The 72,089-nt window shown below is 34.9% G+C and overlaps 1 protein-coding gene across 2 annotated transcripts; it reads right to left on the bottom strand.

The window, feature by feature from the left end:
• Positions 1 to 21,104: 21,104 nt before the first annotated feature.
• SHOC2 (SHOC2 leucine rich repeat scaffold protein) lies at positions 21,105 to 65,765 on the bottom strand (the record flags this gene model as incomplete). 2 transcript variants are annotated; one of them, XM_079697201.1, is made up of 8 exons in its annotated part: positions 21,105 to 21,313; positions 23,076 to 23,193; positions 23,515 to 23,652; positions 25,954 to 26,076; positions 31,443 to 31,631; positions 36,116 to 36,246; positions 49,831 to 49,968; positions 65,063 to 65,765. In XM_079697201.1, the coding sequence occupies 8 exons, from the start codon at positions 65,763 to 65,765 to the stop codon at positions 21,105 to 21,107; spliced, it is 1,749 nt and encodes a 582-aa protein (XP_079553327.1). The 2 variants fall into 2 exon arrangements, with proteins under 2 accessions (XP_079553327.1, XP_079553328.1); XM_079697202.1 differs by lacking the exon at positions 49,831 to 49,968.
• Positions 65,766 to 72,089: the final 6,324 nt, after the last annotated feature.

The following is a 72,089-nucleotide window of genomic DNA, read 5'->3' as shown; positions in this document are numbered from 1 at the left end:
GGGGGGATAGAGGGAAGGGGAATTGGATGAAGGTGGTCAAAAGGTACAAACTTCCAGTTATAAGATAAATAAGTACTAGGGATGTAATGTGCAACATGATAAATATAATGAACACTGCTGTATGTTACATATGAAAAGTTGTTGAGAGTAAATCCTAAGAGTTCTCATCATAAGGAAAATCTTTTTTCTATTTCTTTAATTTTGTACCTGTATGAGGTGATGGATGTTCATCAAACTTATTGTGCTATTCTTTTCATGATATATGTAAGTCAAATTATTATGCTGTACATCTTAAACTTTTACAGTACTGTATGTCAATTATATCTCAATAAAACTGGATAAATAAGTAAATGCTATTCATTAGTACTGACCCCATATCAGGCACAATGCTGAGCAGTTTTTATACTCTATATTATTTTATATAATTCCCAAGACAACCCTCTACTGTAGATGTTATTATCTGCCTTTACAGATGGGGAAAACAAGGCTCGGAGAGGCTAAGAAGACAGCCTAGCTAATAAGGTGCATGGTCAGAGCTGGACCTTCTGTTTCCTGATTATAAACCTGACGAGCTTTCTACATCACTTTCTATGGACCTCACCCCCTACCACACTGACAAAGGAGAACCTGCAAGAGGTTCATCAGAAGTGAGAGTGCTGATGAGCTGACCCATCGTCCCTATTTCCCTGTCCTCCCGGTCCATCCATGGCTACTAGAGCAGGACAGAACAGGGCAAGACGTGTTCCTTTATCCCAACTCTGATGCCTGCTCTTTTGGAGGAAGTGTCAGGCACACTGCACAAAACTGAACATTTCCCAGTGACCCACCTGAGGGAGAGCCAGCCAGGAGAGCTACCTGGCTGTGCAGCCCTGGAATGACTAGCCTCCCCTTGGTAGAATCAACTACTCCTTCTCATGGGGCCATACATATTTCCTCCAGAGCTTGGGTGAGCCTTTATTGCCCTAACTTACCTGTTCATTTGTACAGTGGTCTAGTAAGGGGAAAGGACTGTCCTATACACCTTTGCATTCCCCCAGCATACCTAAAAGATGCTTTTTAATAATAAAATTTATGGAACCTACCCCTTGGAGATTCAACAGGACTTGGGAAGGACCTAGGCATTTACTTTTATTTTTAACAAATACCCGAGTAATCCAGTAAATACTAAATGTAAGACACATTGGCATAGATATTTGATAAGTGTTTGTGTGATGAATGAAGGAAAGAACTAGTGAATGAATGGATACCACTTACGATTGTTACCCAAAACGTAAGAGGCCGAGAAGAAGGTGGCTAAATTCCAAAATTAGGATTTAGTTAACTAGTTCTGGGATAGGTATAGATTCTCTCATTCTCTCTCTATCTCTAGTTCGACCTCTATCTATCTCTCTATTTCTCTATCTATCTATATTTTTTTCCTAAAAGGAGCACGTAAGTAGTGGGAGATGTTCTATTTCTAACTATCAGCCAGGCAATTTACCAATAAATTTAAGCTGCTTATGCTAAATTATGTTTGTCCTGGAATTACATCTGTAAGTAAAGTGTCAGGTAACACTAAAATGCTCCTTGACTTCATTTAAAAAGAGTCAAAGAACTGGATTGGAGGTGATATTAATAGCTTATTACTATTTTTTTGAAGACTTGACTGTCTAAGAAAAAACTACATGACCCATTAGCTTGGACTCCTGGTCTGTGATTTAACTCTCACAAATAGAAGTTCAGACACACACACACACACACACAAACACAGGCCACACACCCATGCATATGGACCATAGTTAAAAACACACGGTCATCTGTCTGAACGTGATGAGCAGGTGGGGAACACAATGTTCCCACTGCCGCCCATGCCCCACACACAGCTGGAACTAAATGCTGCAGCAAACTACAAACATCTGTCAAGTCACTGCATTGCTGACACAGGGGCAGGGGCAGGGAGGGGGTGGCAGTCACCAGAAAAATATCTATTGCTTCCTCTCAGCTATAATTTAATTCCTCCACTTTCTTGCTACCAGTGCTGGAGCTCTTTGCAAGCACATTGTTCCTGAACGTGAATGTAAGCCAAAAGAAAAGCATCACCTCCAAGAGTGTTGTTGGAAGGAGCTGCCTTACTTACCACCTTCCGTGATTCTCGGCACTGACTGGCAGATCCATCCTGCTTTTCCCATGAAAACAAGTGTGAAGTCCTACCGCCACCTTCATCTTTTTTCCAAGGTGCTAGCCCATCCTGCCCCCACCTGGAAGATGAAGCCAAGTGTTTTCTGGCCCTGCAAGGGCCTCCGGCCAAGACCCAAAAAACAGCAGTCTGTGCAGGATCAACTCTACCTTAAGGATGCCAAGAAAGGTTGGGCTCCCATCTGGCTCTTTGCTGCTGCCGACCTTGCAGGACATATGTGTGTTTCCCCTAAAATGTGACTGCTGAGAGCTGTCCGCACACATGAAACTTACCATTACCTCCTGAGTTTTCCAGGTCAGTTCTCACAAATAAGGGCCCTTTCCCACCACATCCAGGTGAATTGCCTTGCCTGCTTTGTCCAGAGCATAAGAAAAAGCACACCTTGAATCAGTTATGGCGAGTGATGGCTATTGTGGCACCCAGGTGAGCTAGAGCCACTGGCCCTTGGGTGTAAAGGAGATATCTGTCACCAACATTAATAACTTTTAAACTAACATTCATTAACCAAATTAGGTAAGGTGAATCACCCTTCACATTTACGTAAAGAAACCATGGAGACCCCATGCCTGAAAAACACACACACACACACACACACACACACACACAGTATAAAAGGTAATCTGGTCATTCTGCTCCCTGGAAATGATTTCTTTTTTCCATCCTCCCTAGTTAATGACACCAGCAAAGCACAAGATTCTCCCTTCTAAAGGGAGGGGTGCCTGCCAGCTCCTGGGAGGCATTAGAGTGGAGTCATTAGGAATTTGAGCTTTGGAATAAGATAAACCTGGGCTCTGGTCCTGCTTCTGTCACTTAGTAACAGTATTAACTTACTTAACCTTCTGGAACTTGGTTTTCTCATATGGAAATGGGGAAAATAGTAGTAAGCACCTCATGCAGGCTCTTAGGTGACTGTTAAATAAACAAATACATGGAAAGTACATAACACAGTGTTCAGTATTTAATAAATGCTTGACATGCATTAAGTACATTTGTTTATTTGGCAAAACTTTCTTCTTTATTAATCTGATTCTTCCTCAGACAGATGCAAAGAGATCCTAAGATCTGCCCACTTAAAGTTTGATAGTTAGTTAATAAATTGGCATGAGAGGGACTTCCCTGGTGGCGCAGTGGTTAAGAATCCACCTGCCAATTCAGGGGGACACGGGTTCACTCCCTGGTCCGGGAAGATTCCCACATGCCGCAGAGCAACTAAGCCCATGTGCCACAACTACTAAGCCCATGTGCCACAACTACTGAAGCCTGTGCACCTAGAGCCCGTGCTCCACAACAAAAGAAGCCACTGCAGTGAGAAGCCCGTGCACCACAATGAAGAGCAGCCCCCGCTCACCGCAACTAGAGAAAGCCTGCGTGCAGCAATGAGGACCCAATGCAGCCAAAACTAAATAAATAAATTTTTTAAAATTGGCATGAGAAATAAGAATTGAAAACAAAATAAAACTGGAGAAACATGACTTTAATGAGTTTTAACAAGTATTTATTCCTTTTTGTGTGTGCAAACGACAAGGCGGGGGTGGAAGTCCCTTGCCTCGATACTACATAAAACTAAAAAGCTTCTGCACAGCAAAGTAAAACCATCAACAAAATGAAAAGGCAACCTACAGAATGGGAGAATATATTTGCAAATCATGTATCTGATGAGGGGTTAATATCCAAAATATATAAAGAATCCACACAACTCAATCACAAAAATACAAATAAATAATCTAATTTTTTTAATGGGCAGAAGATATGAATAGACATTTTTTCCAAAGAAGACATACAGATGGCCAGCAGGTACAAGAAAAGGTGCTCAAAATCACTAATGATCAGGGAAATGCAAATCAAAACCACAATGAGACACCACCTCACACCTGTTAGAATGGCTATTATCAAAAAGACAAGAAAGGGAACACTTGTGCACTATTGATGGGAACATAAATTAGTGCAGCCACTATGGAAAACAGTATGGAGGTTCCTCAAAAAATGGAAAATAGAACTACCATATGATTCAGCAATGCCACCTCTGGGTAAAACACTAACTCAAAAAGATACATGCACCCTCACATTCATTACAGCTTTACTTACAATAGCCAAGATATGGAAGCATTATTTACAATAGCCAAGGTATGGAAACAACCTGTGTCCATTAGTAGATCAATGGATATTCCATCTATATATATATAGATGGAATACTACTCAGCCATAAAAAAGAAAGAAATCTTGCCATTTGTGACAGCATAGATGGACCCTTAGAGCATTATGCTAAGTGAAATATGTCAGACAGAGAAAGACAAATACCATATGATCTCACTTGTACATGTGGAATCTAAAGAAAATTCAACCAAACAAACAAAAAGAAAACCAAAAACCAAGTTCATAGATACAGAGAACAGATTAGTGGTTGCCACAGGTGGGGAATAAGGGGTGAGCAAAATGGGTGAAGGGCAAAGGGTACAAACTTCCAGTTATAAAATAAATAAGTCATGGGGATGTAGTGTACAGCATGATGACTATAGTTAATAATACCGTATTGCACATTTGAAAGTCACTAAGAGACTAAATCTTAAAAGTTCTCACAAGAAAAAATAATTTGTAACTATATATGGTGATGGATGTTAACTAGATGTATTGTAGTGATCATTTTGCAATATATACAAATATTGAATCATTATGTTGTATACCTGAGGCTAATAAAATGTTATATGTTAACTTATACCTCAATACTAAGTGAATGAATGAATGAAATAAATTAAACCCAAAACAAACAAGGAAGGAAAAATGAAGGGCAGAAATCAATTAAAAACAGGACAACTATGGAGAAAATATCTATAAAACGAAAAGCTGGTTATTTGAACAGATACATAAAATTATCAACCTCTAACCAAAATGACCAATGATATGACACAAGAGAATGATACCTGTTGGCTGCGAAGAGACAGGGCACGTTCATTTTCTCTTAACGGTCACTCTTCACTTCTTGGTCTATTGATGTTGAAAGCCAGATTTTGAACTGAGGGTGAATAAAGTGTGAAGACAGAGTAATTATAGCACAATATTTCTAAGCTAATGGACATTCTTAAAACTCTCTGGCAAAAGAAACATCACCCCAACGTGATATTAGGTTAAAGGAAGCAGAGGTAAGGATTTCCTGGCTGTGCCTTAAAGAGATGTTTGTCAAGTATTAAAAGGCTTTTATCTTCCCAGACTTTGAATATTTTGGTTTCTAATAAGAAATAAATGAAAATTATTTTTTGATCTAGCTAAACTAGTTTTTTATGTATATGTCAGGCAATCACCAAATATTTTTTTACAAAAACTGTTTAAAATAATTTCAAACTTACAAAAAATATTATAAGAATAGTATAAAGAAGATTCATATGCCCTTTACCCAGGTTCACCTATTTTATCCCAATTGCTTTATCAAATAGTTTCTATGTGTGTATGTATGTGTCTCAAACACACACACACACACAATTACACAATATTACTTTTCAGAACTACCTGAGGGTAAGTTGCAAATATCATGGAACTTCACCTCTAGATACTTCAGTGTTTATTTCCTAAGAATAGAAATGTTCTTTTACATAATCACAGGACAGCTATCAACTTCCATTGGTACATTATTTTATCAATCTCCCTTTGTATTTCGATTTTGTCAATTGACCCAACAGCATTTTTTCTCCAATACAGAAGTCAGTCTAGGATGCATTTATGGTAGGTCCCCTACATACGAACCTTCAAGTTGCGAATTTTTAAAGATGGGAACATGTGTTCCATCAACGTCAGGTGTGAGTGAAATTGCATCTTGCCCTCCATCTCCTGTTGCTGGTGATCCTTCAGCTCTACCATCTCCCACCTCTTCTCCTTCCTCCAGTCAGTAACTCTTCTTGCCTGTTCCCTTGATGGCAGCCCCTGTATGCCAGCCATTGTACTGTACTGTAAGATTAAAAATGTTTGTTTTTGTTATGTATTTGTGTGAAAAGTATTATAAACCTATTACAGTACAGTACTATATAGCCGATTGTGTTAATTGGGTGCCTAGGCTAACTTTGTTGGACTTACCAACAAATTGGACTTACGAACGGGCTCTCAGAATGGAACTCGTTAGTATGTAGGGGACTTATTGTACTTGTCATGTCTTTATAGTAGCCACCAACAGATTACTTCTACAGCCTTTGTCTCTTATAACATTGACATTTTTGAAGAACAGAGTTTTATTTTGTTTTTTAATAGAAGATTCCTCATTTTGGGTCTGTCTGATGTCCTCCTGATTAGGTTCCAGTTATACATTCCCAGCAGGAATACAAATATGTGTGACATTCTATCCTTCTTAGTGTATCACATCCAGAGTAACTTCATATCCATCTGCCCCTCATTGGTGATGTTAATTTTAATCACCTAGCTGTTTACTGGATTTAAAAAAAATAACTATGATTTTCCCCCTTGCAACTAATGAGCAATCTGTGGGGACCCACTTTTTGGTCATGCAAATGTCCTGCTCCTCATCAAAATTTCTCCCCTAGATTGAACATCCATTGATGGGACTTCCCTGGCGGTCCAGTGGTTAAGACTCCGTGCTTCCACTGCAGGGGGCGCAGGTTGATCCCTGGTCGGGGAACTAAGATCCCACATGCAGCGAGGCCAAAATATAAAATATAAAACAAAAAATTATCATCACTGATATTTGCTTGAATCATTTTTTACTGTGATGGTTGCAAAATTATTTTCTCAGCACTGCCTCTTCATTTACCACATTGCACAGAACCCTCACTTCTTCCCTGTTTATGTGTCTATCACTAATGTGGATTCATGGCTTCCTATTTGTTTCATGATTTATAATTAAATACTGCTCTTATTTTGGTGTCCAAATAATCCCAGATTTGGCCAGTCCTTCAAGCTGTCTTCTCTGTCATTGTGACATGCTCCCATAAATTTGGGGAGCACTTTCTTGCTCTTACTTAACAAGATGGTTCAAGGATTCTGCAGCCTTGGAATCAGCCATTTCTCTGAGGAGCCCTGGATTCTGTTAGTGGGGTAATAGAAAAAAAAGATCTGGATACGAGGAGTACTCTTTGCTCCTGGGGTGTCTGCTTCTAGGTCCTTCCAGTGAGCTAAGAAATATACAAATGTATATACACAAACACACACCTAGATACACACACACCACATACATGTGCACATGTACATATTTTGGAAATCATGAGCTTACATTGTTATTTCCAGTGTCAGTCCATCCCCACAGGGTTCTTTCTTGCTTTCCCCATTCCAAATGTGTATGACCCTTCTTTCATAGTGAGAATCCTGGCTCCCATGCATTTGCTCAATTTTATAATACATATAATTTCAGGATCACCTCACCTACACCACTACAAAAAAAAATCAAGTTCCTCAAAAGATTTCAGAGATAACAGTAGGCTAAATGAAAGAAGCCAGACACAAAATTCACATATTATATGATTCCATTTATATGCAATATCCAGAATTGGTAAATTCACTGTGGCAGATAGAAGATTTCTGGTCGCCAGAGTCTGGGAGAAGGGAGAAATAGGGAATGACTGCTTTGGGGTATAAGGTTTTCTTTGGGGGTGATAAAAATTGTTGGAACCAGATGGAGGTAGTGGTTACACATAATGAATGTACTAAAGACCACTTTGAAATATTCACTTTAAAATGGTTAATTTTATGTTATGTGAATTTCACCTAATTTTTTTTTAAAGAATTCAGAAATTATAAACAGTTCTCCCCTATCTGGCAACCCCAAAGACTGAGGGAATACAGTCAAATACAATTGAGTTTGTACGTTTGCTTACAGTTTTCAGGTTTTTCAATTTTCCATTCCAATCCTTGCATATTTTATATTGTGAATGTGTTGACTATGCTTCCAAAAGTCAAATCTATACCAAAAAGTTATACTCAGAGAAGTGTCACTCCCACCTTTATCCCTTCCGGTCTGTAATATACCACCACTTGAACAAACTTAATCGTCTTCCTTCTATAAAGATAAACATATATTTATTTTTCCTCTTTCCCCTTATTTCTAAACAAAAGGTAGTATATATGCAATATCCACTTCCATTTTTAAAAAATTTATTTTATTTATTTTTGCTGTGTTGGGTCTTCGTTTCTGTGCGAGGGCTTTCTCTAGTTGTGGCAAGTGGGGGCCACTCTTCATTGTGGTGCACAGGCCTCTCATTATTGCAGCCTCTCTTGGAGCACAGGCTCCAGACGTGAAGGCTCAGTAGTTGTGGCTCACAGGCCTAGTTGCTCCACGGCATGTGGGATCTTCCCAGACCAGGGCTCGAACCCGTGTCCCCTGCATTAGCAGGCAGATTCTCAACCACTGCACCACCAGGGAAGCCCTCCACTTCCATTTTTTAACTGAACAAGCTACCTCCTGCAAGTGACTCCATATCAGTGCATAAAGCCTTCTCTTCATATAGTGTTGCGTAAAATAGTCTATAGATTTCAATTAGATCAGTTGATTGGTGGTGCTATTGAGTTTAACTATGTCCTTATTGATTTTCTAACTGCTGGATCTATCCCTCAGAGACAGAAGGGTATTGAGGTTTCCAACAGTAACAGTGGATTGATCTATTTCTCCTTACAGTCAGTTCTATCAGTGTTTGTCTCACATATTTTGATGCTCTGTTGTTAGGCATCCACACATTAAGAATTATGTCTTCTTAGAGAATTGATCTTTTAATCATTTTTTAATGCCTCTTCACCTCTGATAATTTTCTTTGCTCTTAAGTTTGTTTTGTCTGAAATTAATATAGCTACTCCAACTTTGATTAGTGTTAGCATGGTATAACTTTCTCCATTCTTTTGCTTTTAATATATATGTATCTTTATATTTAAAGTGTGTTTCTTGGAGGCAACATACATTTGGTCTTGTTTTTTTATCTACTGTGTCAGTCTCTTTTCATTGGTGCTTGACGTGATCATTGATATAGCTGAATTAATATCTAACTTCATTACCCTTGTTCTTTTTCTGTCTTCCATAATTTTTCTGCCTTCTGTGCTTTGAATGGAGCATTTTATGATTCCATTTTCTCTCCTCTTAACATATTAAGTATATTTTAACTTTTTTTAGTGGTTGACCTAGAGTTTGCAATATACATTTATGACTAATCCAAGTTCACTTTCAAATAATACTTACATCACTTAATGGGCAGGGCAAGCACTTTATAGTAGAGTGTTTCCAATTCCTCTCTCTCATCCCTTATATATAACATTGCTGCCATTTCACTTATCCATCATCTATAGTCACCAAATATATTATTATTATTTTGAACAGTTATGTTAAATCAGTTAAGAAAAATGGAAGATTTTGTTTTACCTTCATTTATTCCTTAATGCTCTTCCTTTATGTAGATTAAGTTTCTCACCTATATCACTTTCCTTCTTTCTTAAGAATTTCTTTTAGCAATTCTTGCAAGCCAAGTCCATTGGTGATGAAATCCCTAAATTTTAGCTGTGTAAGGAAGTATTTCTGAAGGATAATTTCACAGGGTACAGAACTCTAGGTTGGTTTTATTTTCTTCCTCTCAACATGCAAAATATTTTACTCCACCCTCTTCTTGCATGGTTTTGAAAACAAGTCTGATGAAATTCTTCTCCTTGCTCCTCCATGCGTAAGGTGTTTTTTCCCTCTGGCTTCTTTCAAATTTCTTTTCTTTACTTTTGATTTTTCTGTCATTTGAATGTGCTATGCCTAGGTATAGATTTGAGGGTATTTATCCTGTTTGGTATTCTCTCAGCTCCCTGGATCTGTACTTTGGCATCTGACATTAAATTTGGGAAATTCTCAGTCATTATTGCTCAAACATTGTTCCTCTCTTTCTTCTCCTTCTGGTATTCCCATTACATGTACATCAAACTTTTTGTAGACGTCCCATAGTTCTTTTTTAAAAGATTTATTTATTATTTATTTGATTTATTTTTGGCTGCGTCGGGCCTTAGTTATGGCATGGGATCTTCATTGAGGCATGTGGGATCTTTCATTGCGGTGCATGGGCTCTTCATTGTGGCACGAGGGCTTCTCTCTAGTTGTGGCTTGCAGGTTTTCTCTCTCTAGCTGTGGTGCGCAGGCTCCAGGGCACATGGGCTCTGTAGTTGTGGCACATGGTTTCCAGAGTGTGGGCTCTGTAGTTTGGCACACAAGTGCTAGTTGAGGTGCATAAGCTCAGTAGTTGTGGCATGAGGGCCTAGTTGCCCCACGGCATGTGGGATCCTAGTTCCCCAACCAGGGATCGAACCTGCATCCCCTGCATTGTAAGGTGGATTCTTCACCACTGGACCACCAGGGATGTCCCTGTCCCATAGTTCTTGGTTTTTTTTTTTTTTTTTTTTTTTTGGTCTGATCTTATTTCTCTTTGCTTTTCATTTGAAATATTTCTACTGACGTATCTTCAAGCTGATTGTTTCCTCAGCAGTGTCATCTACTGAACCCATCAAAGGCAGTCTTCATTTCTGTTATGGTTTTCCATTTCTAGCATTTTAAAATTCTTAAAATTTCCATCTATGCTTATATTACCCCTTCTTTCTGGCACATTGTGTACTTTTCCCATTAGAGTCTTTAGCATATTAGTCATTATTTTAAATTCCTGGTCTGATGATTCCAGCATCCCTGTGATATCTGAATCTGGTTCTGATGATTACTCTGTCTCTTCAAGTATCTCTTTTAGTATGCCTTATAACATTTTGTTGAAAGCTAGACATGACATATTGGTTAAAAGGAACTGATGTAGATACAGCTTCAGTGATGTGGTACTAAGAGGTTGGGGGGAAGGGAAGTGCTCCATAGCCTTATGCATAGGCACATCTTTGTGCTTCTGCTCCTAGGCTGTGACCAAGAAATAAATACTTAGTTCTACTCCCCCCTGCCCCACCACCTTCAGTGGGACAGGAAGGCTAGAGTTAGGTATTTCCATTCCCACACGTGGAGAGCTGTAGGGACCTATAGTTGGATATTTCTCTTCCCCAAGAACAGTCAGGCCCTGATAATACCCCAGAGGTTAGGCTCTGGTAAAATAGTTTCTCTTGAGGGCAGGGCTTTTTAAGAACAGAAATGCTGTCCGTATATTTCAAAATGGCTACTTTTTACCTCCCCACGCTAGAAGTATGAAGAGATTCTTCTCCAATCTTCACTGTGAGAACCTGTTAGAGCTTCTGGAGGTAGAAACTCAAAATAAGTGTGGGAACTCCTTTAGGCTGGGCCACAGCAAGTTTTTAATTCTCAAGACTTGTCCATGCTGAACCATCAGCAATTATTAATTACAGTTTAGGTTTCCTACCCCAGCACTGGTTTCCATGGAAACTTATGCTCATCGGTTTCTGTTCTGGTAATTGTGATTATCTGTATCCACTCACCTCTCCAATCTGGGGGGCAGCAATTTTCCCTGTGACCTCAATTCTCTGACAAATCTAATAAGAGTTGTTTTCAGTTTGTTTAGCTTTCCATTTGTTGTTAGGACATAGTGACAACTCCCAAGCTCCTTACATGCAGGACTAGAAACTAGAATTTTGTTCTTGTTGTTGTTTTTTATAGCATTTATCAGCCTCTAATAGACTGGAAGTTTTATTATGTTCATCACTTGCCTTACTCCACTAGAATGTAAGTTTCATTTACTGTGGTGTTTTTGTTCACTAATATATCCTGCACCTAGCTCAGTGCCTGGTGTGTCAGAGAGTGCTCAAATATTTGCTGAATGAATGCCCACCATTTCTTCATATCCAAGTCTAGGGTATATAAAAACAAATGAACTTCAATGCAGAATCCTCTATCAGCCATACCACAAAAGATAACTGTGATAACTTTAATTTGGATTTATACCTTGCAGGCCACCTGGATTCAATGGTCTTGGAAGCAAATGAAATCTAGTTGCAACACCTGTCACTCCATTGTTCCCTTGGGTTCATTTAAACTGATCAGGATGGCTAGCCAGGAAGCCACCTTTCTTAATTACTACTCACACAGCTCCAAACATCTCTCTTCCAAAGCTGAATCTTTAGTAAGGAGAATGTGTTCAAAGCTAAGCATACAACATCACAAAGTCAACATGATAGTCAAAAGAACAATGCACTAGTAGAGGTAGTCCCCAGGTCCACTGCACTACTTATTAGTTGACTTAACAACCTCTTTGGTTTGGTTTATCTTTAAAATAGGTAATGTCTTATCTACCTGAAAGGGAATGGTCCACGTGATGTCTTTGAATCTCCAATTCTAAAATCATTGATCTTTTGTCCAAAACAAATATTTCATTAGTAATATTTCACCTATAATCAAGATGAAAGATTACCCACACAAAAACAGTAGCAGTTAAGTATATAAATTACACATTATAGACTTAAGTCAGACACTCTGTATCTTGCATTTGGTTTAAAAGGATGAGAAGGAAAGAAGTGGGAAACTCAATCTAAATTGTTCAAAATTATGGCTGTTACACTGTATGATTTTTCAAATTGGCAGATTCTTAACGGAGGAAAATTTGATTTGGCTTTCACCTGGTTAACCTGTTTAAATCAGGCCTCACTTTATCAGCTTTCACTTGAGTAACCTATTTCAAATGGGGCCGTGCAGATGACGTGGTTTATTGGGAGTGGAGCAGGAAGAATACCGACTAGGGAGTCAGAAAACGCAGGCTCTAATTTCAATGTTGACATGATACTCACCAATGTGTAGCTCATTTAATTACCCTGGATATTCTCTCATCTTGAAAATAAAGATAATGGAGTCATTTACATAAAGACCAAAAGAACAGCAAGGGAATAATGAAACTAGCTTAGTTACTTAGAGTAATACATAGTTGATCCTTAAAGCTAAACATAACCAAAACCAAGAAAGTAGGAAAAATGATTATCAATGTTGTTTTTTAAGATATAGAAACCGAATCCTTAATAAAATTGAATCCTCAATAAAATTCATAGCCCATGGAATTGTAGTAATTCAAATTATTTTAAAATTCACTGTTGGAGAAATAATAGTATAGAGTGGAAAAAAGTTATAAAATAACTGCCAAGGCAATTTGGTATAAGCAAACCCTTTTTGACCTTAGAACTTGTTTTAAAGACTTCCCTTGAAAGAATTATTTGTATATTTTAGATTTTTTTTTTTTGCGGTACGCGGGCCTCTCACTGTTGTGGCCTCTCCCGTTGCGGAGCACAGGCTCCGAACGCACAGGCCCAGCGGCCATGGCTCACGGGCCCAGCCGCTCCACGGCATGTGGGATCCTCCCGGACCGGGGCATGAACCCGTGTCCCCTGCACTGGCAGGCGGGCTCCCAACCACTGCGCCACCAGGGAAGCCCTAGAATATTTTTAAAAGCTGGTATTTACTACATGGTATTCAAGCTGGAGAAGTGTAATCTCGACAAAGAGTGAGTGGTGTGTGTGTGTGTATGCATATAAAATGAAAAAAGTAAATCCTAATACTCAGATATGTCATCTGTGATAGCATCTAATGAATGTGGTAAGACTAATTGTCTTGGGAAAAGTAACAGAATGTTATTACTGTACAAAAGCATAAAACTAGAAAAATTTTGCTTCTGCAATCTGAATTAGGAGTTACTTAGAAGAATTCTTGACTGTACAGGGTTCTTTTGAAGGTGACATCAAAGGTCAAAATGTGTAGATCACTTGCATCTATGCTGATGTTCAAGGAAGGAAAAAGAAATCACCAAACATTTGGGGGGAAAATGGTTATCACTCCAAACCCAGGTTCCTTCATAACTCGTTATGTTAATATTTTATTCTCTCTAAACCAGTCTATCAGTACTTTTAATAACACAATTAGTGTTCTCAATTGCCTTGGGATGGCTTTTATTAAACAGTAACAGGAGTTGCTCTGGAGGTTAGAAAAATTGAACTCTCAATGAAATCAGCTATTCTTAATTTTTTTTAAAGCAGATTACTCAAATAGGTGTGAAATTCATTAGACTGTAATCTCCTCAAAGGCAAAATTTTGTGTCTGTAGTGTGTTTGGCAAGATATATGATAAACATTGCTTTGCACCAATAGTGCTAGTTAAAAGGCATGGAACCTATAATAAAACTGAGCAACACATAACAACCCTCCAAATCAAGAAAACCCAGAGAACTTCTTTACAAATCAGTCACCTGCCTGAGTTAAAACACATAAAGTTCACTTCATTTATGTCTTCACCATTGTGCTCTTTTTCATATTCATATATATGTACCCACATACACGTGACTAATGTGACTGAGAAATTAAAATTTTAATTTTAATTAATCTAACTAGCCACAGGTGGCTAGTCAGTGGCAACTATTTCAGGCAGTGCAGAGTCCTTGAAAAATGGGCATAAAAAGTAAAATGATATTGAAGCAGAATACGTTGAGAGATTAGAAAAACCAAACTCTGAATGAAATTGACTGTTCTATTTCCAAAATACCATATTCCTTGTTTCCTTCAGTTTTACTACAGCTACTTCTCAATTTCTGAGATTCTTCCTTTTCTCTGCAAAAGCTAAATGTTGGATTTCATCGGTATTCCGCCCTCTTCCCATTCTACATATTCTCCCTAGGAAATTCTTGCTTCAATTACCATCTATTTGCTGGATCATCAGTTTCCAGGCCTAACTTCTAAGCACCAGATTTAAGTATCTAATTGCTTACTTGACATCTCCACTTAATGTCTCACAGGTACTAGAACACATCTTCCCCTCACACCCAAACAACTAAAAGAACCTGGTCCTCCTGCAAAGTACCACAGTTTAGCAAATACATGCAGATGCTTAAGCCATAATCCTGGAAGTAACCTTTGATTCTCTAACTCACTTTTTCCAACCAGTCATCAAGTCTTACTAAACTTTCTTCCTAAGACTCCCTTAAATGTTTATAGCTTTCCATCCCCAGTGCTACGATCCCAATCAAAGCCACTGTCATTTCTCACCTGGATCACACCAACAGCCTCCCATGTGGCCACTTGGCTCCTAGTTTTGATTCCCTCCAATCCATTCTTCTCAAGATTGCCAGAGTGAAGTTTTAAAAATATTCAACACATATCATAGAATGTTAAGAGGAAAGATGACAGTTAATCACATTGTGAACAGGACTAATATTTGTTACTGCACTGCTAAGTTTTCTTCAGCCAATTAAATAGTTCCCACTGGCTAAGGTCTCTTTTACCCTTATAGTTTTTGTTCTCATTAATATTTGAAAACACAACTTAATGGTCTTTATTAGCCAATATTAAAACTTTCTTTTTCTAGGAATCCTGCATTCAATTTCCACCTTCAGTTGCCAAGACATCTTAAACAGCAGACTTTCTTGTGAAAGGTTACAAACAAAACAAAAAGCATTTTCTTCAATGAAGGCTCAGAGAATGGGGAATTACCTCTAATAATTCAATGTCTCCATTATAGGACTGTCTTCATTACAGGATATATTCATTATATACTCTAATTGCTTTTTAAAAATCCCCCCAAATCCTATAAGTTTGGAATTTTATAAACAGTAAATATGAACAATACAATAATTATGCTGAAGGTCACTATTCACCACACAAAATACTTTGTTGCATTTTTTTGTGCATGTTTTTGTATACATTATGCATGACATTTGCTTTTTTAAAGTTTTCCAGAAGATTAAATGGTAGTGAAGAGTCATTTCTCTTAGTTCCACATTCTTGTGGTTCAATGACATTGCAAAGACTGATTTCATGTCCAACTTCAGTTACACATAGGATTGGAGCTTTCTTAAAAGACTCAATGGCAAAACATTAAAAAATACATTATTTATACTGAATACCTTACTACTAATGACTGACTAAAAAAGGTAATTTTTATGTAGTCAAAATAATCAACAGTATAAATCAGGTTAAAAGTACATTTTCTGAAGGCTGTTTATACCTTTTAGCCTTGAATCATAACTCAGAATAGCACAAACCATGTTAAACATCAGTGGAAGGCTGATTTTTACTAGGAGAAAAGTCAAAACTGTTAAATATTGTTCTCAGGTATCCTTTTTGTAGTGTTCTGTCTATTCCTTGTAAACTGTGTACTATGCAAATTATCATGTATCTAATTAAAAACAAGTTCTGGTGTGCAGATTAAAATATAATCAAAAGACACCATCATCATATAAAATACTTTGTTTCATTGTTAATTACAAGATAACTTTCTTAATTACAAGATAATTAACAATGAGTTTTGAGGTGAGAAATGAGGAAAAAATATACATCAGTATAATTTTCTATTAAAGACTAATATTAAAATAAATGTTTTGAGCCATATATGAAACATTCTCTTTGGTAGTGGAACGAGGTTTTATGTGCTAGCTAGCTAGCTAGACTTATTGGAAAATAATTTCTACAAAATCATGAAACAAGTGGAATAGATGACTAATGCAAATGTTATTTGTATATTAAGCCTCATCAGACCAGTGGAAGGTTAAATTCACCATATAAATAATACCAGTAATGATAAAAGGTAAATTAGATAACATGAAATCTAAATAATAATGGTCACTGATAAAGCACCTATAGGCTCTAATCAGACTTTTAGAGTAAGATCCTTTTTAGTAGTCAAATAAACTGATTTTAATGTCATTTAAATATTATTTGTTATTAGGATTGTTAGGATGGAGCTCTAATAATTTGCATGAAGATCAAATTCTCTCCACTATCCCACCTAGTGCCATTTGTGCAAATGAGGAGGGAAAATGCTCCTTCCTCAACTCTTTACTTCCATGTATCAGAAATTTGACATAATATCATGATTTTGTTAGAACAAGGTACTTTACTGCCATCTGCTGAAAAACTGTCATAATAAATATGCAAATCTATGATGTGACTAAATCTCCCCAACATGTAGTGTTGTTGTATGCTGCACAACCTGCAAAACCCGTATGTGATAGCCCTGCCCATACTACTTTCAATAGTGGACACTATTCCTCCTACCAACTTTAAAAAGTCCCCAGTCTGAAACACTATAAAACTGCTATCCAGCTGAAGTCTTAATCACTAACAGGTATTTACATTCAAAACAGTTTACATTTAGAATGTATGCTATCAACAGGATAATAAGTGTGTAAAGAGAAAGTTTTTCAAAAGGTACTGAGGACCAACTTCAGTTTTAAAAGTTAAAAAAAAAATTCAAACCTTATTTATATTTTAACTTAAATTTCAAAGTTAAAAATTAAACCCACAAATGTTTCCTTAGAATTAGTGTTGTCAGGTTTAAGAAGGCATTCTATTCCATAATAAAGTACTGATATGTTTTATAAAACATTCTCATAATATTTTTGTAATATAACAGCATTCAAGATACTCCCTTAGATACCAAATCAGTATTACAACTCTTGCATATTTAAATTCTGAGATATGATAATTAACCAAAGATTGTCATGTGTATTCCAGTTCCCCAAATTGGCTCTTAAAGGCTAAACCAACCAAAAGAATAAGGCAAGAGAAAAGTTCTAGCTAAAGATATGTGGTATACCATCTTCTTCTGGTATAGGCAGAAGGAAATCTTTCTTCACAAGTTATTTATTTTAGTTAAATTTGAAAATTTCAGGAATGTATTCTTTTGCTTATTTTGGGTTGTGTCATTTGCTTTCATCTAATTTTTAATCATGCAAGAATAACCATATATCCTGGTTTTCCAGACAGTTCTGATGTATGGCTACTGGCCCAACACAACAATTTATAGCCCCCTTTCCATTTCAAAGTGTACCACTTTATACACTTTAACCATGACCCTTTCTTACTGATGAACAATTACAAATTCTGCAAGCTGAAATTTGGACTATTTATACATGGCTTAGCAATAACTGAGATGAAAAGCAAAAGTTATAACAAAAGTTATCAGAGAAAGACTAGATAAATTGTGATGTATAACAGTTTATCTATTTTAAATGATTCAGGCTTTACAGTGAGATAAATTAGAAATACGCAATTACATTTATAGAGCTCATTTCAATTGCATTATCCACCTTTTACTAAAAGTACAAATAAATATTTTATGTGTATTTTCTCCTGCAAGAGTTTCTATCTTCTATTGTTTTCATTTGTATCCATCAAATCCATAAATTACTTAGCATCTCCCGATTCTTTCTGTATGAAATAATCATTTGGGATTTTAAAAGTATTAAACTACCACAAAAGGATTGTTTGACATTGTCAGTTTGCTACTATATATATTAACAAAAAGCAAAGTTTAGAGCAATGTTTTTACAGTGTAACATTCTATGACATTTTCTATTTACTGAGCCTCACAGAGAAACCAAACCTAGTTTCTTAAAAAAAAAAAGGACAATTGATGGACATGGCAATTAGTCCCACTGCAGTTTTAGGAAAATATTAGTTCATATGTAGTCATTCAACAATATCCCTTACTGTATTCAAACGACTTAAATATTAAATATCATGATCACACAGGATAATTGGGAAATTAAGAGTCCATTTTAGTTTTGTGTTAGAAGTAATGAAATTCATGAGTTCCTGCAAGGCGGCAGCCATACATGTGACACGTTTTATGCATCTTAAAAATATATATATAGGGCTTCCCTGGTGGTGCAGTGGTTGAGAGTCCGCCTGCCGATGCAGGGGACACGGGTTCGTGCCCCAGTCCGGGAAGATCCCACATGCCGCGGAGCGGCTAGGCCCGTGAGCCATGGCCGCTGAGCCTGCGCGTCCGGAGCCTGTGCTCTGCAACGGGAGAGGCCACAACAGTGAGAGGCCCGCGTACCCAAAAAAAAAAAAAAAAAAAAAAATATATATATATATATATATATATATATATAATTCCTCAGATATAGATGGTTTGCCTGTTATATCACTTCTACATGTAGGACTGTGATCACTTTGCATTTCTGCTGCAAACTAACATAAATGAAGGTAGGGGGACCCAAATGTTTTAAAAACCATTATCTATTTTCATTTTTAAGAAACAATACCCATATTTTTTTCAAAAAAAAAAGACATTAGGTTACTGCCTTTAAAGTTCAAGTTCCATTACCTTAAGATATAAACACACCTGGATATGAGATTTTTAAAAACCACACATACACACAAGCTCTAGGTAGAGCTGTAATAAACAAATTCCTTTTATAAACACAACTTTAACTGAAAAGCCACAGTAGATGGAAAAAAAGAAGAAAGGATATTACTTGGTAAAATCCAGTGACATCTACAATAGTTTTACAGCACATTTAAGCATTCTACGGTTTTATATCTTTACCTGCCTTCCATTTCTTAGTTGCTCCTTAAAAAATTGCCAATTACAACTACAGGTTGAACCTCAAACTTAGTCCTGATTTTGAGTGCCAGGAAAAGCAAAACAACACTCCAAATTTCTATCTTAATGTTATAACCTTACTTCAAAAATGGTTTTATTTAAAATACAATGCCCATCTAAATGGAAGAAAAAAAAGAAAAGAAAACCAAGCAGCAATATGTAATTATACATAATAGTTATTCATTATATGGGAAGTGTTTTTTAGGATGATATCTAGAATGCACTTGCTCTGTGAGTCTCTTCAATAATTAAATCAACTAGACTGACACTAACAAAAGTAAGCATACTGTAATAAGGGGCACACACTTACAATACTGCTAGCCTTAAAAGCAGTAAAGCAAAAGAAAATATACCAAATAGCACATGCAAATCTTACAGAACTTCCACTGAACTATCAATGGCTTCTATGCAATGTGCTCTTTTCCATAACTGTATTAACTACCAACAAAGGAAAGATGAGATTGAAATCAATGGTACTGAACTGAATTGTCTGAAGCCAGTACTCCACATGTGGGGAAAAGTGCATTTAGTTCAGCAGCAATATAGCACAGTGTGAAGATATTGTGCTTAGACGCAGATATTCCAGAACTGAAAGATGTACAAGGCAAGTCAAGATATAAAACCATAGTACACTGTTAAATAACCTTGAAACATACATATATTGCAGTGTTCAAAGAAAAACATTCATTTCATTGTACAAGGCTAGGGAGAAATCCTTAAAGTTACCTATCGTAGTTTATGATATAATAAATACATATCTATATAGCATTGTATATACATATATAGAATGTGTGTTTATGTGTATCTTTGTCTTTTTTTTGCCAAATTATTCTGTTAGTTTTTGTGGATCTGCAACTTTCAGGAATGAAAACTCCTTTACACTACAAGTTTCTGTTCCCCCAAACTTAAGAAAAGATATTTATACTAGAAAAGGTCTCAATAACCTCCCCCCCAACCCAAAGACTCACTTCAGATATTTTGCTTCACAATTGATCAGAGAAACATAATTAAAGGAATTCTAGAATTTCTGACTGTATCTTTTCACTTTGCCAGTTGTTTCAACAAGCAAATATCTTTTAATATTTAAATCAGCTGATGCAAATTCTTTAGCAGAGGATATAACCTCTAGATTTCACTGATCAAAACAGAGCAAATCAAAACCAAAAAAAAAAAATCCAGTGATTTACTCTGACTGTAAACAATATATAAAATTCAAATCTCAAATTTCAAAATAAGTTAAAGAAAAATTATACCTTCAGGGCCTATAATACTATAAAGATCTGACAATTGGTAAGGGGAAAATATATATGAAAAGTTGCAACAAAATTGTTTGCCCAGTATTTTTGCTAAGAGAAAGTATATCTAACTATACTACCTCTGGCCCTTAAATTTAATAACTTCATAATTTGTTGGCAAATGTTTTACGCAAACTGGCATATCATGTTACACAACAGAAAACATCCATCAAGTTCAGCAAAGAAAACTTATATAAGCCTTTTGTACAGAATTTAAAAAAATCTAAATGGCTATGATTCCTCTATTAGCAGAAACACATAACGCAGTCTTTATAAATCTGCCAAATATATCAATATCTACATAAATAGATACAGATATAGATATGAAACATTAATGGCAGTCTATTTTCGAACAGTGTGTGGGACCAGCAGATTTGTATCAGACCATGGCACGATATGGACCCTGCATCTTTAGGAACTGAATGATGAAAGAAGGACCCCCAGCAACAATCTGAGGTGGAAGATGGCTGAGTGGACAGTTCTCAATACTCATGATTGAAAGCTTGCTGCAAAGAGCCAGCTCAAAGGGAAGGCTATGCAGGTTGGGGTTGTCATTCAAATACAGCTCTTCTAGATTCTCCAGTGTACCTGTTTTAAAAAACAAAATTATTTTTTAAGAAAATTAATTACTATTTAAAAAGTTCAACTGGGCATGATCCTTATCCTAGGTATTATGCATACTGAACACACATTTCCTTTTACTCTCTTCTCTTAGTTTTAAAACTCTCCACAACTGTGGATCTCAAACGTTCCCACATATTCACATAAACTGGGAAGATTAAAAAAAACATGAGATCCAGGTCACGCTCTATACCAATTAAATCACAATCTCTTCCTTTATGGTTGGTTTTCAAGCTTGGAGTTTTTTTTGAAAAAACATATACTACAACTCCAGAGACTCTGTTTGGGATAGCCTGGCATTCACGTGTATTATTTCAAAATTCCAGAGGTAAGTTTATTATACAGTCAGTGCCTATAATCACTTTCCTCTTGGAGAAAATGTGATAATCTCTCTTAGTAATAAATTTCTCATGTGAAAGGTTTTTGTTACTTTGTATAAATCTCTCACTAAGAGAGTTATTACATATTTGACAGTAAGCCAAAAATCAATTTATGTAATCTTTTAAAATTTTTTCTTAGACTGTCTTAGGATACTCATACTTTCTAGGCAAATGTTTCTAGCAATTGCATGAGGCCAGATGGATAAACATACTAGAAATAAAAGTGTATAGTTGCCTTATTGTTTCCAATTTTTAAACTTCAAAATTTATAATTATTTGGGGGCTTCCCTGGTGGCGCAGTGGTTGAGGGTCTGCCTGCCGATGCAGGGGACACGGACTTGTGCCCTGGTCCGGGAGGGCCCCATGTGCCGCGGAGTGGCTGGGCCCATGAGCCATGGATGCTGAGCCTGTGCGTCTGGAGCCTGTGCTCCGCAACGGGAGAGGCCACGGCAGTGAGAGGCCCACATACCGCAAAAAAAAAAAAAAAAAAAAAAAAAAATTATAATTATTTGATGGTGTGTGGTATGTAGAAAACTAATAAAAAACAACAGTTACTAGGTAATGGATTTGTTCACACTTAAGATTTTATTTATTATTCAGAGCAACTCTATGAGAAGTTACTACTATCCTTATTTTACAGGTAGGAAACTTGAAGCTTAGGGAGCTTCTGTACCTTATCCAAGCCACAAAACCAATAAGCAGCAGGGTCAGATTTTGAATTGTCTATTTTACTCCAAAATCATTCTTAACCACTAATCTATAGTGCCTCTGAAACAGCATGGTATAGATGGGAGAATATAATACATGGGATTACTAATTTTAGAATTACTATGTGACCTTAATCAATTAACTCTCTTTGTAAAATGAGGCAATTTACACTGCCTAAAATTTAAGGTGTTTACATTGATAGTATGAAATAATGGATATGAAAACACTTAGAAAATTCTAAAGTACTCTCAAATATTAATATTAATCAAATATTAATATCAATCCTAAAACCTCACAAGGGAAGGTTCTTTTGGCATAGACACTACTAATTTAATTCAAGCTTGTGTAATTTTTAAATTTGGAAGAAAAGTAACTCTTCTAAATTGAGGTTAAATCTACTGAAATATAAGTATGCTAAAACATTGTCAAATATAATATTAACCCTAAAGCCCCATGAGGAAACCTAATCAAAACCAACCAACCAACCAACCACTACTGGTGCTCTATAAAAAAAATCTAGAGCCTGATGTAACCTGATTAAGATGAAAAAAATAGTAGATTTGTTATATTTATCTGAAATACTGCTTGAACACACAAAAGCAAATTATTACTACAAAGTCAAGTATCCAAAGGGTTCATACCAATTTCCTCAGGAAGATGAGTAAGTAGGTTCTCTCCAAGGCCTAGATGTGTAAGATTGGTAAGGTGACCAATGCCTCTTGGAAGAGTGGTTAATTGGTTGTTTGTCAAGACTAATTTCTAAAAGAATAACAAAATAAAAGACGGTTACATATATATTTCCTATAACTGATGTAAAATTTTAAAAACTACATCTAAACTACTAAACCAATAAAATAAACACGGAAATTAGATTGGCTAATATAAGAATCACTAAATAAGCTTTTCTTTCAAAAAATATCATTTGTTAGGAAGACAAAAGCAGATAGGTTACATGAACATAAAATTCAGCCCTAATGCTATAACAGGAAAATCTATCTGGTCCAAGAATAACATGCAATTTGGAATGCATTCCAAAAACTTTAATTATATACCTATAAAATCATCAGGATAATGTTTTACCTGTAAATCCTTAAGATAAGCAATTTCATTTGGCAAGGATTCTAATTTGTTCTCCTCTAAATCCAACTCTCTTAACTTCCTAAGGTTTCCAAGACCATGGGGAAGCTTCTTTAGAAGATTGTTTGATAATATCAGAACCTAAAGAGAAATTTTTGATAATGTTTGACAGCTCACAAAACAGAATTATATATTATTGCGTGGCTTAAAATTTATTAAGCAATACTAATTTTCTAAACAGTGAACATTAAGGGTAATGTTTAATTATATAACAAGACATTAAACTTACTATTCTAAAAAAAACCCACCATAGTTATTGGAAACAAAATAGTTTGATTAAGACAAAACTAATAAAAGCAAAAGGAAAGAATTTAATTTTAACTAAATTACAAACAATATAAAATTATTAACTACTTGCACTAAGATTCATACAGTTAATGGTATTTTGATACTGAATAGTTACAAATATGTATCTAATAGGAAACCAATTATTTATTCAAAACTCCTTACAAACCATCATTTAAGGGAGACAATTGACTTCTAAACTGCCCACATCAATCCACTACAGTTATCATTTGTAGGAAATTTATTACATTGCAAGGCATCCTGCAATATCCTGAAGAAGGAAAAAAAAAAAGTTTGAAGAAGATAATAGTCCCTACTCTCAGAGAAGTTACAATGGGGGAGGGTTAGGTGGGCAAACAATACTGGGTACAGGGATAGTGAAAAGAGCACTAAATGGAAGATCTATATAAAGTTCTAGCTAATTTTTTTTTTTTTATAATAGTGTTTATTTTTACTTGTTGACAGTTTGCTTTATTTATTTATTTTTGGCTGTGTTGGGTCTTCGTTTCTGTGCGAGGGCTTTCTCTGGTTGTGGAGAGCTGGGGCCACTCTTCATCGCAGTGCACGGGCCTCTCACTATCGCGGCCTCTCTTGTTGCGGAGCACAGGCTCCAGACGCGCAAGCTCAGTAATTTTGGCTCACGGGCCCAGTTGCTCCGCAGCATGTGGGATCTTCCCAGACCGGGGCACGAACCCGTGTCCCGTGCATCGGCAGGCAGACTCTCAACCACTGCGCCACCAGGGAAGCCCCTCTAGCTAATTTTTTATGCCCACTTATTTCTCCCAAAGTTATACTACAAATAATGAAGTAAACATATTCACTAAGACGAAGAAATGATATCATTTATTGAGCTATCAGTTATTGAGTTTACTACTATTTGCATTGCACTATACTAAGTGAGAAATGTGCATTATTGCATTTAATCCTAACTAAAACTTTATGAGGAGAATACTATCATCCCCATTTCACAGCTGAGGAAAGGAGCTTGGGCATGTTAAATCCATAAATAGAGAGAGTTAAAGTGGAACTGTACCCAGATCTGTTCGGCTTCAAAGCTCCTGCTGTTAACCACTACACCATACTATTTCACCTTACTAAAATAGAATAATAAAAGAATAGAGAAATTAGATTTTTTAAAAACATGAATACAGAGGACATTTTTAGAAATACTTATTTACTATTAGTAAACTTTTTCATCAAAGGGTGAAAATGTTAGTAACTCAGAGGCAGGAGAAATCATCCTTGACTGAGGAGGTAACAGGAAGATGGATCTTTAATTATGAGAAATAATTTTAGAAGAAAAATTTAAGGGGATGAGAAGAGAGCATACTAGATACTGGGAACAATAAGACTAAAGGTACAGAGCTAGAAATATGCACACACTGCCAACCAAGAAAATAATCAATTTAGTTAGTAAATAAAAGAGGAGGTGGGTATTCAGGATGGAAAAGTAGGTCAGAATTACATGAAGGTTCTGAATTCCCATCTGAGGAACCCATAATTATTTTAGAGGACAATGGTGCAACATTCTTAAACAGAGCTAAGAAAAAAATATGTCCTAAAAGATGCTAAGTTTTAGAGACCCTTTCTTTCAAAGATACTTTTTACAGCATTCAAACCTACCAACTTTTAGTGGGCAAGAGTAATTCAAAAGCATTGAGCCCAGATTAAGTCAACACTTCATCATCCTAGTAGGGCTGCATGTTTAAGAGAGCACTAACATTTCTTTTTTTTTTTCTTTTCTTTTTCTTAACTGATTAAATCTGGACTTTATCTATTTATTTATGGCCATGCTGCATGGCATGTGGGATCTTAGTTCCCAGACCAGGGATGGAACCCATGCCCCCTGCATTGGAAGCATAAGGTTTTAACCACTGGACTGCCAGGGAAGTCCCGAGGGCACTACATTTCTATTGGGTTGGCCAAAAGGTTCGTTTGGGTTTTTCCGTACCATCTTACAGAAAAACCCGAACGAACTTTTTGGCCAAACCCAGTAATTATGATCTTCACCCACTTAGAAATTGTTTAATTGGAAACTTCACGAGTGAGAAAACTGTGGAAGAGTCTAAGGAGTTCTAGATGCTCTTTTATACTCACCTCAAGAGAAACAAGACCAGACACATCCTCAGGGATCTTTGTGAGCTGATTTGTAGCTAAATTCAATTCTACCATACTGGTCCAAGTTCCAAAATCCAAGGGAAGTGATGTCAACTGATTGTCCTGACAAAGACAAAAAGAAGCATTCAAGGTAAAACCACAAAAACAAAGCTCCATATGTACCTCCCTATAGAAAGAGAATTCTTAAACAGAAAAAGTCATTCCCTTTTTTGATGTCGAAATATACTGGATGGGCCAAAAAGCGTCTTTGGTTTTCTAAGTAAAAATAAAAGACACATTTTTTCATTTTCACCAAGAACTTTATTGAACAACGTATTCACCCTTTTGTTCCACTACGTTCTGCCATTTTTCAGGCAACTTCAAAATTCCATCTTCCCAAAACTTCTTATGTTTTTGAGCAAAGAACTGGTCCAGGTGCCTTTTACAGTCTTCCAGGGAATTGAAATTTTTCCCATTAAGAGAATTCTGTAAAGACCGAAATAAATGGAAACCCAAAGGTGCAATGTCTGGTGAATACAGGAGATTAATCAGAACTTCCCAGCCAAGCTGTAACAGCTTTTGCCTGGTCATCAAAGAAACACGCAGTCCTGCGTTATCCTGATGGAAGATGATGCATTTTCTGTTGACTAATTCTAGAGGCTTTTCGTCAAGTGCCACTTTCAGTGGGTCTGACTGGGAGCAGTACTTGTTGGTATTTATCATTTGGTTTTCCAGAAGGAGCTCATAATAGAGGACTCCCTTCCAATCCCACATATGCACAACATCATCTTCTTTGGATGAAGACCAGCCTTTGGTGTGGTTGGTGGTGGTCCACATTTGTCCCATGTCTCTTCCATTCCACATTACTGTACACTATCCACTTTTCATCGCCCATCACAATTTGTTTTAAAAAGGGAACATTTTCATTACGTTTCAGTAGAGAATCGCATGTGGAAATATGGTCAAGAAGGTTTTATCGCCTAACTTATGTGGAACCCAAACATCAAAGCGATTAACATAACCAAGCTGGTGCAAATTATTTTCAATGCTTGATTTGGATATTCTGAGTATGTCGGCTATCTCCCGCATAATATAACGTTCACTGTTCTCAATTATTGTTTCGATTTGATCGTTATCACTTCAACTGGTCTACCTGACCGTGGAGCATCGTCCACCGAGAAATTTCCAGCAAACCACTTTTGACACGTTCGATCAGTCACAGCACCTTCTCCATACACTGAACAAATCTTCTTTTTGTATTTCAGTTGCATTTTTAACTTTCTTGAAATAATAAGGCATAATATGCCAAAAATGTTGCTTTTTTCTTCCATCTTCAATATTAAAATGGCTACACAAAAATTCACCAATTTTTGGTAAGTATTTTTTTAAATGCACACTGATATGACAGCTGTCACATATAATCTAACAAAATTGTTTTGAATTAAGTTAAAGACAACTAAGTGCTACTAGAGCCATCTTATGGAAAAAACTGAACGAACCTTTTGGCCCACCCAATAGAAAGAAAAGAAAAGGAACAAAAACTCTAAGCCTCCAAAGTTTTTCAAACAGTAATTAAGCTTTTATTTTTAAGTCTAAACTAGAAGTTTGTTCCCTATGCGATTATCTGTGTTGGATATGGAAAAATACATTATACAGATGAACACTTGAGATTTCAAAGGTCCCAGTGATAAATATAATGTTTTCCTCACTTCACAGTAATGTACAGAAATCACTGAATAAAATCTGAATGTTCATGAGCACAATGGAAGAAGAAATATCTAACTATAGCCCACAAGGAATCCAGATAAGCTCAGCAATTCTAGAGATGCTGAACAATAAAGTAGGAGAGGAAAAAAGTTGTAATAAGGCAGCAAATTAAATCATTAAAATACTAAGTATCCATGATTTTACTTTAAAAATCCATAAGAAAAGATGGTAAAAACATACTTACCATTAAATAATAAAAACAAATGATGAAACACTGTGATTCTAATTTTATTTAAAAATTAGATATAGCTATACACAGCAAAAATAGTGAAATACATGCCAGTGATTCACTAGTTTTTTTTCCCCGCTTCCTCATATTCACTTATAAAACAACTCTTACCACACTGTGTGTGCTCAGGGTATTTTGGTACTGAGATGGGACCATCAGTATTCCCTGTCCCAGTTGGGTATCAACGATATATGCCAATCTATTAACAGCAGTGGAATTTTTTTTTTTTTTTTTTTTTTTTTTGCAGTATGCGGACCTCTCACTGTTGTGGCCTCTCCCGTTGCGGAGCACAGGCTCCGGACACGCAGGCTCAGCGGCCATGGCTCACGGGCCCAGCCGCTCCGTGGCATGTGGGATCTTCCCAGACCGGGGCACGAACCCGCATCCCCTGCATTGGCAGGCGGACTCTCAACCACTGCGCCACCAGGGAAGCCCAAGAGCAAAGGAATTTTTAAATTTTATGTCCTTTTTTGTTCATCTGTATTTAAAATTTTTTCTGCAATGTACATTAATTACTGATCTCATTTTACACAAAATCATCCGTAAGAGAAATCCCAAGTAGCAAACATCTATTTGAAAGCCAAGTTTTTCTTTTATTATAATATTTAAACTTATTACCTATTTAAACTTATCTACCTATGCCCAAACTACTGATACTTATTAGCACGATAAAGCATTTTCATTAAAAAAATTTACTACTGATGCTTATGTGAGGAGGAGAATGTCAGGCATCATTTTGACTTCTTTCAAGAAAAAGTTTTGTTAACCATTTGTCTCGATTTTGAAGAAAAATTAATTTCAAAGCTCTATGCGAAGTTTTTATCATTTCACTGAAAACAGCAAGTTTTTCCAAGCTAACATATTACAATAACATAATATCCATAAAAATGTTTAACCAAATGGGACTTCCCTGGTGGCACAGTGGTTAAGAATCCGCCTGCCAATGCAGTGGACAAGGGTTCGAGCCCTGGTCCGGGAAGATCCCACATGCCGCGGAGCAACTAAGCCCATGTGCCACAACTACTAAGCCTGTGCTCTAGAGTCTGTGAACCACAACTACTGAGCTCACGTGCTGCAAATACTGAAGCCTGTGCGCCTAGAGCCCGTGCTCCGCAATAAGAGAAGCCACTGCAATGAGAAGCCCGTGCACCACATCGAAGAGTAGCCCCCGCTCGCCACAACTAGAGAAAGCCCATGTGCAGCAACGAAGACCCAATGCAGCCAAAAATAAAAATGAGTAAATTTATTTTAAAGAAAATGTTTAACCAAATGAATACCTGGACTGCTGTCTAAGCCTCGTATTACAAATTGAACATTCAGAACTAATGCCATTACCACTGGTAAACCTCATATAACCAGACTAGTTAACAGTACATTTTACTTGTTTAAGATTATAAGACTATTTTGAACTTCCACTGGTTCACTTATTATATACTTCCAAACAATTATAAAAGATACATATACTTATGAAGATGTATACATAGAATTAAAAATTATACAATTAGACTGTAGTTTAAAGAACCACAATTATTTTGAAATGGTTCACCAAAGACAAAAGGATGTAGTATGATACAATATAAAGAACACTATACCTGAAAGCAGGAAATCTATGCTTCCTGGATTCCTACCTCAGCCATGAATTAGTTATGTAGCCAATTATTATTACCTGTGGGCCTAAAGTTTGTTCATTACAAATTAAATCACTGGACAAATCATTTTTCATTTCTTTCCTCCTTTTGCAATAAAATTCCTTTTTCTTATTACAAATGTGAAACTCATTCACTATAGAGAATACAGACAAGTAAAAAGAAACTAAAAATTACCCGTTAGGAAAAAATATTTGCAAATCATCTATCTGACAAGGGATTAACATCCAAAATATATAAAAAACTCATACAACTCAACAGCAAAAAAACCCCCCCCAAACAATCCAATTAAAAAATGAGCACAGGATCTGAATAGATATTTTTCCAAAGAAGACATACAGATGGCCAACAGGTACATGAAAATGTACTCAATATCACTAATTATCAGGGAAATGCAAATCAAAACCATAATGAGATATCACTTCACTGCTGTCAGAATGGCTATTATCAAAAAGACAAGAAATAACAAGTGTTGGTGAGAATGTGGAGAAAAAGGAATCCTTCTGCACTGTTGGTGGGAATGTAAATTGGTGCAGTCCCTATGGAAAACAGTATGGAGGTTCCTCAAAAAATTAAAAAGAGAATTACCATATGATCCGGCATTTCTACTCCAATGTATTTACCCAAAGAAAACAAAAACGCTAACTCAAAAAGAAATATGCACCTTTATGTTCATTGTAACATTATTTACAACCGCCAAGATATGGAAACAACCTAAGTGTCCACCAATGAATCAATGGGTAAAGAAGATGTGGTATATATATTCAATGGAATATTATCCAGTCATAAAAAAGTATAAAAATCTTGCCATTTGTGAGGACATGGATGGACTTTGAAGGCATTATGCTAAATGAAATAAGTCGGACAAAGAAAGAAAAATACCATATGATCTCACTTATATGTGGAATCCAAAAAAACAAACAAACAACAGCAGTAACAAAAACCAAGCTCAGAGAGAAAAAGAACATATTGGTGGTTGCCAGAGGCAGGGGATAGAGGGTAGATGAAATGGATGAAGAGAGTCAAAAGTACAGCATGGTGATTACAGTTAATAATATTGTATTGCATATTTGAAAGTTGATGAGAGAGCAAATCTTAAAAGTTCTCATCACAAGAAAAAAAAATTCTGTAACTATGTATGGTGATGGATTTTAACTAGACCTACTGGGGTGATCATTTAACAATATATACAAATACTGAATCATTATGTTGTATATCTGAAACTAATATAATGTTGGAGGTCAATTATACCTCAATAAAAAGAAAAAGATAAAAAAAAGAGATCACCCATAAATAATTCTGATATTCAAAGATAAACATTATATTTTAGTAAACACTGGCTATATGTATGCATATAAATCTATAGATATTTAATATATAATTGAACACATTAAAAACAGCTTTTAAAAACAATGTGTGCAAAGAGAATCTTTACACGCTTAACTTTTTCCTACTTAATAAATTGAGAATATTTCAACTGGTATTTAATATTCTTCTAAACTAGAGTATTATTTGTAATTGCTTCATATTATTTTACTGAAGATATAGTACTTTTAAGAAATGAAATCCCTATTAATTTCAATAAGTTGGTACAGGTTAAATGGAAAGCTCTGCAATAAATATCCCTACAACTATGCTTTTATGGATATTCATGATTATTCAAATTGCTAAGGATATTGCATGGTTCTAAGCTATTTGTTGTCTAACACAAATTGTCCTGAAGTATCCTTATTATCAGTTTAGATTCCCATCATCAAGAAACAAGTACCCATTCTGATAGATAAACCATAAATATTAGAAGTACTAGTCATAGTAGTTATTTTCCCCTAATACAAATAGAGGCTTACCTTCATATTCAGCTTACTTAATACTTTTGCTCTGGAGAAAATTCCGAATGGGATTTTGTTGATTCGATTGTGTTCCATGTTCAGGGAATAGATGGTGGAAAACTGAGATGGACCACCTACTGGATATAATTGGAAGCAGTTTCTAGCTAAGGTCAAACTATTCAGTTTCACAAGACTTGATAAAAGACTCTGTAAAAAAAAATGAAATAAACATAAGAATTAGAACTGTAACAAGACTTATTCTGTAGAGTACAGAGCAGCAGTCCCAAACAAATGCCTCAAAGGGCCTTGCAGGTAACAAATGACAGAGACCGGTTGGACCGGTTCTGTGATGCCTCATCTAGAGGAAAGTCACTCACTACTCAGCTCTAGCTAACTGTTGCCTTGCAGGAATGTGGAGCCAATGTAGTCAGATTTCCAGACTTTACAAAGAAACAGGAAATTCATTTACTTATATTAAATCTCCTGATTTTTATTCTTTGGCTTTAATTTATTTAAAACACTCTACAGGGTAAAGAAAAATGTCTGTGGGTAAGAGGTGTTTCATGAGTGGCTAGTTTTAGACCTCTATAAAAGCAGAAACGTTGGTATCAGACGGTCCTAGGTCTGAGTCCTGACTCTGCCACCTGCTATGTAATCAGTCCTATCCAGGTCTTAGTTAAGTACCTATCTCTAAATTATTAAGGTTAATATAATGCTTGGCACAGAGTAAGGTGTCATTCAGTAATTTAAATGTTCCTTTTAGGAATATTAAATTCAGAAGATAATATACTTCCTCATATTATATAATATATTGCTTTTCCATACAGTAAATTTCTGAGGGAATATACATCTACCAAACAAGTATTTACTTAGCATATAACCCCATATTCCCTCTTACTTCAGTCTCCCACCATGTAACCACAGTGCTAGGCGTTATAAAAGAATCTCTGCCATTAAGAAGACTAAATCCCACTTAGAGAAATAAAGCACACAGATAGGAAAAAGAAAAAAATACATAACTGTATATAATCAGTAATAAAGTATACAGAATAGGCTCTTGCTATTCAAAGTCTGGCTCAAGGAAGAGCAGCATCAGAATCCCCTGAGAGCATGCTAGAAATGAGGACTCTTAGGCCCCACTTTTACAGAATCATAATATGAGTCTTAAGATTCCCAGGTGATCTGTATGCTCATTAATGTTTGAGAAACACTGGTAAAGGCTATAAAGTAGTTTTATATCCTGGCCCTATCTTTTAGTAGCTTGTGACTTTGGGCAAGTTATTTCTCTGAACACTAGTTTTATTCATTTGTAAAATGATGATGCCTTATTTTATAGGCTATAATAGAGTTTTTTTAAAGAAATAAAAATATATAAATAGCTTTACAATACCTCGCATTATAATAAGTGCTCAAATTTTAAGTCACTTCTTTATTTAAATTCAAAGAAAAGAAGAAATACTGGAATAACTAGAAAAGCAGGAAGAAGGCTGAGAGTGTACCATAACTTAAAGGATGAAAAAAATTTTTAAATACTCAGAGAAGCAGAAGAAAATATTCTGGATTGATGTAAAGGCCCAAGCAAGGAGAAAACAAACATTGTGAGGTGTGTGTTTTAAATAATGTTCTAATTTTGGCTATCCACCATGAGGAAACTGAAGACTTAGTACCTGAAGTGTCAGCTGTGATTTTCAAGGCCCACTGAAGGAAAAAAATAACTATATAATTGAAGTTATAATTAGTGAAGTGAACTGAAACTTGTCCTTTATGATGAACATGAATAAGCTACTCAACATCTGTCAATTGCTATACACAGAAAAAAGAAAGAATATAGAAAGAGAAAACTTTCATGGCAGTCAATTCGGGGAAAATGTCTACATCCTACTTCACTGTAAATAAAGGAGTTCTATTGAGTCTCATGGCAAAAATGTTATTTTTATTATTCTTAGAGCTGACTTACATTATTGAATTGATATTCTTTTATGAAAAAATGGTAACACCTGAGGATATTTGAAAAGGGGCAACAAGAATGCAGCTCTCCAACCTTTCAATTCTTAGGTCATACTATGAAGCTTTGGGGTTGCTTATCATTGCTTTAGAGTCAGACACATCTGGGTTCCCATCTCACATCTTCTACTTACCAGCCTTGTCATCTTTGGTGAATTAATTAGATAATATATCTCTCACCATATTTCCAGAAAAAATATTTAAGTGTGACAAATTTGGCCAAAAACATGACTTCTCTTAAATCTTATTTCCCTATTTGATGAGACTACCCCAGTAACTAGTAGGATTATAGTGAAGATTTAAATGGAATAATACATGTAGAGCTCCTAGCCTTATGCCTTGAGTATATGTGCTTAAATTCATTAAGTTCTTTCTCCTTTTGTGTTTATGTCTACATTAAAACTAGTCCATTTTCAGACAGTCTTCAAATGGAAAAGTATATAGTCATTTTGCCAGCTCTGATTTCAGCAATATAATGTGCCCCCAGTGAAAACCACTTTCCTGATTTTTCTTGCCAGCTTGAACACCTAAGTGCTGTTTAATGGATTTTATTATTTTTCTTTTGTGATTATAAATGCAGATAATTACACATTTGCATTAAGAATACACTACTTCCAAAGCACATAGACTACTTTTAAATAAAACTTAATGTTTTCCAATATTTGAACAAGGCCAATCAAGGATTTCCCCCATAGCTTCTCTATCTGAAAATGGGCCTGTTTAAACACACATACACCCTTTCTTCCACAGCCAGACTGAAGAGAGCTGTCTTCTTTATAATTCTCTTATCAAAAATAAATCCTTGGGTTTCCCTGGTGGCGCAGTGGTTGAGAGTCCGCCTGCCGATGCAGGGGACACAGGTTTGTGCCCCAGTCCGGGAGGATCCCACATGCCGCGGAGCGGCTGGGCCAGTGAGCCATGGCCGCTGAGCCTGCACGTCCGGAGCCTGTGCTCCGCGGCAGAAGAGGCTGCAGCAGTGAGAGGCCCGCGTAACGCAAATAAATAAATAAATAAAATAAAAAAAATAAATCCTGACTTATTTCAGTAACAAAATATTATATACTTAGCAGGTCTTTATCCTAAGAGGTTTCCAATAATTATGTTTCCCTTCAGTGACAATAAGACTGGATATATAAATAAATATTAAAATTTCTCACTTGGTGAAACTTGATATACAGCCAGTCTTTATATTTAGGCATATTGACATTGTAAAAGCAGTCAGTCTTACTTAAGCTCACAAATCACATCCTAAAAAAATCCCAACAAGGTCTAATTAATATGCTAGTTATTTCCCTTATTATGGATATGAATCACTGTTAGAAAGAGGATGACATTAAACAGTAGAACCTCACCCATTCTGATCACTGTAAATTACCACCATCACAGAAATTAAAAAATCCAAACAGTCTAGCTGTCAGGGCGATATCTACAATCTGTGGATTCTAATCCTTATCCCACTTAAACTACTACTAACAATAGTACTCTTTTGCCACAGGTGATATACTGTCATAGTAAAAACTACTATGTGAACTGGTCCAGACTAGAAACTACAATCCTGGGAAACTCATTTTTGTACTCTGACCAAGTTTTTTCTGAAAACGCAAGCATCTAGATTAATAGGAACCAAATTAATAGGTGCTACTTTATTTTTGTATGCCTAAGAAACAAATCAATTACATAAATTTATTTGATAAACTAATTACTACAAACCTAGAGCCTCACCTACTCAAATTGTTCATTATAAATCAAAGCATATATCTGAAAAACATTCATCTAAAGCACCTTTATTCTTAATTAAAATACACATACACACACATACACACACACACAGTTGGGAAAATTAGTAATAATCTAAACATAATAGGGCTACTTATATAGTTTTAATTATTAGAAAAAAATACTTTGCAAAGTTCAATCAATCCATAACTCCACAATTCCATTCTTTTGCTTGTTAGAATACTACAGTAAGATATTATGCTTGAGTAACTACAAGCAAACTTACTAGTTGTTGGGTATACTAAAACAGCAGGTAGCAAAAGAAGAAATGGCAAGAGTAAAAAATAATAAAGTTGAGAAAGACAATTTAAAAAATATTGCATCTTGCCCAATTAATCTCTATGCAAAAGTGAAAATATTTTTCTAACAGAACCAACAAAACCCAAATTAAAAATAATGTGTTAAAAAAATAGCAGATTCTGGTGACTGGTATATGCTAAACAGGCTTTCATGTTATTGTATAAGCAGGGTAATAATTTGGGTCACAGGCATGTTGCAGCTCATATTAATCTGGATAATAAGTAGTGTATTCTATATAGTCATTCTTTTATCATCTTTCTACAATATCTTTTTTATTTTATAACTGAACTGGGTGGGGTAGCTGAGTTTTAAAACCAGCCATACAACCTCTCCTTAATGGCTTTTATTGTCAAGTCCCAAATGACATGAGAAAGATTTACATGGTGCTAAAGCGGAAAGTAGCACACTGATTTTCCACCTTCTTTCTGTTCCTATAATCATATCTACTCTTTCTTTTTTGGAATTTTTATCTTAGTGGTGGGCTATATGTCCATAGCATAGCCATTATTTAAGCAATCATCATATTATTTACCCAGCTGTAAAGATTGACTAGTTTTCCCTTCATTATCTTGCAGGCTTGTTTCAAGAGTTTACTGTAATGCACTTCTTACCTCTGGTAAAGTAGAAATGTTATTGTTCTCTAAATTCAATTCTTCAAGTGCACTGCATTTTGCCAATGATCTGGGTATTGCTGACAGTCTGTTATATCTCAGACCAAGACGACTTAAACTGGACAGGTTTCCTGTGAACACATAAAAAAAGGGAATTTTTTTTAATCCAATCAGCCTGTCACTGTCCCAGGCTATCAACCAGTATTTATGAATTACTTTGAAGCACTATTTCAGCAAGATCCTTAACTTTTTGTACCAAGAAACTGCACACTACACTCTATCAATTAGGATGAAACTGAAACCACTTTTGTGCCCTCTTAGAGAAATAATGAAATACACAGCTATAAGTCAATTTTAAAAATCAATTATTGGAAAGTACTGTCACACTTTAATAAAAAATTAACCTTTAGATAAGGCCTAACTGAATAACATCAAAGTAGTAAATATTTTAAATTTATAATAGTTAATCCCATTTGTATCTGTGTGATGGTGATCCAATATAGAACAAGTGGCTATATATAAAAATGTACATGTAATTTTGAAGAAAAAAATTTCAAATTTCTAAAATGGTATTATTTAAAATATAAGATGCACAATTATTTTGTGAGATCAGAAAGGTTCAATAATTTCCATGAATTTAAATATAAACATTCCAAAATTTCTCTAAGAAGTTGACCTGATGGTAAAAAAAATTTCTCAAAATAATTTTTTACAAACAAAAGTGAAAGTTATAGTCTCTCTTATTATCTAAACATATCCAGCTTGAGCATATTAGCCACTATTGAATACCTAAAATAAGCAAAGCAGAAAAATAGACATTTTCTACTTTTATTGCCAAGACACATGGCAAGAGCTACATGTAAGCTACATGGATGAATATGATGATATCTGCTATCATAGAAGGTTTAAATCAGATTTAATTTCCCAAACAATATACATCATAAAATAAGTTCATTTTGATAGCAAAAAAGATAAGAGTAATGAGAATTTAGTTCAATGTATTTCTTTGCCATGACTGGTTAATTTCTTTTCTGATTCCACATTGCAATTGTTGCTATAACATTTTTAGTTGGGCTAAGTTAAAATGTTAAATGTAGCCTCTAGTTTTAAATTAAACAGTATTACCAGTATTAGAAATTACAGGCATACTTCATTTTACTGTACTTTGCTTTACTGTGCCTCACAGATACTGCAACTTTACGTATTGAAGGTTTATGGCAACCATGCATTCAACAAGTCTATTGGTGCCATTTTCCAACATCATTTGCTCACTTAATGTCTCTGTGCCACATTTTAGTAATTCTTGCTATATTTCAAACTTTTCCATTATTATTATACTTGTTATGGTGATCTATGATCAGTGATCTTTGATGTCACTAGTATAATTGTTTTGGGGTGCCACGAACTGAACCCATTTAAGACGGTGAACTTAAATTGATAAATGCTGTGTGTATTCTGTCTGCTCCACTGACCAGCTGCTTCCCTGTCTCTCTCCCTCTCCCCTGAGATACAACAATATTGAAATTAGGCCAATAATAACCCTACAGTGACCTCTAACCAAGTGAAAGTTAGAGTCGCATGTCTTTCACTTTAAATAAAAAGCTAGAAATGATTAAGCTTAGTGAGAAAGGCATGTGGACAGCTAGGTTGAAAGCTAGGCCTCTTGCGCCCGTCAGCCGAGTTGTGAATGCAAAGGAAAATTTCTTGAAGGAAATTAAAAGAGCTACTGTAGTGAACACATGAATGATAGAAAAGGAAAACAGCCTTATTGCTGAAGTAAAGAATGTTTTAGTGGTCCAGATAGAAGATTAAACCAGCCACTACATTCCCTTAAGCCAAAGCCTAATTCAGAGCAAGGCCCTAACTATGTTCAATTCTATGAAGGCTGAGAAAGGTGAGAAAGCTGCAGAAGAAAAGTTAGAAGCTAACTGAGGTTGGTTCATGGGGTTTAAGAAAAGAGATGGCTCTCCATACATAAAAGTACAAGGTGAAGCAGCAAGTGCTAATGTAGAAGCTGTAGCAAGTCATCCAGAAGATGCAGCTAAGATAATTAATGAAGGCGGCTACACTAAACAAGGTTTTCAGTGTAGACAAAACAGCCTTATACTGAAGATGCCATTTAGAACTTTCACAGCTATAGAGGAGAAGTCAGTGCTTGGCTTCAAAGCTTCAGACAGGCTGACTCTCTAGACTTCTAGAATTAGAAGTGGAGCCTGAAGATGTGACTGAATTGCTGCAATCTTATGATAAAACTTTTAACAGATGAGGCACTGCTTCTTACAGATGAACAAAGAAAGTGGTTTCTGGAGGTGGAACCTACTCTTGGTAAAGATGCTGTGAAGACTGTTGAAATGACAACAAAGGATTTAGAATATTACATAAGCTTTCATTGATAAAGCAGCAGCAGGGGTTTGAGAGAACTGACTCCAATTTTGAAAGAAGCTCTATTGTGGGTAAAATGGTATTACATACCATTACATGCTGCATGAAAGGAAAAGTCAGTCAATGCAGCAAACTTTATGTGGTTTGATTTAAGAAACTGCCACATCCACCCAACTTTCAGCAGCCACCACCCTGATCAGTCAGCAGCCATGAGGACCAAGGCAAGACCCTTAAGGCTCAGATGATGGTTAGTACTTTTTATCAATAAACTATTTTTAATTAAGGTTTGTACATTTTTTAGACAATGCTATTGCACACTTTAGACTACAGTACTGTATGAACATAACTTTTATATGCACTGGGAAACAAAATATTTGTGTGATGCTTTATTGTGATATTCGCTTTGTTGTGCTGGTCTGGGATGAAATCTGTAATGTCTCCAAGGTATGCCTGTATAGAAGTGGATGCCTGTGTCACACTTAACTTTTTGGAGATAAATATTTTGATGCCTTTCAACTTCCAGCAACTTTCTGATGTTTGTCCATTTCTTTCTTTTTGCTTTGATGACCGTTTTTCAAAAAGTTGTACGAATAATTTTCTTTCTTAGATATGTCTAACATTACTCCAATATTTACAGAAAATATATATTAGCCTATAGAATAACTTAAGCCTTAAAACCTAGGAGGGCAGTCACCATGCCTCATATTCCTTATCCTGTTATACTCATTTGCATCCTTCCCTTTTGCTGAAGAAAACAGTGATCAAGGTTCTAAGAAATGACTAAATGGAGCTCATTTTTACACTTTACATTTTCAAGAATTAGTATTGCTATCAAAAATACTCTGGGGGGCTTCCCTGGTGGCGCAGTAGTTGAGAGTACGCCTGCCGATGCAGGGGACACGGGTTCGTGACCCGGTCTGGGAAGATCCCACGTGCCGCAGAGCGGCTGGACCCATGAGCCATGGCCGCTGAGCCTGCGCGTCCGGAGCCTGTGCTCCGCAACGGGAGAGGCCACAACAGTGAGAGGCCCGCGTACCGCAAAAAAAAAAAAAAAAAAAAAAATACTCTGGGGACTTCCCTGGTGGTCCAGTGGTTAAGACTCTGTGCTCCCAGTGCAGGGGGTCCATGTTCAATCCCTGGTCAGGGAACTAGATCCTGCATGCCACAACTGAAGATCCCACATGCCGCAACGAAGACCGAGTGCAGCCAAATAAATAAATATTTTTTTAAAATACTATGATAATTCTATACCATAAGTCTAACCAACTATAATGTGAAAAAAACCTTAGCAACCATTTCAATTCCTGCAATTAGAACTATTACAGAGGTATGCTATGCTCATTTATATTACTTTCTTATAACAGTGCTTGGAAACTGGGCCGAGAGTTGGCTAGTTATGATTAATTAAGATTCCAACAGGCAGAAAACTGAATTAAAAAGCAACAATAAAAACTACCACTTAGCAAAGACAAGTTAATTTTGCCTTTAAATTGTTTCCTAAATTAACTAAGGATGCTTCACTAGTATCTTTCTGATGACACTCCAGTGAGATGTGTCAATTTTGGAAGGGGAGAAAAAACAAACAAGCAGAGGGCTGGGTCACTTTCCAAAGCTCCAGAGAATTTAGAGATCAGAAATAAGGGCAAGAATAATATTTACTATTGTTGTCACTGCACTGTGACATTGAATATGATACAAATGTTACTTAGAAGTTGGGATGGCAAAAAATAATCTGCTTTATGATGAAGTATGTTAATTATAGTCATATTTCTAATAGCAAAAAATGGGGACAACCTATATGTTCAAGAATAGATGAATAATTATTTAAATTGAAGGAACCACAGTGTAATAGAAAAAACAAAGGATATTATATTATCTATGTGACCCTGGGCAAGTTATATAACATAGTCTATCTCCTCACTCATAAAGTGGGGATAATGCCACCTATCTGACAGGGTCACTCTAAGGATTAAATACAATGTGTGTAAGATACTTGGCACAATGACTGGTACCTAACAGATCTTCAAAACATGATTTTATTCTATGGTATTTCTATATTCTGTTACATTCTGTACCTATGAAAATTATGTTACACAAATCTTTAAGATGTGAAAGACTAAGTTATGATATTAAATGAAAAAAGCCAGATAACAAAATCATGTGTTTTGTATTACCTCAACATTGTAAAAAACACATGCATGCAAAAAGAGTGGGGAAAAACACATCAAAACTAACAGTTAGGGTTTCCCTGGTGGCGCAGTGGTTGAGAGTCCGCCTGCCGATGCAGGGGACACGGGTTCGCGCCCCGGTCCGGGAAGATCCCACATGCCACGGAGCGGCTGGGCCCGTGAGCCATGGCCGCTGAGCCAGCACATCCGGAGCCTGTGCTCCGCAACAGGAGAGGCCACAGCAGTGAGAGGCCCACGTACCGGGAAAAAAAAAAAAAAAACCCACTAACAGTTATCTCTGTATGATAGAATTATGGAAGATTAAAATTTTTTCTGTCAACTTGTCTATAATTTCCCTAATTTTCTATAATTTTGTAATTTTAAAACATCCTTTTGATAAAGAAAAAGTCTAATTCTAAAGTCATTTTACTTTTGAAAATTGTGGTATCTTTATACCAGCCTTTTATTGAATGAATATTTTACATTTTGGAGAAGTTTTATACTAACGTAGACCAAGATGTCTGGACACTTTACATTGTGAGGCTCGTTTTCTCCATACAGTGAGGATATGAGCTAAGTTGTGGAAAAACAGAGCACGGTAGTTTGAAGTTTTAGATAGCCATTCTGATAAAAAAGATGACAGATAAGAAAGATATCCAAGAAGCAGCAATAAGAGCCATCTGAGAGTACTCAGCACGGACTTTAGCATAAGATATGCAAAGTGAATTAACGGCAGAGCTAGAATCAAACTCAGTTGGCTCCTTATCAAGGAATCATTTTTTGTGAATTTCATCGACTCTGCTCCAGTGAGCTTGTTTCCTCCTGACACAGAAGCATGATATGTTCATTCTTGCCTCCACGCTGTTTGACTGTCCTTGTTGTGCTCATGGAATGCATTTTTATTCCATACTGAGTCCAGCATATTTGTTCATGAAGCTTTCTCTGGCCATTCTATGAAGACCTTATTGATCTCCCTATAACTGGACTCTTGGCCACACATTGTTTTCATCATATGTTGGTATTTACTTATATTTGGTCTTATGTTGTTAGTTGTTTCATGGATTAGTTACCTCCCCCAAAAGACTGAAAATCCTTTAAGTAAAGGAGGTTGCTATGTACTTCTATCTCCACACAGAATTTGTTTCAGTGCTAAGCACACAGCAGGCATTCATTCATACTTTCTTAACAATTATAGAAGCTAAAATATTTCACTATTTGTCCTCCTTTCCATTAGGAACAAGATGCAAAAACTTAAAATTACATGAAAGGTTCATAAAAAGATTTTTTCTTTGACCCATTCTCATCTTATAAAATAGCCTGTCTATGAAACACAGATGTTAACTGGACATGGTTTTAAAATACATATCAGATTTGTCTGGTCTGAGTACAAATTAGTTCTTCAAATATTTGCAATAATTTTTTCTGAGACACCCAATGTCTACGCAGCCCATTTTTAGATATCAGAGAACGAACTAATCATTTCCAACTCTTTGCACTCCTCCCATCCTACCAAATAATTTTTAAATTACAAAATATATAAATGCAACTTACTCTCTTTCCCAGAGAACCATGGTTTGTAGTCTAATATGTACCTATTGAGATCTTTCTGTAGGCATTTACTTACACATATACAAATACAGGACTTTTTTTAATGTTTCCGTGTTTATTTTTACATAAATCGGATAAGTTTACGTACTTTTCCCCCTATATAACAGGTCACAGAAATATTTTCTGGTGAGTAAATTCAGATATACTTCATTTTATTTAACCATTGTATTCTACGATGCGCACCATTATCTAAACATTCCCCAACTGACAGCATTTGTTTCTAATTTTTAAAAAATAATTCTATAATGAACATTCTAATACATATCTGTGCATACATATGAAAATATTTCTGATGTATCAAAAGATATAGATATTTTAAGTCTTGATAGACAGTGCCACTAGGCTATACCGATTTCATTCCCACCAAAATTGAAGGACAGCGGCCATTTACTCATATCCTTTCAAAATGGGGAGGGAGGGAAGGTATCAATATTTTATCCCTGTCTATCCCGTGCCCACGGCCACTATAGCTACAAGGCTGGTAAAGGTGGAAATTTTCCTGCAAGCAGTGATAATGTCTGACTACAAAGAATGTCAAAATCTTCTGATAAAATTTTAATTTGCTATACAAAGTTGAAGATAAAAGAGGCTCAATCTTAAAAAAAGAACTGGAAGTAAAGAAGCTCATCCCTTTCTCTCCTTCATACCACTGCTTTCCCTATGAAAGAAAGTTGTTCCATTGTAATAAAACGGCAGAAGCATTTACCAAAGGGTCTATGAAACCTGCCAGAAAAGGAAAGGGCTTATTAATAGCGGAAAGTCCCCATAATTTTGCTCCACCAACTGACATGCCTCAATAATTGTTTACAGTAGAAAAGTAGGTGAATACAATATTTTAACCAATTTTTATTCTCAATGAAACCCAAAAACTTTCTCTGGTAACAAAGATTAGTATGGTAACCAAATTCTAAATGCTTATCAACTCACAAACCCAGTAAACAGAACCATTTCTGAAATTTCTCTTCCAAAAGCAAAATAAGCTTCTCAGTTTTAAAGTCAGAATAGGTTTCTAGAAGTTAAAAATTACAAAATGGGGAATTCCCTGGTGGTCCAGTGGTTAGGACTCGGTGCTTCCACTGCAGGGGGCACAGGTTTGATCCCTGGTCAGGGAACTAAGATCCCTCATGCCGTGCGGCACAGCCAAAAAAACTAAAAAATAAAAAAAAAATTTAATTTAAAAATAAAAATTACAAAATGAAAACAAAGTAGTGAAAATGCCACATGAAATTACCTAGTACCAAAACTAGTGGTTATTTAAACAAAAATGATACCTCCAACTTTCCTAAACATTTTTTTTTCTTTTCTCCTTTTTTTGGGGGGGTGGGGTGGGGTAGAAGAGGATGAACTTTAAAAATTGTAACCTATGAGAATGTGCTATTCTGATGAAGAAACTAACATTTGCAAAGCACTTGTCACTTTTTTGAGAGCATGGCATGTTCAAAGAGTCATCCACATTTTGTCAAAGTCCATTACTCTCAGCAAAACAAAAGAGGTGAAAAAAAGTAAGGATAAAATATCAATGCTTTCTTATGCCAGAAGAAAACTTGACATCAGAAGTCTGGCATTTACTGTGATTCACCCCCTGCAGTGGTTTCAACTCTAACCTCTTTCAATAAGTGGTTTTAACCACAAACTAAACTGCAACCTAGAAATCAAGCCATAACTTGCTTTAATATTGAGCCATTGTGACTAAGAAATAAAATCAACGTTGCCGAGCTTCTGTGTATAAATGTAGGCTGATCACTGCCAATCACTGGCATTCAGTTTTCTAAGTGCTTAACTTTGACTGTAAGTTGCTCTGTGTTCTGCTCTGACAGCTTGCTTTCTTATGCTGTCAGGTTTTTAAAATATGGAAACATCAAATGGCTGTGAGTTAAAATTAGATGCTTTCAATTTCAGCAAATATAATCAGCATTTTTAGGTTAATTTAGTCTAACTTTTGAGTAAGACTCTACCTCAAATAGTCTTTATCTTATTTTAACAAAGTAGCAAAAAATCAGTAGAAAAGGCACACAGTTCTAACGATGAAATAATGTCAAAGGTACAGTTTTTTCCAGAAACATTAAACTGAGAAACTGAAAATAAACTGAAAAGTTATACAAAAATTCTTAAAAGTCAAAAACTCAAAAGAATGCCACCATTAAAAAAAAAAACTAGTAAAGTTGTTATATGTAAGCAGCACTGTAATTACCTAAAATTGAATCACTAAAACTCTGCTTGTTGATACAACTGTAATTACTGTAACATTTCTTCAGAGACCACTGCAACAAAAAGACCTCTGTGAATTGTTCTGTGCTCCAGCCTTGAAGGCAAGGACTTGTTGCTTATTTCTCTCATTCTGAAAAGAAATAGAAAATAAAATATTTTTTCCTACTTCAGACCCTCCTCTCCCTGATTTCATAAAACCACCTGAGACCTCAGAAGGCTTCAAGATATCAGGTTCATAACTTGAAACAAAACGACTTCTATAATGAATCTTAACATTGTCTTTAGTTTATAGCTGATTCTTGAATTGGAAAATATTTACATGAAGAGAACATACTTTATACTCTTCAACAGGGCAGATTAATGGTGAAATCAGAGAAACTCTAAGTATGTTTTCAAGCGCTCTTTCACTTAACGGCAACCAGCTGCCCCTCTCCCCATTTCCTTCTGCCTCTTCTTCACATCCTGAGTTGTCAGTGATCCTGGCACTGCTCAGCCTGGAAGTAAATGGCGGTGCGTGCTGCCAAAGAGTGATAACTACTCTAGGAGTATTCGTGTTAAATAAAGAGAGGGTTTTAAATATCTGGGTCTACTTACAAGAAAAAGAAAAGGCAAAGAATTAAAGTGATTTTTGGAAAAGTGATTGTCAGGCGATAGAAGATTTGATTTTTCAATTGTGAGTTTAGGGCTAGTTTCTTTAGACCAGGGAAAAGAGCAGGGCAACTTCTGTGGGACTAGCATCAACTCTCCAGGATAGGTGTTATTTTTTTGTTGTTGTTTTTCATTTTAAGTTATACTTTTCAAGAAGTAGACCAGAAAAGAGAAGAAAAGTATCAGGTGAACTATATTCTAAAAGTTTGCCACTGACAGTTTGGGGTGAATTGCTCTTCTCCAATAGATGAGAGGGAGAATCTCAAAGGTCAATTATGACTGCTGAGATTTGTAACAGACCAAGACCCAAATGTTCTGATTTCTCACCAAATCTCAACCTTCTGCTATACAATCAAAATATGGGGGATGAGAGGGATGGAGAAAGGCAAAAGAATTATTTTAATAAACATGGTATATGATAAATGACTGCAATATTATAAAAACTTTCAATAAACAATACTTATCCACTTTGCTATTACTTGGAATAACAACTGTATTAGTTTGCTGACAACTATCAAAGCATATAAAAATAAATGAGATATTTAAATTTTTATTACTGTTAATGTTTCAGTTCTCATTGATTTCCAACACATATTTGTAACCTAACCACGTAGAATGTGCTAGAAGTGAGGCACCTGTGTTATTCTGAGATAACATGTCAACTAGTAGAGATTAATAATGAAGTCAAATGTTTTCATATTAATAAACACACTTGAAATACAGAAGAATTACTTCTGATAGAAGAGAGAAAAGACATGTAAAATTAAGAAAGCCAGGAGAAAGAAGGATACATGGAGAAGTTACCCTTTGTCAGAGGAAGTGAATCCATAGGACCCTAGTCTTACTAACTGGATGATTTTACCATCCTCCACTACCTATGCTATCTCTGTTTGCCAAGACTATTCATTTTAGTACTTTAATTGCATCCCTCTTTGATTGTTATTTAACAAGACAGGGAAACAGACACATGCATAAAATATTAAATAACAAAATATTGTTAGATTATTTGAGAGTAAGAACAGGGCTGATTGATGACCATGCCCTTTATAGAACTCTATATATCCATATGATCAGTTGAAAGAGTAGAGGAAATTATGTGTATATTTAGGAGAAAAGAGTTCTAAGCAGAGAAACTGAAAAGTACAAAGACCCTGAGGCTAGAACTTGGCTGATATGCTCAAGGAACAATAAAGTATATGCATCTATAATATCCTAAGAAATATACAATAATTATCCCTCAATGAGAGTGATAAGGACGTAACTTTATACCATTTCAAGCATCTTTAATTTCAGTTCCCCTGTCTGATTTGCTAGAGTAAACAACCTTTACTTTTCTAAGACTGAGCAAGCCTTTAATTTTATAAAAGAAGTTTCTTTTCTAAAGTGCTTTCATGTTTCATTCCACCAAAAAGTGATCATGTTAAAATGCATTATTCTTTCTTTCCTCCTTTACTATTAAAATTAGTTGGTTGTTCAAAATAAGCAAATTTAGACATATTTCAATGTAAGAACATACAACACAAAGTAAATATGTCAATATGTAATTTAAGAAAACTATACTGAAATAAAGATTAAACCTATATGTTGAACTGGCTCAGAGTATCCCAGGGAAATGGGCCCTGGGATATAATACAGTTCTTAAACTTTAGAAATAAAGAACACTTTGGGTGGCCAGGCACAAAGATTAAGTCACTTATAATGGAAAAAAAATTAGACTGGCCTCATACTTTATATTCAATTCCAGAAGACAACAGAGCTACCTCCTAGTTCTCCTAAAATGCTCAAGGAAAAGTAGTTGAACCCAGTGATTTTTATATCCATCAAACTGTTCTTTAAGTATAAAGGTTACAAACATACAAGAACTAGGGAACTACTGTTCATGAACCATTTCTGAGAAAACTACTACAAGACTGACTTCAGCCAACCAAGAAATGATTTGGGCAATTATGGCAACAGCACTGTTGATGAACATTATGACTAAAATAAAAATACAGACTGGCATAACAAGACATAACATAAATGTTGCATGTCCTAACAATAAAGCTAATAAAAATTGGGAGGAAAAGAGACCAAAAAGGGCAAGTAGTAGAATAAATTCACTGATTGCCTCATCTACATTACTCAACAAAAATAGAATACACATTCAATTGCACATGGAATACTTATCAAGATAGACCATACACTGAGCCATAAAATAAGTCTCAATACATTTAAGTGATTCAAGTCACACAAAGTATGTTCTTGACCACAATGGAATTAAACTAGAAATCAGTAACAGAAAAACCCTTGGAAAACTGTCAGATGTTGGGAACTAAATAACATACTTTTAAGTAACACACAGATCACAGAAAACAAAAGGGTAAATTAGAAAGTATTTTGAACAAAACAAAAAAGAAAACACAAGATGTCAGAATTTGTGGGATGTTGTTAAAGCAGTATGTAAGGCAAAATTTATAGCACTAAATGCCTGTATGAGAAGAAAGGTCTCAAATCAATAATCTCAATCTTCTGCCATAGAAACTAGAAAAAGAACAAATAAAACTCAAAGTAAGCAGATGAAAGGGAAGAAGAAAGGTCAAAGTGGAAATCAATGAAACAAAAACCAAGGAAAGAATAGAGAAAAATCAATATTTTGAGACAATCAATAAAACTGATAAAATTGATAAACCTCTAACCAGACTGACTAGGGAAAAAAAAAAGAGAGAAGATATAAATTACCAATATCAGGAATGAGAGAAATGGCATTACCACAGATTCTATAGATATTGAAATAATAAGGGAATATTATGAACAATTTTATGCCCATTAAATGCGACAACTTAAACAAAATGGACACATTCTTTGAAAGACACAAATGTCCAAGTTTTCTCAAGAAGAAGAAAGTGATAACCTAAATAGCCCTATGTCTATCAAAGAAATTGTAATTGTTTTCAAAAACATTCCAACAAAGAAAAATACTGACCCAGGTGGCTCTACCAATTAATTTTATCAAATATTAAAGGAAGAAATATGTCAATTTTATACAAACTGTTGCAAAAATTGAAGAGAAGGGTGTACTTCCCAACTTATTATATATGGCCAGGATTACTCTGAAACTGAAACTTGACAAAGACAGGTTTTATAACATTATGTATGAATATACTGTTTGTTAAAAATAATTAAGTAAATCTAATTTTTAAAACTTCTACCAGAATGTATGTTTTTTCATTATTTCTTCTTGGTAAGCAATTTCAATCTTATTATCTGGGTTTTTGTCAAGTTCAGGGAAATATTATTAAATTATATTTTATAGCTTCTTCACTGTCTTACTCTATTCTCTTTCTAGAACTTCTAGTCCTGACTCCCATGACTTTTTTTTTTCATTTATTTTGTATTTATTTGGTATTTTTCTGTCTGTTCTAGACTCTAGGGGACAAGAATCAGAAAGATATAGGTTCTAATGGCTAGCTATTATATCCTGAAGAAGTCTCAGATTACTCTTCTGTGAACAGGTGTCATCTAACCAAAGACAGTCTATTGTAACTTATTAAAAAATTCCACAACAATTGCTTCTGTTTCAAGTAGTGGTAGACTAGATAATTCAAGCAACCCTCCCATTGAAGAAAACTAAAAACACTTCTAAAACAAAAATCAGAAAGCTAACAAGATAATGACTAGTAACCAGGCTGGAAAACAGCTGGGAACTCAGAAACAAGCAAAACACTGGAGAAGATTTTGTCCTGAGAGCGCTTTCCTAACTAGAAGATGCAGCTGAAAGGCTAAGGCATGTTTCCACCAAGAGTCAAAATCTAGAGCCTGCCAAGGGTGGGGAGTCTAGTAATAAATATCAACTGGGACCCTACAGGGCTGCACCCTAGTACAAGGGGTAAACCGGAATTAAAACAACCCTCCAATTAGTCTGCAGCTTGCCTCTGAATCACTTGGGGGGACCAGAAAAATCACAAACCTTAGAACACAGATGGAATAAAGTGGTCACCCTAGGTACCTGAGAGGAGCAAACAAAAATCCTTCTGGAGAAAGATAACATTATCATAGGCCTCAAATGATTTAGTAAGAGAACCTTGTAAATATTCATTACCAAAATTATATAAACTTAGTACAGAGTAATTTTTTTAATGTAAAAATCCCCTCTACTGTTTGTATAAATTTGGGGTCATTTAGAAAAAGAAACAAGAATATATAAATATGGAACACATCAGAGTAAGTGCAATCCAACTTTCTGTTCTTTGGCTATGCACTTTCAAAACACATTTTGCACTCTGAGACATCTTTTAGTCCCTCAATATTAAGATGAACAAACTTTAAAATATATTGGCCATGTTTTAAAAACTAAACAGCAATGATTTTATTTTTCAGTGTGGTCTATTTTAGCAAAGAAGGGACTGCACCCTATACAAGAGCATGCAACATTCTGAAATAAGCAAAAACAGAAAATGCACCCATTCTGCAATTTAAGCAGAGTTATAGAACATATACATATTACTCAATATTCTATCTTCTTTACAATTTAATTGAGATCATTTCCTAAAATTTAGTTATTTTCTTTGCCTGAAAATGGAAATAAAAAATGATTTTAAAATGCTGTCTTTTAGAAGTTTTACCACTTTGACAATGTTGAATTTTAATTTTTTATTATCAAAATGGATTTTAATGTCCAAGTAGCTATAAATGATGAACAGTATCTTCTTTCTCCTCTCATACCTATAGTATCTGGGAGGTCTAGCAATTCATTGTGCTGCAAGTCAAGGTTGGTTATCTGTGTGCAGTTTCCAATCTCCTTTGGAAGGTGTTCAAGTTGATTGTGAGCTACATCCAGCGTAATGAGGTTACATAATTCACCTGTAAATTGACCAACATAAAAATTTAATAAGAATTTTTAAAGAATATATTAAATAATGAAAGAAAAACATTTTCTATATCATAACTATACCTTTTCTGAAAAAGTAAAAGTCAAACACAAAATCTGAAGCTGTTATTTGAAAATGACATTTTACAAATATTGAATTATGAAGCTAATAGAAGGTTATATGTCAATTATACCTAAAGAAAAAAGGAAAATGACACCTGATAATGTTAAAATGTTGGTTGTAAATCATTACCAACCAATATTATATATTTTTTTAACTTAAGTAACCAATTTAACCACATTTACATTTGTATATTCCATACTTCAAAAAGAGCTTACTAATTTTTTAAACCAAATTCAACACAATAATATCAGATACATCTTGAGTTTAATGTGAGGGTCACCTTTACCTCAAAATATGTATGCTTTCAAATAAGCATATGTTCTGATGTTATATAAATATGTAAATTGAGATTTATAAATCAAAACTGCTTCTCAATTTAACAGTACTCCAAAAGGATAGAAAATAAGGTATTTTTCTCCTCATTCTGGTTGAAAGGACTGTATTTGGCAATTCAGATTATTCTTAGTGTTTTTCTGTCTTCAAAAACTTATTTATCCAAGTTATATTGGCTCTCTCATGATTTTCCTTTTTTTTTTTTTTTTTGGCAGAGGTTGGAAATACTGAAAAAGTAAGATAAGCAAATGAAGTGCATAAAACTGAAAAATGGGTGTAGGGCATATTATTAAGCCACATATTACAAACATAAGCAACAAAAGAGAAAGTAAATTGGATTTCATCAAAATTTAAAACTTATGTGTATCAAAGGACACTATCAAGAGAATGAAAAGACAACCCACAGAATAGGAGGAAATATTTACAAATCACATATCTGCTAAGGGATTAATATCCAGAATGTATAAAGAACTCCCATAATTCAACAACAAAAAAACAAACCACCGAATTTAAAAGTGGACAAAGAACTGGAACAGACATTTCTCCAAAGATATGCAAATGGCCAATAAACACATGAAAAGATGCTCAACATCACTAATCATTAAAAAATGCAAATCAATATGAGGAGATACCACTTCATACCCATGAAGATGGCTATAATCAAAACAAACAAAAAAAAACCAAACAAAACAAACAAAACAAATGTTGGCAAGGATGTGGAGAAATTGGAATCCTTGTGCTTTACCTCCAGGAGGCCCACCCCAGGTTCTCAGGGTGAAGATAAAAGTCCCCTCCTATTTTCACTTAGGCATATCATATTCAAAATCATACACAGATAATCAAAGACAAAGAGAAATTTCTGAAAGAAGATAGAGGGGGGAAAAAACCACCTTACCTATATAGGAATAAGGATAAGAACACATTGGACTTCTCTTCAGTAACCATGCAAGCAAGAAGAAAACGGAATGAAATATTTAAAGTGTTAAGAGAAAAAAAAAAATCACCAACTTAAAAGTCTATATCCAATGAAATTATCCTTCAAAGTAAAGGAGAAATAAAGACTTTCTCAGACAAACAGATATTGAGGGAATTTGTTGCCAGCAGACCTGTCTTGCAAGAAATAGTAAAATAAGTTCTTCAGAAAGAAGGAAAATGATATGGGTCAGAAACTTAGATCTACATAAAGAAAGGAAGAACTTTAGAGAAGTAATAAATAAAGACAAAATAATATCTTTTATTTTCTTATTCTTAATTGATCTAACAGATAACAGTTTGTTCAAAGTATTAACAGCAACAATATAGCAGGTGATTATAGATTAAGGATAAATGAAATGAATGACAGCAGTGTTACACGGGACAGGAGGGAGGAATTGGGAATATTCTGTTATAAGGTACCCACACTACCCCTGAACGGTACAGTGTTATTTGAAGGTGGACTTATGTTAGCTGTAAATCCATACTGCAAACTCCAGGGCAATCACACACATACATACATACATACATACAAACAAAAAAAAAATTAAACAAGTATAAATGATACATTAAGGAGAGAGAAAATGAAATAATACAAAATGCTCAATTAAACCCAGATAATGCAGAAAAATGGTGAAAGACAAAAAAAAAAGAACAAGTTCAACTAACAGAAAACAGTTCCAAAGACAGTTATTATAAAGCAACTATACTCCAATAAAAATTAATTTTAAAAAATCCAACTAAATCAATAAACACTTTAAATGTGAATGCACCAAATAAAAGACAGAGACTATCAGAGTGGATTAAAAAACGAGACCGAACTAAATAGTACTGTCTTCTAAAAACCTACTTTACAGACACAGGTGGATTAAAAATAAAGGGATGGAGAAAGAAATACAATGCTAATGTTAATCAATAGAAAGCTGAAGTAGCTACACAGATTTCAGACAAAGTCAACTTCAAAGCAAGGAAAGTTATCAGAGATATAGAAAGCATTACATAATGATAAACAGAACATATCTCCAAGACATAATAATCCTTAAAGTGTAAGCAGCTGCTCATCTCCTCCATATCTAGTATAGTGCTTAGTGGTTCTGAACACAGAACCATGTTCAACTGAAAGAATAAATGATGATAACTGGGGAAAATAAAACTTGGATTCTAATACTCTTCAGGCCAGAAGTAATAAATGTTTTTTGTATTTGCCGCAACTTTTCTAATAATACTTGAAGTTATTTCAGTTCCCATGAAAGTAAATCCCACTACTTTAAAAGAATATGCACAAATTCAAAAGTGTATAGAGTCCCAGCAAGTAAATAAAGCAAGTTGGGAGGAGACTGTGGCTAACTTTAGCCTATTCGGAACAGATATGATTCAACTCAGGTCAATTATTGCTACACTACAGGACTTCTCAACCTCAATACTGAAATATTTTGGACCAGATAATTCTTTGCTGTAGGAGGCTGTCCTGTGCATAAGCAGCACCCCTGGCCTTTACCTATAAGATGCCAATAGCACCTCCCCACCAAGTCATGACAATCAAAACTATCTCTAGACATTGACAAATGTCCTTTTTTGTAACACTGCTAAAATTGTCCCTGGTTGAGAATCACTGCAATGCTGGGACAAGAAAGCTCAATATTGTCCAATTCTCATGCTTGTCAAAAGAAGCTGGAAATTTATATTTTCATATAAAATCTTCTAATGTTCAAATACTAACAACTAATTTTTAGGTTGAAACAGAACAAAACACTGTGTTATCGAACATATCTGTGGGCTTTTTTCATTGTTCAGGGTGCCAGTTTGATACCTCTGAACACAGAAGCAGATGAATTACCAATATCTTAGGACAGGAACTTACATATGACTATCTAGTATTAAACTAAAAAATAAATGTTTTAAAAAAGCAGAGATATAATTATCTAGACTCAAATTAAGTTAAATCCTAAATCCTTTTTTGATTTATATAAGTTACCATATAATAACTGAATTATTTTGAGTATATATTCTCTCCAGAAAATTATCCTCCAGCAATACAACACTCTACAAAGTCAGGAAATCATGTTAACACTGATACATTAAGGAGAGTGTCATCTAATAACACTAATACTTCTTTCTCACAATCTAGTAATGACGAAAAGTTTTGAAAATGCTTAAAACTCAGGAAATGTGATTTAATTTTTTAACAGCATCAGCACACAAAAGTAACATGATTGTTAAATTTTATTTTAGTCCATGAAATACAATAAACTCACAGGTTAATTATATATATTATTGAGTTAAATTTGAAACTTTAGATTTTCCCCCAAATCCACGTATACATTTTAAAGGACTCATGCAAAACATTTTCTCTTAGGAACTTTGAATTTTCTTCCGTCCAAAGAAAAAGATCTAAAAAACTTCAGGGAAGTTTATAATTAATAAAAGATAGTTTCCAGGAAAATCTAAAATATTTTTGAAACTAATCCAAAATGTCTTATTAAATACAATTAACAAAACATTTTTAGTGTGGGGAGAAAAAAAAGGAGTTTAAGATCTCTCTTATTTAGAGCAACACTCCTAACTGCCCAAGCTTTTTTTTTTTGCGGTACGCGGGCCTCTCACTGTTGTGGCCTCTCCCGATGTGGAGCACAGGCTCCGGAAGCGCAGGCTCAGCGGCCATGGCTCACGGGCCCAGCCGCTCCACGGCATGTGGGATCCTCCCAGACCGGGGCACGAATCCGTGTCCCCTGCATCGGCAGGCGGACTCTCAACCACTGCGCCACCAGGGAAGCCCCCAAGCTTTTCTTGTTCATATTCAAATAATCAGAAACATTTGAAAATTCTGAATATATGATAAATTCTGCACTAGACAATACTGTGCCAGGATAAGAGCTTGTGTTACAAATCACAAAAGACAGAATATTAAACATTTAAGGAGTTCATAAACTACTTTCACATTATTTACTATTTCTATACTCTGTCCAGTTAGTCTGTACTTTAAACATTTATTTTACTATATGATCCAAATATTATTAACAAAATATAAGTTCATCTCAGATGGTTCTAAAGGACAATAATCAAGGTCTTAACGGTGACTTGTCTCTGGCTGGGTTTAAGAGTGGTTTTTATTTTCTACTTTATATATTTGTATTTTGTGATTTTTCCTTGTTTTTGTACATTTTTTAATCCAAAGAGAAAAAAAAAAAGGGAGATTCATGAGGTAAATACTAGCAGTCTCTCCTACACTGTATACGGAAGAGCATTTTTTGACTCTTAAATAGAAGTTTCCTGTCTGTGGAGCAGATGTATCTTTTAGTGAAAATGAACGCATCATGTTATCATATTGATGACACGAGCCATTAATACAATGTATCTTATGACTCATATTCCATATTTAGTAAGCAATCTTTTAAGTTTGACTTCCTACATAGATTTGCCTACAGAGAGAACACGGACTTCATTCATTGATCCATTCTACAAATACTTATTAAGCACCTACCATGTACTAGGCACTATTCTAGGGACTGAAGATACAATAGGGAAAAAAGAGATAAAATTCCTGCCTTTGGGCTTCCCTGGCGGCGCCGTGGTTGAGAGTCTGCCTGCCGACGCAGGGGACACAGGTTCGTGCCCCGGTCCGGGAAGATCCCACATGCCACGGAGAGGCTGGGCCCGTGAGCCATGGCTGCTGAGCCTGCGCGTCCGGAGCCTGTGCTCCACAACGGGAGAGGCCACAACAGTGAAAGGCCCGTGTAAAGCAAAAAAAACAAAACAAAACAAAACAAAACAAAAACCCTGCCTTCATGGAACTTATATTTTAATATGGAAAAAATAAATAATATATAACCAAGGTGAGGACGTATAGTAGCATTTGAGTATACACCTGAATAATGGGAGAAGAAAGAAACAATGGAAATATCTGGGGGAAGCTGAGTGAACAGCAAACACAAAGACTGTGAGGCAAGAGAGTAGTTCAAAACACAACAGAAAGCCAATGTGGCTGGAATAATGAGTAAGGAAGAAAGTGATAGGAGATGAAGTAGCCCAGAGTCAGGGTCTTGTGGGCTAAGGTAAGGACTTCAGCTTTGACTAAGGAGGTAGTGGTGAGGGTAGTAAGAGTGGTTTTTTTTGTTTGTTTTTAAAGCAGTTTCAGGTCTACAGAAAAACTGCACATAAAGTACAGAGTTCCCACATACCCCACCTCCCCACAGTTTCCACTATTATTAACATACTGCATTAGGTGGTGCATTTGTTACAGTTGATGAACCAACATTTATACATTATTATTATTAACTAGAAGTCCATATTTTACATCGCCACGCACTCACTCTTTGTGTTGTCCAGTTCTACAGGTTTTGATAAGTGCGTAATATCATGTATCCATCATCACAGTATCATACAGAAGTTTCACTGCTCTAAAATCCCCTGTGCTTCACTACTCATTGATCCATCTCTCTCCTGGGGCCCTTGGCAACCATCGATCTTTTACTTTTGCCTTTTCCAGAATGTCGTATAGTTGGAGTCATATAATATGTAGCTTTTCCAGATTGACTTCTTTCATTTAGAAATATGCATTTAAGGTTCCTCCATGTCTTTTTGTAGCTTGATAGTTCATTTCTTTTTTACCACTGAACAAATATTCCATTGTATGGGTGTACTAGTTTACTGTTCACTCATTTATTGAAGGACATCTTGGTTACTTCCAATTTTTAACAATTATGAATAGAACAGCTAAAAACATTTTGTGTACAGTTTCTTGCATGGACATAAGTTCTCAACTCATTTGAGTAAATAGGAGCATGATTGATAGATTGTATGGTGAGACTATGTTTAGCTTTGTAAGAAACTGCCACTGTCTTCCAAAGTATCTGTACCACTTTGCATTCCCACAGTAATGAATGAGAGTTTGCACCAGCATTTGGTATTGTCCAACCAAAACCAACAGAATGAATAAATAAAATCATGGTATATTCACACTATGAAATATTATGCAGTAATGAGAAGGAACATTCTCAAACTACATACACCAATATGATGAATAATGTCAAGTGGAAGGAGTCAAACACAAAAGCATACATATACAATAATTTCACTTATAAAAAACAAGAAAAACTAGTGTATGTTGGTGGAAGTCAAGATACTAAGTTACCCTTGATGGGAATAGTGATTGAAAGAAGAGTTTCTTGGGTGGTCTTAACGCTCTGTTTTTTAAATTTGATAAAAATAATACTGGATTGGAACCCACAGAATAAATTAGTCCAGACTGATGTAAGTGAGTAAATAAATAAATGGGAGAGAAAGGACAGCTCTTCCTTATAGAAGAATTTCAATTAATAAATGCAAAAGGAACAAGGGAAATTTTTAAAAATCATCATTAGAATATAGTAATAATTGTTTTGGGGAAGAACCACCAAGGAACCCTCAGTATTTGTTTTACAACTTTTCTTTAACTCTAAAATTTGTCCAAAATGGAAAGCTTAAATAAAAAAGATAAGTTTAAAGTAAAAACAATGGCAATATATTATTATGGGATTTATAATATATGAATAACATAATATATATAACGTATATTATCATATATTGTATGACAATAATGGCACAAAAAAGAGGAGAAACAGAAGTGTTCTATTGTAAGGTTCTTAGGATATATGTAAAGTGGTATAATATTATATAAATGTAGACTGTATTAAGTTATGATATGTACTGTAAATATTAGAGCAGACACTTAAAAAAGGTATCAGAGATGTATAACTAATATGCAGCAGTTGAGATAAGTGGAATCTATAACAAAAATCCAAAAAAGGCATGAAATGAGGGGTAAAAGGAAAAGTAACAAATGGCACAAATAGAAAATAGCCAGCCAGCTGATAGGTTTAAACCAATCATATTGATAACTATATTAAATGTAAATGGTCTAAACCCTCCAAACAAGGCAAAAACTGTCAGGATAAAACAAGAGACCTAACCATATGATGTCTACAAGAAACAATTTTAAATACATATAAAGACACAAAAAGTAAAAAGATGGAAAAAGATATGGCTATATCAATATCAAATAAAATCAGAATTTAGAAAAAGAGATACTACCAGAAATATTACCATAAAGACAGATGCTTCATAATGATATAAATTGCCTCATCAGAAAAAAAAAATCCTAAGTATATATACAACTAATAACAAAGTTTGAAAATATAAGAAGCAAAAATAATAGCACTAGTGGGAGAAGGACAAATCTACTACTATAGTTGGGTATTTCAACACTCATTTCTTACTAATTGAAGAAAAAAGTAGACAGAAAATCGATAAGGGTATACAAGAAATTAATAACATCATCAACCAATTTGACCTTGCTCCAAAAATAACAGCAAAATGCACCTTCTTTTCAACTGCATATAGAACATTTACCAAGACAGACTGTATTTTATAAATCAGTAACAAAAAATAGGGAATTCCCTGGCAGTCCCAGTGGTTAGGACTCCACACTTTCATTGCTGAGGGTGCAGGTTCGATCCCTGGTCAGGGAACTAGGATCCCACAAGCCGCATGGTACAGCCAAAAAGTAAAAAAAGGAAAAAAAAAAAATGAAAACATCTCTGAAATACTTGGAAATTGAACAATGCACTGTTAAATAATCCATGGATTAGAGAATAACAAGAGATATTTGGAAAATACTTTCAACTAAATAATAATGAAAATACAACATATCAAAATTTATGTGCTGCTGCTAAAATAGTACTTGGAGGGAGGTTTATAGCTATCAATGCCCTTATATAATGCAAAGAAGAAAGATACAAAATCAATCTAACAACTTAAGACAGAAGACAAAGGACATATTAAACATAAAGTAATAAGGAACTAGATAATTAAGAGCAGAAAACAAAAAAAAGGAAGATAATTACAAAAATAATAAAACCAAAAGCAGTTTTTTTGAAAGGATCAATAAAGTTAATATCAGGAATGAATGAAAGAGGGATGTGATAATATATATATTACAAACTTTAGAAGAAGAATAAAGAACCATTATGAACTTTATGCCAAAAAATTCAACAGATCAAATAAAATAGACAAATGCTTTGACAGATTCAAACTATCAAAGTTCAACTGAGAAGAAACCGAAAACCCAAATAACTTCCTATTAATTAAATTACTCATTTAAAACCTTCCTACCAAGAAAACCCCAGTCCCAGATTACAAGACTGATAAATTCTTCTAAACATTTGAAGACATAATAATAATTCTTCACGAACTCTTCCAGAACATAAAAGAGGAACACTTTCCAACTCATTCCACAATATGAAGCCAGCATTGCCCTGATAGCAAACCATTACAAAAAAAGAGAGCAGAAAAAAAAGAAATTACAGATCAACATCCATGATGAATATAAATGCAAAAAATCTTTAAATTTTAGTAAATTAAACCTCACAACATACAAAAAGGCCCTATTAAAACGTATCTATTAATAGGCACTCAAATAGTGGTAAATAAATAATTTAGGTTTATTTCATAAGTTGTGGCCTTCCCTATATTATCATTTGACTCACATTAAGGACGCTTACATTTTTAAAATAACTCTTGTTCCTGAACTTATAGGGTTACTTTTCAAACATTCAGAGCTTAGATCTATAAAAATCACATCAAATCTAACTAAAATACATTTGTAAAACTACATAATTAACAAGGGCTGGAAATACTTATTACACAAGCTTGAATAGATTTAGGGACTTAGGTCAGAATATACACTATTATATTTGCATAAATTTGTCTTGAAGGCTAATTCTCCCTTTCATTGCAAAGAAAACTTTAGTAGTTCTTCTGAGCAAGTGCTTCTGTAACTAAGCAACATGGACAACAGTGTCTATATTCTTTGAATGGATAGCATGCTATCATTAGAGTACAATGATTGCCCTCCTCCCTACACCTTAGCAGTGTGGGAAGTCAAATGTATCCTCTGGTTCTATCAGATCCTTCTAAGAAGGCTGAAGTGTTGTTTTTTTCTCTGTTCTCTTACCTCCTCCTTTAGCAATAAGAGTAACTTTTCCAGGTTTCTGTTGTTTAGTGAAACACCTGACAATTTGATAACAATCAACTAAGTTAACAGTTCATTTCTAGGTCTCTAAGGTTCTTACTGATTTCCAGTGAAAAGAAGTTATTTATTAACAACTATGAACTCCCTTTCCTGATTTCTTTTTCCTGCCAAACTAAGTTACTCATTAGCACTTGTACAAAACACTCAAATGAGATCATTAAATAATGTTACCTGGACCATGAAAGCAACTGCAGCACCTCTGGCAGTCCTAGGAGAACTTCAAGAATTTTAGGAACTAAGGGTTACAATTTGGGTAATACTAAAAATTGGGTAATAGTATTTGGCTTCACCAAATTTACTTCAAGCCACATTTACTGAAAACTCACCATTTATTACCTGCAAAAATTCATGGAAAATTACATAATAGGGAATTAAATAAGATCTCTAAGGTCCTTCAACTTAAAAAAAAATTGCTGATTCTGTTCTTAGTATTTTTATATATATTGATTATACATACATACACATTATATATTATATATTACTTGACATAAAACGTAACTGCAGTACTATAGTATATATAGTAGAAAATTGATTGTTTTCAATAAATGTTAATGAGTCATATGGGTTTAAAAATTGCTGTTTCTAATTTCTCATATATCTGAATGCTGTGAGAGGTTTTTTTAAATGAGTAAAAATGATCTGGGTTCTCAAAAAGCATACATAACATAGCAGATCATTCTCCTAAGACAAATTTACACAGAACTGTATACAATATAGATGATGTAGCATTTTATTGAACATACAATATAGCACAAATAGATTTTTTTAAGATTCCCTCTAACTTAGCCCTTTTTATAAAGAATAATAAATAGGAGGAAACTTTAAAGAGAAGCAATCTTAAACCAGCCTTTAATTCAATGAAGGAAAAGTTGTAGGAATATTAGTAAGAGACAAAGATGGAGTTTATTTCTGGTTTCAAAGAGTAATCATTTTCTTTCTAGAAAAATAAAATCATTTAAAACTTCACTGATCAGAGTTTCCTGAAATAAAGTGATTAATTATTCAAACTGACAACCTGATGACCCTCACTCTAATCTGTTCAGGCCCACCCAAAAAAATTTACAAAAGCACATCTCTAACATGAAACTCAAAGGAACCGGGCCAGTTGCAGGGTGGGGGGGTGTGCAGGGAAGGATGGGGTAAGGGAGTGGTTATTTACTGGTTTTCCTCTGAAAACATGATTTCTTGAGTGCCTTGGTGTTCAGTGAAGAGTCTCTTTCAAGATTAAAAATGGTGAAAGGAGGTATGGGCAGGAAGAATGAAACACTAATCTAAAAAAGCAATGACTAAGGTTTCCATCAATCTATTTAACACAAAAAGATAGGACATTTACTTTATTTGTCCATTACTTATCATACAAAAGGAAAAAAGTAAATCAATATTACCAAGTGAAGAGTTTTCTTGGCTGCTCTCTAATGTATTATGTCTGGCTCTTCATATGTCTTTCAGTATCCTTTTACTGCTTTCTGCCAGTATTCACCCACGTGAATATGCATCATTAGTATCAAATCACATGGCATTAATAAAGATGCTATTAATGCTTAAACAGGTATTCAGATTTTAATATAATTTCCCTATAAAGGCAACAGAACAGCTGCTAAATTCCAAATACGTTATTTAAACTAAATACTAGGCTATGTTTCACAAACTTCTAATTTCTCACATTCCTCAAATATACTGCTGAACACAAACTGGATGGCAAGATTGAAAGTGGTATACTCATAAAAACAACAGAGAAGAATAAGCACTTAATATGCATAATATAAATCTAATATATATATCTATAATAATGTGGATCTAATACATATAAATGAAAGTTTAACAAAATGATAACTAGCATATATTTTGAATTGTAAATTCTCTTGTTATGAGTTTCAGCAGTTAAGTCAAATTGCATTAAAGATGTATAACTTTTAAAAATGTCAAATTCCATTTTATTTGATCTGGGTGAATGAGTCTTATTTTGTAAGCATTCTCAAAGGAGCTCAGGATTTTGGGGGGTTTTTTGTAATTAAAAAAGCAGTAAAGCAAGATCTGCATCACAGAAAATAACTATTTCTGTCTTTCCTTTATAATAAAAGATAGCCTTCATGAATTAAAAACAAATCAATAATAATCAGGAAACTGTAAATAAAAAACATAATGAGATACCACCTCACACTCATGGAATGGCTATAATAAAAAAAGACAGATAATCACAAGAATGTTGATGATATAAAGGAATTGGAACCCTCATACACTGCTAATGGGAATGTAAAATGGTGTAGCCACTTAAGAAAATAGTTCAGTAGTTCCTCAAAAGAGTAAACATAGAGTTACCATATGACTCAGTAAATCTACTTCTAGGTATACACCAAAAAGAAATGAAAACAAATGTCTACACAAAAACGTGTATACAAATGTTCATAGTAATTTTATTCATAATAGCCAGAAAGTGAAAACAACCCAAATGTTCAACAACTGATGAGTGGATAAATAAAATGTGGTATAATCATACAGTGGAATATCATTCAGCAACAAAAAGGAATGATGTACTGATAGATGCTATAACCTGGATGAATTTTGAAAACATTATGCTAAGTGAAAGAAGCTAGCCACCAAAAACTATATATTTTATGATTCCATTTATATGAAATGTCCAGAATAGGTAAATTTATAGAAAAAGAAAGTAGATTAGTGTTTGCCTAGGGTTAAGGAGTTGGGAGAAAACATGGGTGGGGTGGGGTGACTGCCAAACAGAACAGAGTTTCTTTCTGGGGTGATGAAAATCTCCCATAATCGTTTGTGATAGTGAACAACTGTGAACATGCTAAAACCCACTGAATTGTATACTTTGAATGCATTAATCATATGGTATGTGAATTATCTCTCAATTAAGCTGTTAACATTGTCCCCTCTCAAAAAAAAAATCTACTGCAACAGCTTTCAACTGCAGCTACACTTGGAATAACCCAACTTATTCGTTAAAAGTACAGATCCCCTGGACCTGCCAGACCAGTAAATCATAATCTATGGGATAAGACCCACTCTTCTAGACTAGTGGGAGCAGTACAGTGAGACCTAGATTCAAACTCTGCCATCTTCTTAACTGTATGATCTTTAGTAAATTATCTAGTCTCACTAAATTTTCAGTTCTTTTTCAGTACAATGAGGTGAGAAGTACCTATTTCGTTGGATTACTGTAAGAATTTAATGAAATATTAGATGTAAATTTACGTGTACAAAATAGTGTATGTTATATGACATATTGTGCTCAAACAACAGCTACTCTTATTATTACAATTATGTTATTTTTACTAGATCTTTATTTTCTTTTTCCCTATAAGGAAACAGATAATGCAGACTTCTGCAATGTTTGTCCCAAATCCATGCATATAAGTTAAACCTTATAAATTTTAACTCCTTATAAGAAATATTGTTTTATTTTTTAAAGCAGTTTAGTTTCTATCTGATGCCCTGCTTGGAATAAAATAAATGACATTTATGAAGTTACTATTTTTATAGAAATATAGAAATTACAAGAACACAAAACTTCAATGTCACTAATGGTGGGAGGGTGCTCATTAAAAAACAAATCAATGGTTGTTTTATAAATTACAAATTTAGGAATAAAGTTGCAAAAATTAGGCAGCCACAAAAATCAACCATTTAACTAACTAAAATTTGCCAATTTTTAAAAATAAATTCACTTTTTAGTAAAAATGCTGCAACCATCTGCTCAAGAACAAAGTGAAGTAAATTTAAAGTCCTATGAAATAATTCCCTGCTTAAGAAATGCATGTTCTGGCCTTCCCTGGTGGCGCAGTGGTTGAGAGTCCGCCTGCCGATACAGGGGACACGGGTTCGTGCCCTGGTCCAGGAAGATCCCACATACCGTGGAGCGGCTGGGCCCGTGAGCCATGGCCGCTGAGCCTGCTCATCCAGAGCCTGTGCTCCGCAGCGGGAGAGGCCACAACAGTGAGAGGCCCGCGTACCGCAAAAAAAAAAAAAAAAAAAAGCATGTTTTTAATTCCCAGGTAATTTGATAACATCTTCTAAAGAAAAAAAAAATCCTTAAAGAAAGACTTTCATATGAATGAAAGCCAACGTTTTAGAATGGAGTGTAACACATGCACAAAACAACAATAAGTACAAAGACCGGAAATAACATTTTATATTTCTACATAAAAATTCAGCATTTCTTTCCCCAACAGCTTATAATTCTATTCTACAATGAGTCATACAAACAGGTCAAATTTTGACTGAATCTGGTACAAAAATCAAATGTCATTCAACAACCACATTGTTATCTGAAGACATGTAAATGAACATATCCATTCGAATTCCTAGGGATATTTTAGTATCTCATAAGTGTGTCACACTTTATAAATACAAGTACATTGCTTGAGAAAATCGACTGTGGATTTTCTAAATACATTTAATTAAACCAAAATTATATTAAGTGTCTGGTTAGAGCTAAATATAATATAACCATACCTAAAATTTAAACTGCATCTTTCTCAAAGCTAAATAAAAATTTTAAAACACCCAGAGAATATTATATCTCTACATAGCTGCACAGCCTAAAAACAAAGTTTCCTTCATCACCCACTATAAGACCAATCCTCAAACAATATATTTAACCTGTTATATTCAGAATAAATTTGTCTTTCACACAAAAAAGGGAAACTTCCCTTTAAAAGCTGTATAATCAATTTTTATGTCAATTTTTTGAACTCTCATAAAAAGGGCCCACAAAGATAATACCTTTTTTCAATTTCTCAAAATTGGTAAGTCAACGGTTGACTACATTCCAAAAGTTGCTGAAATTTTTTTTAATTAAAAATATCAAAACAACTAACTTCTTTTTACTGACTTGTTTACACATGTGTATTTCCTATTTTTTATTCTACTATCTATTCTTTTAAAAACAGTCCCCTTTTTTCAGTACAATTTAGCTTTACATATAAAAACAAGAATGAAATCTACCAAAATACTAACAGTGTTGGCATTAACTATCACTGACTTTTCTACTTTTCTGTATCCTTAGATTGTTTTTAATGAACATGTAAGTACTTTCAAAATGAATTTTTTTTTCAACTTTCTTACAACCCTGCTTCTTCACAAGGCTCTGATATGACAATCTTTTGTGGTAAATTAGGTAGAAAAGTAATATCAATTTAAACAAACATTTTTTAGGTAAAAAAGAAAATATCAGAGAATGGGAAAATGCAGCCTTAAAGCATCTTATATAATCATATCTTGTAAATACTTTAAAAACAGGTGGTAACAATTAAACAATTAGGCAAAAAATTTTTTTCTGCTTCAAATTTACTTTTTTCCAATGAAAATGAAAGCAGATTAGATTTGTGTGAAAAAGGCCCAATTACATCTACATTCTAACTAATTATCTAGGTCTATAAAATAATCTCAAACCATGTACTATTAATATCGCTAAAACTGATTGAAGTAAACCATAAAGAAGACAGAACTTAGAAACCAGCTGTTTTTTAGGCAAGTATCAGATATTTTCTGATATGGAAAAGCACTGGACAAAATTATTGAGCATAACAAATACTACAAACAATAATAGTAACCCAAGGCCTCTTACCAATTTCAGCAGGTAGTTGTTTGATTTTGTTCTCTCGAATGCTAAGCATGCTGAGTTTTGACAGGTTTTTGATGTCTTTTTCCACAGTAGTTATTCGATTAAAGCGAAGGTAAAGAGTGGTAAGAGAATCCAGCCTATACACCACTGAAGGAATTTCTCTCAGTTTATTATGCCGTAAATCAAGCATCCGCAGCTTCTTCAAGTTATCAAGAGAGTCAGGCAAACTGGTAAGTGAATTTTCACTTAGAGCAAGTGTCATGAGATTTACTAGACAGCCCACTTCTGCTGGGAGGGACTGTAATTTGTTGCTATATAAATAAAGTTCTGTTAATTGAGTCAACTCTTTGATTGATGATGGCAATATGTGTATAGACTTCTTGGATAAGTCCAAACGCATTGAGTTCTCTTCCCGGCATTTGTTGAACTCTTTAATCACCTCTGCATTGCTAGATTTCTTTCTAGTCCCAGGTGCTGGATTTGGCCGTTTGATCGTATTATCAACTGAAAAAGCCACCCCTGGTTGGGCAGCACTCGAGTCCTTCTTTCCATCTTTGGCATCTTTCCCTTTGGTCTTAGGTTCTTTTTCTTTGCTCTCTTTCCCAAAACCTCCAGAGGCTTTTGCCTCCTTTTCTCTTTCCTTGGCTGATGGTGCTTTGGGATCTTTCTCTTTAGAGTCTTTTTCTTTTCCTAAACTACTACTCATGGTGACTCAAGCTTGGGCAAAAACTACATGAACTCCTTTTATTTGCCAACAACAGAAACTGGAATTCAAAGATGAAGAGACAAAAATCCTACACAATCAAAAAAGGTGTTGGCTTGAAGAAGTAATCGCCATCTGTTACATGTTGGATCTAAAAGCACTATGCCCATTTCTGATAACTCATTCCAACTGGTAAAATGGTGCTGGTCAACCAATGATTCATTAGAATTCCTGAAATATAATACAGAGAGAGTATTATATTACTTTAGGTTATAAATTTATATTAAGTAAATGGGCTCTGAAAAACAATCTTACTGAAAATTTTGCTATTTTCCTATGATTTGATACAGTAAATATTTATTGAACACCTTCTACTTTGCAAAATCCATTGAAAAATTATAAAAATTAACAAGGCGGGCTCTATCTTTAAGGAATTTACAATCTAACAGGAAGAGGTAAGATAGGTATACAAGTCACCAAAGTGCAAATGTTTTTAAGAGCTGAAAAGTGGGAGAAATCACAACAGCAGCTAATGTCTGAACGCTTTCTATGTACAAGCATTATTGTATGGAACTTACAAACATTATAACTGCTCTATGAAATAAATTCTTATCCCTATTTTACACATAGGGACAACTGAGGCACAGAAATATTTTTAGTAACTAGCTTTGTGGTCCTAGAAAAGTAGCAGAGCTAAGATTCCAATGTAGGTGGCACACTGTCTATATTCTTAACCACTACGGTAAAACTGCTCTATCTGCAGCTAATTACCAGATTCTAGGAACTGCAAAGGTAGCTTTTTTAGTTGACAGTGAGTAGGATTAAGGGTTCTTAGAAGTAGACAAGGTTCACTGGTAACATGACTGACCAAAATGATCCACAAAGATTGAAAAGATGAGGGCAGATGGAAGTGAGACAGCACTAGCCTAATAAGATCTAGTCTTGGTATAAGACTATAATGATGATTATCATATTTAATAAGTATTTACTTAAAAAAACACATCAGTAGACCATATATACTAAATATATTCCTTAGTCTTACCTTAAATGCCGATGTGAAAGTTTACAATATTGAACCTTGAATTACAATAAACAAGACTTCTGATTCCATACAAGATGGAATAAGCCCACTCTACCTTGTTCCTCACATTAATTACAACTTAAAACCCTGACAAAATGCATGAAGCAACTAGCAGAATATTCTGAAAGGTAGAGAAAAGAAGGCAGACTGGTTAGGAACCTTGGATTGCAGATGACCTGGTGGTTAGTACTCTAGGGGTTTTTTGTTTTGCTTTGTTTTTATTTCCTATATATCCTGGCCTGGGCAGTAGAGAAGCCCATAACCCAGAAACACCAATAAGCATGGACTAAAACAAGGTCCAAGAAAAGTCTGCTGTCTCTAGTCAAAGGACTATGAAGAGAATAGCACTGCAGGATGGAACCCTTTTGACTATACCCTCCTTATTCCACTTGAACACCACATAATAAGTCATGTCCCACCCCTCCCAACTGGCACTGAGGCCACAAAGACTGTAGAGTAAAACTCTGCCAACCACCCAGCTCTGCACTAACTTGAAGAGAAGCAGTACACATCCCCCTTGGCATCAGCACTGCAGCCATGGAAACTATGGAGGAGAGCCCTGTTGACCATCCCCACCCTGTTCTTAGTAAATGTCAGCCAAGAAGTGGTAGCTCTCTCCCTCCCCACTGGTGCAAAAGCTGTACTATGAGGAAGAATCCTGTGGATCATCCCCTGCTGTGCACTAAGCAAATGTTAGCAAAGAGACAGCACACCACTCCCTCACAACTAGAGGGGGAAGGAGAAAATTATGGAGACGAGGGAGCTGGAGAAAGGGATTCTTTCAATTTGTGTATTCCCAAGCACACGCCTTAGAAGCTCAGCATGAAACCAACCAGAATCAAAACAACAAATGCTTTGAGAACTGAACTGTAGTGTGGAATATCACCTATTTTTCAGATTGGCCTTGGTGTGGCATACAAACAGGGCAGACCAGAATACCCCTAAAAAGACTTTGAAAACTATATTGGAACCAAAAACCACAAAAATGGGTTAGGGCATGTATTCTGAAACAAAACAGGTTGACTGCTAAATAGAAGGCTTAAAAAGAAATAAAAATTTTATAAGTCTCAAAATGTCCAGGATATAATCCAAAATTACTCATCATACCAAGAACTAGGAAAATATCAACTTGAATGGGAAAAGACAATCAACAGACACCAACAATGAGATGACAGATGTTGGAATTATCTGACAAGGATTCTAAAGCAGCTCTCAAAAAAACAAAACCAAAAAAAAAAAATGCTCCAACAACTACATATACTCTGGAAACATACAAATAAAACTATATCAGAATTTATGAGATGTAGCTTAAGTGGTGCTTAAAGGGAAATACATATTACTGAATGATTATATTAGATTACATTAGAAAAGAAGAAAAACTGCACATCAATAATCTAAGTTCCCACATCAAGAAACTTGAAAAGGAAGGACAAAAGGAACACGAAGCAAGAAGAAGGAAAATACAATATAGAACAGAAATCCATGGAATTGAAAACTGAAAAGCAATGAAGAAAAATCAGTAAAACCAAAAGCTGGTTCTTTAAAAAGATCAACAGAATTGATAAACATCTGGCAACTCTGACAAAGAAAAAAAAAGAGAGAACACAAATTACCAATATCAGGAATGAAACAGAGAATATAGTTAAATACTCCACAGACATTAAAAGAATAATAAGAGAACACTAGAAATAACTCTTTGGATTTAAATTCAACAAGTTAGATAAAGTGGACCAAATTCTTGATAACCGCAAATTACCAAAACTCACCCAAGATTAAACAGATCATCAAAATAGTCCTATCTATAATTGCTAAATAAATTGAATTAATAGTTTAAAACTTTCCAAAAAGGAAACTGCTAGGCACAAATGATTTCACTGGAGAATTCTAACAAAGATTTAAAAAAGAAATAACACCAATTCTACACAGTCTCTTCCAGGAAGTACTCATTTTATGAAGTCAGCATTATCCTGATACCAAAACCAGATAAAGACAATACAACAACAATAAGGAAAAAAAAAGCAAGCAAGCAAGCTACAGGCCAACAGCCCTCAGAAACAGAGATGCAAAAATCTTCAATGACATATAAACAAATCAATACAGCTTTTACTACTCCTACTGAACACAGTACTTAAAATCTTAACCAGTGCAATAAGGCAAGAAAAAGAAACAGCATACAGATTGCAAAGGAAGACATAAAACTGTCCCTGTTTCGAGATGAAATGATTATCTATGTAGAACACTGCAGGGATTCTCAAAAAACTCATAGAACTAATAAGAGAGTTTAGCGTGGTCAAAGGAAATAAGGTCAACACACAAAAATCAATCATATTTCTCTTTGTTAGAAACAAACAAGTGGAAACCAAAATTAATACCATTTGCAATCACTCCAAAAAATTAAATACTTAGGTATATATATAATATGGAATATGTATGCTTAAAACTATAAAACACTGATGAAAGAAATAAAAAATGACCTTCATTTAAGTTTCCTCCATTTCTTTTTGGGTCTGGATAGCTTTTTACTGCTACACAATATTCCATTGTCTGGGTGTCCCATAATTTATTTATCTATTCACCTACTGAAGATCATCTTGGTTGCTTCCAAATTTTGGCAATTATTAATAAAGCTGTTATAAACATTCTTGTGCAGGTTTTTGTTCAGACATAAACTTTCAACTCATTTGGGTAAATACCAAGGAGAGTGATTGCTGGGTTGTAATGATAAGAGTACGTTTAGTCTTGTAAGAAACTACCAAACTGCCTTCCAAAGTAGCTATATCATTTTGCATTCCCACCAGCATTGTTGCTCCACATCTTCACCAGCATTTGGCAACGTCCAGCTGATTTTTGACAAACATGCAAAAGCAACTCAATGGAGGAGAACAGCCTCTCAACAAATGCTGTTGGAATAACTGGACCTCTATAAGCAAGAAAAACACCTTTGACCTAAATCTCATACCTTTTAAAAACGTTAACTCAAAACGGATCAAAGATCTATGTGAAAAAAAAAACTATAAAACTTTTAGAGGAAAACATAGGAGAAACTCTTTATAACCTATGGTTAGGCAAGGAATTAATTAGATAAGACAGCAAAAGCACAAACATTAAAGGGAAAAAATTGCTCAACTGGACTTCAACAAAATTAAAAACTTTTGCACTGTGTATCACTCAGTTAAGAGGATGAAAAGCTAGGCTACAGCCTGGGAGAAAATGTACCAAGAATACATAAAGGACACCTTTAATCAGTAAGAAAACAATCAATCCAATTAGAAAATGGGCAAAAGACTTGTAGAGACACTCCACCAAAGATAAAAATGACAAGCACATGTAAAGATGTTGGACATCATTAGCCATTAGAAAAATGCAAATGTAACTACACACCTATTAGAGAGCTAAATTTAAAAATACAGATGTTACCTAGTGCTGATGAAAATGTGGAGAAACTGATGAGAATGTAAAACGGTAGAGTCACTATGCAAAACAATTTGGCAGTTTCTCATAGTTAAACATACACTTGTAGCACACAACCCAACAATTGCACCCCTAGATATTTGTCCTAGGGAAATAAAAACTTATGTTCACACAAAAATCTGTATACAAATGTTCACAGCAGCTTTATTTGTAATACCTCCAAACTGAAAACAACCCAAACACCTTTTACTGGGTGAACTGATAAACTGTGGTACATCCATACAATGGAATACTATTCAACAATAAAAAGGAACGAACTATCCCTGCACACAAAATCTTGGGTGAATCTCAGGGGCAATAGGGGTTAGTGACAAAGTACCAAAAGGTTACATACTACATGATTCTGTTCACATAATATTCTTAAGTGACAAAACTACAGTGATGGGAACAAATCGTTGTTATCATGGCTCAGGACTAGGGTGAGAGTGTGACTATAAAGGAGTAGCATGTGGGAGCTTCTTTGAAGTGATGAAATAGTTCTGTACTTTGTGGTGGTGGTTATTGGTGGTTATAAGAATCTACACATGTGATCAAATTTCATAGGACTATGAACCCCCACCCCCCCCAAAAAAACTGCACGGAAAAACTGGTGAAATCTCAAACAAGAACTGTAGTTTCATTAACAGCATTGTGCCAACGTCAACTTCCTGGTTTTGATAATTGTACTACAGTTATGTAAGATGTTATCATTGGTGAAAAATAAGTAAAGGGTACAGGAGAACTCTCTGTACTAATAATTTTATAAATTTTATGAGTCTAAAATTATTTCAAAAGAAAAATATAAAAAATAAAATACAATGGATGATACAAATCTACCATATGTAGATTACAAACAATTATACTGGCGTTTCTTAAATAAGTGAAAGTTTAAAAAGCACATTTGAAAAAAGCATATTTTGAAAATCAAAATTTTTTAAAATAAGTGAATAAGCAATTCAAATTGGCTGGGAAAAGATTCTCTCAATCTTGTTCAGTATAAGATAAAAAAATATACCCATTCATACATATTACTTTATTTGGGAAAGTACATATTTCAACTGACTGGACTATAAGCAAAAAGAAAAAATTTAAGTGGGAGTGCAGTGAGGGAAACTTTAGGACAAGGAGCCCTTGATGAAACACAAAGATATAAAACTAGCAAAAGTACCACAGACCACAAGTTGCAAGCAGTTGTATCTGAAGAAGCAGGGTGTTTTTGTTTTTGTTTTTGTTTTTAAGTCTATTCCATATTTAATTCGTATTTGTATTTAAGAAGACTACAATGATGCCTGGCATACAACAAATATTTTTTGAGTGAACAAATCAAACAATTCATCTCTTTTATATAAATTGCACAAAATTATAAAGCTAACAATCTGATTATTGTTAGTGACTATATTCTGCAACACATTTTATACTAAGTGATTGTTCATATCAAGTTCTTGTCATCTTTTATTCAATCATGCTACATGTTGGAAAAGCAGGTCAGAAAATCTTTATATATAAATTTTTATGAGTATCATTAATAGTAAAACCACACAGAGTCAATAATAGAACAAAAATGAAAATAATCTGTCAGATCCCTCAAAATTTGGAGTATTGTGCCATTAGGAAAATTTTTGAAGATAATTCAGTAGTGGTAATGACTATCATGTTGGGGTGAGGTTAAAAAAGAAAAAAATGCAGAATATATTATGATAAGTAGTCAAGGAGAAATTACTGCAAAATGTTTTATGTATATGGAAAAGCATTAGAAAAGAAAATTGGAAAATAATGGACTGTTTTATTGTGGAGGT

The sequence above is a fragment of the Hyperoodon ampullatus genome (genome assembly GCF_949752795.1).
Source record: "Hyperoodon ampullatus genome assembly, chromosome: 1".
In the NCBI taxonomy this organism is placed as follows: domain Eukaryota; kingdom Metazoa; phylum Chordata; class Mammalia; order Artiodactyla; family Ziphiidae; genus Hyperoodon; species Hyperoodon ampullatus.
The sequence above is the reverse complement of the archived record's forward strand: the minus strand, read 5'-3'. Positions and strand labels throughout refer to the sequence as shown.